This window comes from Elaeis guineensis, chromosome 1 (assembly GCF_000442705.2).
Source record: "Elaeis guineensis isolate ETL-2024a chromosome 1, EG11, whole genome shotgun sequence".
NCBI classification, from domain to species: domain Eukaryota; kingdom Viridiplantae; phylum Streptophyta; class Magnoliopsida; order Arecales; family Arecaceae; genus Elaeis; species Elaeis guineensis.
The window spans coordinates 125,393,079-125,465,167 of record NC_025993.2 but is presented as its reverse complement, the minus strand read 5'-3'; the positions used below and the strand labels follow the sequence as shown (position 1 = coordinate 125,465,167).

At 38.4% G+C, this 72,089-nt stretch overlaps 1 protein-coding gene and 1 long non-coding RNA gene across 5 annotated transcripts; both read right to left on the bottom strand.

Annotated features, from left to right (window-relative positions):
• Window positions 1-28,117: 28,117 nt before the first annotated feature.
• LOC105034658 (putative lipid-transfer protein DIR1) lies at window positions 28,118-28,435 on the bottom strand. Its single transcript, XM_010909898.3, has one exon. It carries the CDS (start codon window positions 28,433-28,435, stop codon window positions 28,118-28,120), a length of 318 nt encoding a protein of 105 aa, XP_010908200.1.
• Window positions 28,436-32,643: 4,208 nt separating this feature from the next.
• On the bottom strand, window positions 32,644-55,184 carry LOC109505096 (uncharacterized). 4 transcript variants are annotated; one of them, XR_012143291.1, is made up of 4 exons: window positions 54,695-55,184; window positions 54,354-54,485; window positions 52,462-52,605; window positions 32,644-33,033 (listed from the first exon to the last, which is right to left on the bottom strand). It is a non-coding gene; the product is annotated as an uncharacterized lncRNA (long non-coding RNA). The 4 variants fall into 4 exon arrangements; XR_012143288.1 differs by lacking the exon at window positions 32,644-33,033 and adding an exon at window positions 33,040-33,418; XR_012143290.1 differs by lacking the exon at window positions 32,644-33,033 and adding an exon at window positions 33,040-33,415.
• Between the last annotated feature and the right edge of the window lie 16,905 nt (window positions 55,185-72,089).

The window sequence follows — 72,089 nt, the reverse complement described above, 5'->3', positions numbered from 1 at the left end:
TGGTAGCAGAAACGTATCAGGTTATATCTTTATTCTGAATAGTGTAGCCATCTGCTGGAAGAGTTTCAAGTAGCATACTATGGCAGACTCTATTTGTGAGGCAGAGTACGTCGCAGCATTGGATGCCATGAAGAAAGCTGTGTGGCTGAAAAAATTCATCATCGAGCTCGAAGTAGCACCCTCCCTCGATGGTCCGATCCTGCTCTACTGCAACAACACTGGTGCCATAGCTCAAGCAAAAGAACCCAAAGCACACCAGCGGACGAAGCACATTTTGTGCTGCTTCCACTTGATCCGGGAGATCGTAGATCGAGGTGACATCGACCTTCAGAAGATCGACGGAAAGAAAAATCTGACCGACCCCTTCACTAAAGCCCTGGCAATAAAGAAGTTCGACAACCACAAGTCGAAGATGGGTATTAGATACTGTGCCGAGTGGCTTTAAGACAAGCGGGAGTGGTTGAAAAATATATCTCAAAAGCCAATCGTCAACCTGTTGATAGTTGAGCAACCTTATATTATAATTGATTTTTTAATAAATAAAATATATTTTTGATATTTTCATCATAAGTTTTCATCTTCTAATAAACTCCATTGTTATGATGAAGTCCTTAGGACTATTTAGGTTCGATAAAGAGAGAATTTATCGATTAGTCCTTAAAACTGTTCACGATCAAATGATAGGCTATGAATAAGGACGACAGCCTCTATCGAGCATAGATCGCTGTAGGCCATATGGGTTGGTTGTCCTCTTAACCAAAGAGTGTGGAGACACTGGTATGGGATACAGGTGAGATATAAGGATACATCATCATTGAACGTGACCAACTCTAAAATATTCTACTATCGAGAATGTCTTTGATGGGATATAGATATAAGTGTCCCCTAGACCTGAGATCACCTCAGTGGCTTACAAGCAACTCACGATGCTTTGGTACTGGACTACCTAAATTTCTAATTCAGTGACGGAAGGCTTCTGAACACAGTCAAGTACTTACGAAGTTAGAGTGTGATCGAGATGGGATTGACCACTCCAAGAGTTGGAGAAGAATGAGTCGCTATATTTCAATTTAGCAAAATCTTGACCAGGATAATCCATCAGATGGATTTGATATTTTGAAATATAATGTGGATAACCTGATCAAAGTTGACAGTTGAACTCTGAGGTGTCCTATGATCATTTTGATCAAGGAGATGAATTATATGAAAACTATATCCACATGGGTTCTAAGGATGTTGTTCTACACATTCAACCTATCTGGCTGTCGGGTACCATTGCTAGATGGTCACTTCGATTGGTATAAAAATTTATTTTTGTGCTACCGATTTAGGTTCAAACCTATGAGATCACACACATTAAAGTTCACGATCTGATCGGATGGTTGATCAATGATTAAGAATCGTTCTAGGGTTAAACGATCAATACGATTGACATTTAACCTAGTGAAAGTGTTGCAGGAGGATCGATTAGCAATTCGATTGCTAATTGACTTAATTTGATTAAGCCAATAAGCTGAGATTAAGTCTAATTGAATATAATTTAATTAGATTTAGTTTGAGCTTGATTGGATCAAGTCCAATTGATTTATTGGATAAGTCAAGTGCAAAAAAAAATTAGTCCTAGTTCAAATAGGACTTGAGTCAACCTAATTTTTAATTTGATTAAAAAATTAAATCTAATTTAAATCTAATTTAATCTGATTCAATTAGGTTCTTAATTGGGTTAAGACCTATTTTAATTGGGTTGATTTAGTTTTGATTTAATTTGGTTTGAGAAACCAAATTTGAACAAGTCATAGATTGAATCCTAGTAAGACTAAGATTCCATCTTGCACCACCTTAGCCCCCCACGCCCACTCTCTCTTATCCCACGCCCACTCTCTCTTATTTTGTATGACAAAACTCTCTCTCCCAAGTCTTCACGCAAGCCCAAAACTTTCCTTTCTTTCTCTCTTATATGAAATATGGTTGTGGACCAAGTCAAAGTAGGAATTAGTTTGGATTTCAAATTTTATGAGATAGAGTTTTAGGAAACCAAAACTCTTTTCTTATGGCACTAATTTTACTCAGATTTTTTTTAAGATTTTCATGGCGTTAGCCCCTCCTCTCTTGCAGCCGCCAGCCATTTTCCTCTCTCCCTCTCTTGCAGCCACCCAAGCACCAGGTCTAGGACCTGAAATCTATTGCGAAGAGATTGATACAAGTCCCTCTTAGATCTGGAGTTGATCTGAGGTCGTTTGAGGTGCGGGTGAGATCTCCATCAACAGATCTACAGGAAAGGCTGCAGCAGGACAGATCTGCGAGGTCTGTCTCCATCTATCTTTTTCTCAATCTAGAATATCCCGATGTGAGATCTACAAATTGAAGGACCTTGGTCCAGACATGATCTGGTTGGGTACCAGATCTTGGAATTTTTTAGAGGTGATTTCAGAGGCGTTCTTTATTTGGAACGAAAGGCTGACGAAGAAGACAGCAACCAGGCTGATTTCGTCAAGAGCCTTAGATCGTGTCCAGAAGTCTCCAGATCTGTTCATTGCTGGTTTTGCTGCACCCAAGGTCTGTGGGAGGAGCCAAGATCATACTCCAATAGTTGGTATCAGAGCCATGATGGTAAGGAAGCTGTTCCAAGCACGAGAAGTTGAAGATCCCAAGTACTGAAAATTTTTCAGTAAGGTACCATCAAGGTATATTCTACACTTCTTCATTTTATATTGCTTGTTTGGCTTGGATCCAGTCATGGGCAGCAATATGAAGGTTGATTTTGAGAAGTTTGATGGCAAGAGAAATTTTTTCATGTGGAAAATCTGGGTGGAGGATCTTCTGGTGCAAGCAGATCTGGATCAGGCTTTGGATGAGAAGCCTGAGGGAATGACGGATAGACAATGGGCATCGTTGGAGAAGAAAGCATGCTCGGTGATCAGAGGATGTTTGGCGGATGCGGCGTTGTATTTGGTGCTGGAAGAAAAGACCCCGAAGGGCCTTTGGTCGAAGTTGCACACCATATATATGGAAAAGAATATGTGCAGCAAGGATGGAGGAGCAGCAGGAGCAGGAGGAGGTCTAGCAGGGCGCTGCTGGACAGCTTACCTCTTTTATTTTGCCTCTTGCAGGTACTACGGGAGGACATGACATTCAGGTGGAGAACCTACCTAAGGTGTCTCCACAGGTGGAGAGGACTCGGACGGATGTTCGAGGTGGAGAGGTCCAGCAGGAGCGAGCTGGACCGAGGACTGATATCGGTGTCGCCCTACACAAGCCCAAGAGGACCATCAGGCAACCAGACTGATATGGCTTCGAGGAGATACTGTCATATGCCCTGGTGACAACGAATGGAGACCCATACACTTATCAGGAGGCTATTGAGAGCTAGGACAGAGAGCGGTGGGTCCAGACGATGTCCGAGGAGATGCAGTCTCTCCACCAGAACCAGACGTGGCGATTGGTGCAGTTGCCATAGGGGAAGAGGCCCATTGGCTACAAATGGGTCTACAGTCGCAAGGAAGGGCCTTTAGAGCAGGGAGGTATCAGATTCAAGGCGAGGTTAGTGGCCAAGGGATACTCTCAGAAGGAAGGCATCGACTTTAGCGAGGTCTTCTCTCCCGTCATCAGACATACTTCCATCAGAGTGTTGCTGAGCATTGTAGCAGCTCAAGATTTAGAGCTGGAGCAGATGGATGTCAAGACGGCGTTCCTCCATGGACATTTGGAGGAGAGGATTTACATGGAGCAGCCACCTGGTTTCAGGGATCCAGGATCAGAAGGAAAGGTTTGTTTGTTGCAGAAGTCGCTGAACGGACTGAAGCAGTCGCCGAGGCAATGGTACAAGCGGTTCGACTCCTATGTGAGCCGCATTGGACTTTCCATGTGCGAGTTTGATCCCTGTGTTTATGTTCAGTCTCTTGAGGATGGTTCTAGGGTATTCCTACTCTTGTATGTGGATGACATGCTTATAGCATGCAAGAGTAGGAAGGTCGTGCAGGATCTGAAGGCATCCTTATCTCGGGAGTTTGAGATGAAGGATTTGGGCCCTGCAAGGAAGATCCTAGGCATGAAGATTTTCAGAGACCGAGCCAGGTGCTGCATCTATCTCAGGGGGGCTACATACAGAAGGTCTTAGAGAGGTTCGGAATGAAGGGAGCAAAGCCGACGGAGCTGCCACTTGCCGGTCACTTCAGACTCTCGAAGACCATGGTGCCACAGACTGAGGTGGAGGCTCAGGAGATGGAGACAGTTCCTTATGCTTCAGGAGTTGGGAGCTTGATGTATGCGATAGTCTGTTGTAGGCCAGACATCGCTCATGCAGTGAGTCAGGTTAGCAGGTTCATGGTGCAGCCTGGTAGGGAGCACTGGAGAGCTCTGAAGTGGATATTCAGATATCTGGCAGGTTCAGTTGGAGTTGGCATCTGCTACGGACAGCGAGAAGGTGCAGTGGGATACTCTGACATGTCCAGAGAGGCTCAGGGGCTGATTGGCGATTATGTAGATGCAGACTTCGATGGAGATGTGGATACCCGGAGGTCTACGACAGGCTTCATCTTTAGCCTGTATGGAGGTCCTATTTCTTGGAGATCGATTCTGCAGCCTATCACGGCCCTATCCACTACAGAGGTGGAGTACATCAGGCTGATAGAAGTAGCTAAGGAGGCAATTTGGCTGAAGGGTTTGTTGACGGAGATGGGTCTTACTCAGGAGGCCGTTAGAGTGCACTGTGACAGCTAGAGTGCACTTCTATTAGCACAGAACTCAGTCTATCATGCAAGGACAAAGCACATCGACATTTGGTATCATCGGATCAGGGAGCTTGTGAAGGATGGCGAGGTGGAGCTGGTAAAGGTACACACCAAGAAGAACCCAACTGATACACTTACGAAGGTACTTCCACAGGACAGCTTTCAGAGATGTGTTGAGCTGATTCGGCAGATGGACAGAGTGGAGCTGGTTGAGGCCTTAGGACACCAAGGTGGAGATTGTTGTGATCCAGGTGGTGTGCCCAAGGCCCACGGGACCAAGGCTAAGGCTAAGGTCCATCATTCATCAGGGCATCATGAAGGCTCTAGGGCTAGTTGGGCCGTAGGTTGAAAGGCTGTGGGCCTTTCGGGTTCTTGAGGTCTAGGTTATGTGAGCCTCAAGGGACCAACTCTTTATGGGCCAGGTCTGAGCCTTGGATAGGTGAGATTAGGTCGAGTCATGGGTGTATATTGAGTTGGATTAACCTAATTTTCCATAGAGTTGGTCAACGGAGTTTTGGGTTTGGGTCACTTGACCCTGTGTTTATATATACATGTACTTGTATAGGTTTGATGAAGCCAGGCAATAGAAACTCTTTCTCTCAAGTCTCTCTCTCTCTTCTCCCTCTCTCTCCAGCTGCTCTCCATGCCCCAGGAGCAACAAACCCTAGGGTTTCTTGCCGCCAATCCATAAAAGGAAAGAAAAGCAAAGGAGGCGCTAGCCCCTCCTCTCTTTCAGCCGCCAGCCATTTTCCTCTCTCCCTCTCTTGCAGCCACCCAAGCACCAGGTCCAAGACCTGGAATCTCTTGCAAAGAGATTGATACAAGTCCCTCTCAGATCTGGAGTTGATCTGAGGTCGTTTGAGGTGCGGGTGAGATCTCCATCAATAGATCTACAGGAAAGGCTGCAGCAGGACAGATCTGCAAGGTCTGTCTCCATCTACCTTCTTCCCTATCTAGAATATTCCAATTTGAGATCTACAAATTAGCGGACCTCAGTCCAGGCCTGATCTGGTTGGATACCAGATCTTGGATTTTTTAGAGGTGATTTCAGAGGTGTTCTTTATCTGGAACAAAAGGCTGACGAAGAAGACAGCAACCAGGCTAATTTCGTCAAGAGCCTTAGATCGTGTCCAGAAGTCTCCAGATCCATTCGTTGCTGGTTCCGCTGCACCCAAGGTCTATGGGAGGAGCCAGGATCATGTTTCAATAGTTGGTATCAGAGCCACAGTGGTGAGAAAGCGGTTCCAAGCATGAGAAGTTGAAGATCCCAAGTGCTGAAAATTTTTCAGCAAGGTACCATCAAGGTATATTCTACACTTCTTGATTTTATATTGCTTGTTTAGCTTGGATCCAGTCATGGGCAGCAATATGAAGGTCGATTTTGAGAAGTTTGATGGCAAGAAGAATTTTTTCATGTGAAAAATTCGGGTGGAAGATCTTCTGATGCAAGCAGATCTGGATCAGACTTTGGATGAGAAGCCTGAGGGAATGATGGATAGACAATGGGCATCGTTGGAGAAGAAAGCATGCTCGGTGATCAGAGGATGTTTGGTGGATGCGGCGTTGTATTCGGTGCTGGAAGAAAAGACCCCGAAGGGCCTTTGGTCGAAGTTGCACACCATATATATGGGGAAGAATATGTGCAAGCAAGCTAATGCTGAAGAAGAGGTTGTACAGTCTTCGGATGCAGGAGGGATCTGATGTGATTGGCCACATTCAGAGGTTCGACCAGTTGTGCATGGAGTTGATGAATATCAGGGTGAAGCTGGATGAGGAGGTCAAGTTCCTGTTGCTTTTGTGTTCACTACCAGGATCATATGATTCTTTGGTGACTACACTGCTCTACGGCAAGGAGACTCTGGAATATGAGGACATGGTGTCGGTGCTGAGGTCAAATGAGCAGAGGGAAAAGTTGATCAGAGATCGGGCTCTCCAGGAGGGTTTAGCAGTAGGGGAGAGGACAGGTAGAGGTAGAGGCAGAAGCAAGTCCAGGGGGTGGTCCAAGTCCAGGAAGGGAAAGAAAGAGATGAAATGCTTCAAGTGCAATGAGTTTGGGCACTTCAAGCGAGAATGTCCACTATGGAAGAGCAAGAAGGGAGAATGGAGTTGCTCAGAATCAGTGAGTGCAATTGCTGGATAGCAGGTGGAGGATGATCTACTTGTGATATCAGATGATCATAGGCATCACACAGAGGAGTGGACACTAGACTCTGCGTGCTCACATCATTACACACCACAGGTCTTGGTTTGCGACATACACCAAGATAGATGAGGGATCAGTGACTCTAGGTGACAATCATCCTTGCAAGATGGCTGGGATAGGGACAGTCAGGGTGAGGATGTTTGATGGGATTGTGAGGATATTGACAAATGTAAAGCACGTCCCGGAGCTGGAAAAGAATCTGGTGTCACTTGGCTACTTGGAGCGCAGTGGATACAGCTTCAGTAGTAGAGCTAGAAGCGGAGTACTGAACATCTCCAATGGAGCTATGGTGGTGATGAGAGGCAGGAGGTTGGACAATAACTTCTATTGCATGGAGGGATCTGTGGTGACCGGAGAGTCTGATGCAGCAGCTGCAGCGCAGGACCAGCAGGGGGCTTACAGGATGTGGCACTACCGCCTAGGCCACATGGGTGACAAGGGGCTAAGGGAGTTGAGCAGGAGAGGACTTATCTCTGATCTGGAGGATGGTGCTACAGGAGAGATCTGTGAGCCTTGCCAGATGGAAAAGCAGAGGAGAGTTCAGTTCAACATCAGTACAGCCCCCAGTGTAGCCCCTCTGGAGTTAGTACACACGGATGTGTGGGGACCAGCCCCAGTTTCAGCTAGGAATGGGGCCAGATACTTCATGATCCTGATTGATGATTTCTCAAGGAAACTCTGGATTTACTTCATGAGAGAGAAGTCAGAGGTCTTCACCAAGTTCAAGATCTGGAGAGCTGAGGTAGAGAAGGAGCAGGGAAGGAGCGTGAAGTGTCTGAGGTCAGACAATGGCGGAGAATACACCAGCAGAGAGTTCCAGGACTACTGTGAGGAGTGTGGGATCAGGAGATACTTCTCAGTTAAGGAGACTCCACAACAGAATGGGGTGGTCGAGAGGATGAACAGAATACTTCTGGAAAAGGCACGATGCATGAGGCTGCAGACAGGGCTTCCAAAGGCATTCTAGATTGACACAGTTGACGCAATGGGTTACTTGGTCAATCGGTCACCTCACACCAGGTTGGATGGCAGGCTTCCAGAGGAGGTGTGGTCTGGGTGGACAGTTGGGCTGGGCCATCTACGGGTACTTTGGTGCGCGACCTATGTGCACATTGGAGCTGGTAAGCGGAGCAAGCTAGATGCTAGATCATGCAAGATGGTGTTTCTAGGCTATCCGCGAGGAGTCAAGGGATACAGGCTGTGGGATCTCTTGGAAAAGAAGGTCGTCATTAGTCGGGATGTGACTTTTGATGAGGAGTCAGTCCGATGGAGGCGAGCAGGCATGGAGGAGCAGCAAGAGCAGGAGGAGGTCCAGCAGGGCACTGCTGGACAACTTACCTCTTTTATTTTGCCTCTTGTAGGTACTATGGGAGGATATGATATTCAGGTGGAGAACCTACCTAAGGTGTCTCCGCAGGTGGAGAGGTCCAGTAGGAGCGAGCTGGACTGAGGACTGATATCGATGTCGCCCTACACAAGCCCAAGAGGACCATCAGGTAATCGGACCGATATGGCTTCGAGGAGATACTGTCATATGCCCTGGTGATAGCGAATGGAGACCCATACACTTATCAAGAGGCTATTGAGAGCTAGGACAGAGAGCGGTGGGTCCAGGCGATGTCCGAGGAGATGCAGTCTCTCCACCAGAATCAGATGTGGCGATTGGTGCAGTTGCCACAGGGAAAGAGGCCCATTGGCTACAAATAGGTCTACAGTCACAAGAAAGGGCCTTCAGAGCAGGGAGGTATCAGATTCAAGGCGAGGTTAGTGGCCAAGAGATACTCTCAAAAGGAAGGCATCGACTTCAGCGAGGTCTTCTCTCCCGTCATCAGACATACTTCCATCAGAGTGTTGCTGAGCATTGTAGCAGCTCAAGATTTAGAGCTGGAGCAGATGGATGTCAAGACGGCATTCCTCCATGGGCATTTGGAGGAGAGGATTTACATGGAGCAGCCACCCGATTTCAGGGATCCAGGATCAGAGGGAAAGGTTTGTTTGTTGCAGAAGTCGCTGTACGGGCTGAAGCAGTCGTCGAGGTAATGGTACAAGCGGTTCGACTCCTATGTGCGTCGCATTGGACTTTCCAGGTACGAGTTTGATCCCTGTATTTATGTTCAGTCTCTTGAGGATGGTTCTAGGGTGTTTCTACTCTTGTATGTGGATGACATGCTTATAGCATGCAAGAGTAGGAAGGTTGTGCAGGATCTGAAGGCATCCTTATCTCGAAAGTTTGAGATGAAGGATTTGGGCCCTGCAAGAAAGATCCTAGGCATGGAGATTTTCAGAGACCGAGCCAGGAGGGTGCTGCATCTATCTCAGGGGGGCTACATACAGAAGGTCTTAGAGAGGTTCGGGATGAAGGGAGCAAAGCCGACGGAGCTGCCACTTGCCGGTCACTTCAGACTCTCGAAGACCATGGCACCACAGATTGAGGTGGAGGCTCAAGAGATGGAGACAGTTTTTTATGCTTCAGGAGTTGGGAGCTTGATGTATGCAATGGTCTGTTGTAGGCCAGACATCGCTCATGCAGTGAGTCAGGTTAGCAGGTTCATGGCGCAGCCTGGCAGGGAGCACTGGAGAGCTCTGAAGTGGATATTCAGATACCTGACGGGTTCAGTTGGAGTTGGCATCTGCTACGGACAGCGAAAAGGTGCATTGGGATACTCTGATATATCCAGGGAGGCTCAGGGGCTGATTGGCGGTTATGTAGATGCAGACTTCGGTGGAGATGTGGATACCCGGAGGTCTACGACAGGCTTCATCTTTAGCCTGTATGGAGGTCCTATTTCTTGGAGATCGATTCTGCAGCCTATCACAGTCCTATCCACTACAGAGGTGGAGTACATCGGGCTGACAGAAGCAGCTAAGGAGGCAATTTGGCTGAAGGGTTTGTTGACAGAGATGGGCCTTACTTAGGAGGCCGTTAGAGTGCACTGTGACAGCCAGAGTGCACTTCTATTAGCACAGAACTCAGTCTATCATGTAAGGACAAAGCACATCGATATTCGGTATCATCGAATTAGGGAGCTTGTGGGGGATGGCGAGGTAGAGCTGGTAAAGGTACACACCAAAGAGAACCTAGCTGATGCACTTACGAAGGTACTTCCACAGGATAGCTTTCAGAGATGTGTTGAGCTGATTCGGCTGATGGACAGAGTGGAGCTGGTTGAGGCCTTGGGACACCAAGGTGGAGATTGTTGTGATCCAGGTGGTGTGCCCAAGGCCCACGGGACCAAGGCTAAGGCCAAGGTCCATCATTCATGAGGGCTTCATGAAGGCTCTAGGGCTAGTTGGGCCCTAGGTTCAAAGGCTGTGGGCCTTTCGGGTTCTTGAGGTCTAGGTTATATGGGCCTCAAGGGACCAACTCTTTATGGGCCAGGTCTGGGCCCAGGATAGGTGAGATTAGGTCGAGTCATGGGTGTACATGGGCTTGGGTTAACCTAATCTCCCATAGAGTTGGTCAAGGGAGTTTTGGGTTTGGGTCACTTGACCCTATGTTTATATATACATGTACTTGTATAGGTTTGATGAAGTCAAGCAATAGAAACTCTTTCTCTCAAGTCTTTCTCTCTCTTCTCCCTCTCTCTCCAGCTGCTCTCCATGCCCCAGGAGCAAGAAACCCTAGGGTTTCTTGCCGCCAGTCCATAAAAGGAAAGAAAAGCAAAGGAGGCGTTAGCCCCTCCTCTCTTGCAGCCGCCAGCCATTTTCCTCTCTCCCTCTCTTGCAGCTGCCCAAGCACTAGGTCCAGGACTTGAAATCTCTTGCGAAGAGGTTGATACAAGTCCCTCTCAGATCTGGAGTTGATCTGAGATCGTTTGAGGTGCGGGTGAGATCTCCATCAACAGATCTACAGGAAAGGCTGCAGCAGAACAGATCTGCGAGGTCTGTCTCTATCTACCTTCTTCCCTATCTAGAATATCCTGATTCGAAATCTATGAATTGAAAGACCTCGATCCAGGCCTGATCTGATTGGGTACTAGATCTTGGATTTTTTAGAGGTGATTTCAGAGGCGTTCTTCATCTGGAACGAAAGACTGATGAAGAAGACAGCAACCAGGCTGATTTCGTCAAGAGCCTTAGATCGTGTCCAGAAGTCTCCAGATCTATTCATTGCTTGTTCCGCTGTACCCAAGATCCGTGGGAGGAGCCGGGATCGTGCTCCAACATAGATGTAGTATAGAAACATGTTGATATGATCAATATGTAGTTCTTGCTCTTTATATTTTAATTTTTGATTTAATTCCATGCAATAATCATGTAATAGGATATTAGATCTATGGATTCTTTGATTTTATAAGATGAATTTTAATTTTTTTTAGTCTTCCACTGTCTGATCTTGAAGAAGTTTCAAGATCTAACCCTGAAATCCTAGATCTGGTTCCTTCAAAGTGATCCTACCAGAGGTTGGATACTTCAAGGATGATGCTTTCTAGGATCCCATACTCCTTCCAGATCCATTCAAGATCATCATCCTCTAGGACTGACTTAACCATGTTTGGAGTTTGATGATCCCCGAGTGCTTCTGTGGTGGAACCCTCTGAAGACTTGGCAGGTGACCCAGGATCAACAGGTCCTTGCTCCATTATTTTTTCTAGAGAAGCCATGGAGATGAATGCAAGATTGAGAAAAATATCAAGGAAAAGAAGGATGACTGAAAAGACAGATCCACTAGAAACCCTAAGCAAGAAGAAGGCAGTAACTACAGCTACCATGACACATTTCTCCAAACTCTGCAAACAAGAGGTAGGATGGGTGGCTCTCTCTTGCATCGTCTATATCGTGGCTCAATGATAATGGCAGATCAGATGAACAGTCTGATCGGCCTACGCATGTCGACACCCAATTTGATATTGAAATGACTTCTGAATCAACACTGTCGAAATTAGACATGGGTAACGGGCCAGGCCACCCATTACATGACCCAGCCTGGCACAAAACAGGCCATGCCAGGCCCGACTGGTTAGCTACAATAATGGACTGTGCTAGGCACAGCCCATTAGAAGGGGCCGGACTGGGCTGAGGGTTTGCAACCCATAGCCCAGGCATGGCACGACCCATAAGGGCCTAGGCTGGCACAACCCAGCCCATGGACCAGGCATGACACAGCACAGCATAGTCCAGGCCCTGCACAGTCTGCATGCTCGCCCAACTCTTTTCTTTGAATTTAAAAAATATAATTTTTTTATAAATTATAAAAGAGTTAAGGAGTAAAATTAAAAATAGATGTGAGATTTTTTTATAAAAATAAAAAATTATCTTGTAATGGTGGGGGGTTTGGCATAAACCCCTACTGGTTTATTAATAATAATCAAAATAGTATAAAGGAGGGAGGGGGGATAGGCCTAACCTCTGAATATATTGAGAGAAAGAAAAGAAATTGAGGTGACTCTCCTTAATAATTAAAAGATAAGTCTAAAAAGTTACAAATATAAAAAATTAATAATTAAAAATCTTACTAATCATCAGTAGTGTTTGTGTCCTCGTTGTCGTCAGATGTTGTATTATGTCCACCTTTATCTTGAAGTTTCATCTCGGCATCCAAGCAATCTTTGAAGCAAAGCAGCATCTCAATTATTTCACCAATCATCCTACTTCTCTTTTCATTTAGAACTTATTAACCTACACTAAAAGCAGATTTTGATGCTACTGTGAACATCGACATCTAAGATATCATATGCAATGGCAGATATTATAGAATATTAATTTTTAACATTTTTTCACCATGCTAATACATTAAAATTTTCTATTTGATTTTTATCATATGTGGATTGAAGATCATTTCCTAAATAAAATATAAGTTTACTACTTAAAGATGAAGATGAACTTGAAAAAGCATGTATATACCTCCTATGTACAATGAATGAGAAAACAGATGATGAACGAGAAGTACTAGAAGAAGAGATGGAGGTTTATGAATGAGAAGCACTAGATTCATAAATCTTATCATTATATAAAGCATAAATGTCATAAAGAAGTTGGTTTACTTTAGCTTTAGCGGGTTCAGGATCTTGATTCATGTTTTTACAATATGCATCAAGTAAAATCAAAACACTACTTAATTTAATACACAGATCAAATACAGCAGCTAAGTTATGCATAGGATATATTTTATCCCAATACTCATTCCATTTAGATTTTATTTTATAAATAATAGGCTCTAAAATATCATCATATCTATGTTGTATAAATTTTTGGCTAATAAGATATGCTTGTTGTAAAAATGAATAGGAGGTTAGATAATAAACACCAAAAATATATTCAGTGGCATTATAAAAACTAACTAAAAATTCTTTCTAAATTTTATCTTTCTTTCAATCAGTTTCAGTCAATGTAAAATCTAATCTACGATCATTAATATATGCACTTAATAAATTTTTATATAGATATACATCATGTATCATTGTATATATCAAGTTTCAATGAGTAACTACATTAAGTTTAAATTTTTTAAAATATTTATCATAATCTACACATATTTACTTAAATTCTTGAAGTTTTGCTCTTGAAGCTTGAATAAAAAAATTATATTTCTAATTTTCATAATAACATCTTGAACCATACCCATGCCAGATTGAATAAAGAGATTTAAAATATGACATGCATATCTAATATATAATAAATTTTTATTTAGAATGGGATGCAATGAGTCTTTCAATAATCTAATAGTAGGATTATTATTAGATGTATTATCAAAAATAATAGACATAATTTTATCATTAATATCATATGCACATGCAGTTTGATAAATAGCGTTAGAAATTTATTATCCAGAATATAAAAAATCAAAAATATGAAAAGCAAGAATATATTTATTTAATAGTCAATCATTATCAATATAATGAGTGGTAACAGTAATAAAATAATAACTACCAACAGATGCTGTCCAAATATCAAAAGTTAATGATACTTTTGAATTTAGAATAAAGAGAGTTTCAATTAAACTTTATTTCATTACTAAAAAATTAGTCATAGCTACTTTTCTAAATGTACGTCTACTAGTTCTTCTGTAAGTGGGTTGTAGAGCTAACTGAATATACTCTTCAAAATTAAAAGACTCACGTAAGCTAAAAGATAATTTATCTATAACTATCCATTTGATCAATGATTTTCTATGATTTTTATGATTATATGCAAAACTACCTACAAAATTACCCTCTTGTATATTAAAAGTGCTTTAAAGATGAGCATCACTCATAATATGGCTCTCTTGATGTCTCTTCAAATGGTCAGTTCTCCCACTACTAGCATAACTATATAATTTGACATATTTTTTATATTTCACTTTTATAACTTCATCTACTATAACTTTTTCAAAATTATTTCATACAGTACTAGTCCTCTTATGGAAAGAAGAGACAGAGCCTTGACCTTCAGTATTGATTTCAGAGAGAGTAGGAATAGTAGTTTTTTCTTTCTCTGAAATCGAGGAAATGCCAAAATGACTCTCATCAAAAGATGTCATATCTAAATATGAGTTATGCAAATAAAAAAAATTTACCAAACAAAAAAATTGAGTAATGATAGACCATAGGTGGAGACTTGTGAGCTTCCTCTTGTGCTCCTCATTCCTCTTTAGGATCTCAACAAAGACCTCCAAGGCTTCTGTTGGTGCAGAATTCCACCGACGTCGGAGAAGCTGGAGTCGAGGGGATCGCATCCGCCGTCGGGACCTACAAAAAAAGTCTAAACCGGAGTTGGGGGTACTCCGATAAAGCCCTCCGACACTCAAGTTAGTACTCTGCCTCAACAGAAATGGAGCACTCGAATGGAATTTTAGTAGAGTTTCGAGATAGAGTTTAGAGCTTAGAAAAAAATGTATATGGGGGTCCCTTTTTATAGATGGAGAGTGTAACTGATTGACAGCGACGTCTGTAACCGTCTGGTAGTGGGTTGTTCAGGACCATGCGGAGTTTGTTACGGAGAGTAGTAGTGTCAGGGGACCGTTCAGGGCCACATAGAGTTTGTTATAGAGAGTGGAGTGGTGTCCGTTGTCGCGACTTGCCAGAGAGTGGTGAAGCCACGTGAAATTCGTTACAGAGAGTGGAGTAGGATAGTGGCCATTGTCGTGACTTGCCAGAGAGTTCGGATCTGACGGCTGAAGCTCGACTGGGATGTCTGATGGAGCGGAATGACTCTCTGTCTCATCAATCCAGGAGAAGCTCAGATGTTTTCGAGGTTGTTGACGAGTCTACTGTTCTCGGATGCCTTGGACGCTGATGCTACAGGCGGGAGTCATCTGCTGTAGAAGCTCGAATGAGAACTTTCTATTGGTGAAGTTTGGTAGAAATCCGATTGTCAGAGAAGTCCGTTTGAAATTTGTCTGATGTAGAAGCTTGTCTGAGGGCTGTCCATCGGAGAGGTCTGGTTGCATAAGGGATCTGATAGAAGGTCGGCTGATAACAGAATTCAGAAGCCATTGTAGAAGTTCGTCCGATAGAGGAGACCGGATGGATCTGTGGAAGGGCGGCTGGCGCTGTTGAAGGTTGATGGCTGGAGAGGTGTGGAAGGCACCAGAGACAGTCGGTCGCTGTAGAAGTCCGACGGCTGGAGCACGTCCGTCGTAGAAGTTCGTCCGGAATCCAACCGCTGTAGAAGTTCGGACGGAGTCTGGTTTCCGTAGGAGTCCGGAAGGAGGCCGCATACCGTAGAAGCTCAGATGGAGACCGGTTGTCGTAGAAGTTTGGAGTAGATCGCTTACTGTAGAAGTCCTACTATCGGAGAAGCTCGATCCTTGATGAAGTCCGGAAGAGGTTCGGAGTAAAGATCCAGCTGCTGGAGCCCATTCGTTGTAGAAGTTCGTCTGGAATCCATTTGCTATGAAAGTTCAGATGGAGTCCGGTTCTTGTAAAAGTTTAGATGGAGACCGCTTATTGTAGAGGCTCGGCTGAAGTCCGCCTACAATAGAAGTTCGGAAGAAATTCGCTTACAGTGGAGGTCCGGAGTAGATCACTTGTAGTAGAAGTTTGGAGTAGACCGCTTGCAGTAGAAGTTCGGAGTAGACTGCTTGCGGTAGAAGCTCGAAGTAGAGATCCGACTGGTGGAGCCTATCCCGTTGTAGAAGTTCGTCTGGAATCCATCTGCTATGAAAGTTCAGACGGAGTCTGGTTCTTGTAAAAGTCCGGATGGAGATCGCTTATTATAGAAGTCCCGCTGTCGGAGAAGCTCGGCTGAAGTCTGCCTGCAATAGAAGTTCGAAAGGAATTCGCTTACAGTGGAGGTTCGGAGTTGACCGTTTGCAGTAGAAGTTCGGAGTAGACCGCTTGCAGTAGAAGTTCAGAGTAGACTGCTTACGGTAGAAGCTCGGAGTAGAGACCCGACTGGTGGAGCCTATCCCGTTGTAGAAGTTCGTCTGAAATCCATCCACTATGGAAGTTCAGATGGAGTCCAGTTCTTGTAAAAGTCCGGATGGAGACCGCTTATTGTAGAAGTCCTGCTGCCGGAGAAGCTCGGTCCTTGACGAAGTCCGGAAGAGGTTTGGAGTAGAGATCCGGCTGCTGGAGCCCGTCCGTTGTAGAAGTTCGTCTGAAATCCATCCGCTATGAAAGTTCAGATGGAGTCCGATTCTTGTAAAAGTCCGGATGGAGACTGCTTATTGTAGAGGCTCGGTTGAAGTCTGCCTGCAATAGAAGTTTTGAAGGAATTCGCTTATAGTAGAGGTCCAGAGTAGATCGCTTGCAGTAGAAGTTTAGAGTAGATCGCTTGCAGTAGAAGTTCGGAGTAGACCACTTGCGGTAGAAGCTCGGAGCAGACTGCTTGCGGTAGAAGCTCGGATGAAATTCGGAGGGCGGTCGACCGTCGTAAAAACTTGGATGGAGTCTGGTTACTGTAGAAAGTCGGCTGATAATAAAGTCCGGAGAGCATTTGAAGCAGTCCGATAGATGAATGGGGGAGCTCACTATCGGAGAGGTCCGGATGGCATTATAAGAGCTCGGACAGTCGGGGCAGTTCAGAAAGACATCGCACAAGGTCGGAAGTCGGAAGAGCCCATGGAGGGTCGGCCTTTCACGAACTTCGGCTGGGGGATATTTTATACCCAACAGCTTCAATAGATGAACTAATTCTCTTTTTGTATAGCACTTGAATACTTACTAATTGTTAATTGCTAAATATTGAACACTTGCTAAATATTGCTAAAAGAAAAGGAGTAGTAGTAGAGAAGGAGAGAAGAGTTGATTTGGTGTGCTGAAAATAAAAGAGAAGGAGATATTTATAGAAATCCAATATTTTTATTTTTTCAAAATACCTCTCAAATTAGCTGTTTTATGACTGTTGGTGTGGTTAAAATGGTAAAAAGCCCAAAAATAGCCATTATCAATCCAAAAAAAAAAGATTTAACTATTATGGACCGGGCCTGATCTGTAACAGCATTAAACGGGTCATGCCAAACATACCCATAATGGTGCTAAATGGGCCGTGCCTAGCATGGCCCGTAAAGGGCTTAAATGGGCCATGCCTGGCACGGCCCATTTGGGCTGATTTTTTAAAAAAAAAAAAGAAAAAGGGCCGCCCATCGAGCCCGCGGGCTTGATGGGCCACGGATCGTACCTGGCATAGCCGTCGGACCCCAAGCCTAGGGCCGTGCCAGGCCAAGGTTCGAGGTAAATGGGCCATGCCTTGCATGGCCTATTTGGACCCTGGCTTGATGGACCTGGGCCGGGCCGTGCTAGGAACGACCCAGTGCCCATGTATAGTCAAAATATCCAATCATCACATCTCAAAACCCACACACGATGATGCCCTCTTAGGAAAAGAGATGAGCGCATGTCCTCCATAAATGCATGTATCCAATCATCTGCCTAAGTTGTGACCTCCTGAGGAGCAACCATAGCGGTATATGACATGAAGACATACCTAGGCATGGCCACATCCCACAGACTCCTACTAGCATCAACGTTGAAGAATCAATCTAAAGTTCTAGCATCAACCTTGATTGCCAACATCATGAAAAGCACAGAAACATCTTCAACTTCCTTCACCCAAGTCAAAATCATTTCTTATTCTCGAAAGTGGGGGGCAACTGATGCACCCTAAGATGGACCATTCATCATGGTGTTGGCGATCCTATAGCAGCCTAACATGTATCTTCGATAGAAGGTGATGGAGCAACTACATTCTTAGCCTCTATCATCTGATTCTTTGTGATGTGCTAGAGGAGCTCAAGGGTTTTCCACCTGTTAGATGATAAAAAATCAGCCATCCCACTGCTCTACTTCCTCCACTTAGTGAGATCCATAATCTCAATAAATTTTGAAATGTATGAGTCATTATTCCCTAATAGTCGAAGCACATCCTTATGATCTCTACTCCTTAGTAGTAGTGTACATTCTTAAAGATGACATGTATCCATCTTTATCTATAAAATCCAACTCTCCAGGACTCTCCAAGTAAGAGAGGTGAACACTTACTTCGTATATCTTTTCCGTGAGACTAGTTTCATATGAACTGGAATCTATATTCTCCACAAAGCTCTGAGTAGTTCTGACTCCATCTCTAAACTCTATCTTCCATGTGGCATCCTTTGAGCTTCCACTCTCCATTCCCTTTCTCCAATTTACCTTATTTCATATTCAGCTCCACTACTAAATTCTTTTAGGAAAGCTTAGAACTTTTTTGTTTATTTCTATAGGAGACTGTTTTAGGCATCGGAGAGTTCTCTATCAGAGAATCCCCCAATGTAGGATTTTCTATCTTTGGTGGTTTTGTAGGATCCAAGTTGCGCGATCGATTGAGGACTAGATGTCAGAATTTGATCTGGAGGTCTAACGTAGCCATCCTGTAGTCGTTTCTCTCCTGATTTCCCTGACTCCCGCTCAGCAGTCTAAGCCAACTTGACTCTTTGATGGCAACAACCTCTTAACAAAGAGCAATTGATAGGTTTGCTCTAGCAATGGAAACCGGATTTGATATTATGAGAACAAAGTGTAGATAGTGAAATTTTATGGTGCCAACACTAAGGCCTTTACTACAAATAGATAAATAAGTTTATCACATTGCCACATAAAGATAAGAATTAAATATAATAAAGTACAACATAATATTTCAAAGTATGACTTTTTTAGATGGCGCTGTGGTTGACTCGTATCTGAATCAGTTGAACTAGAGTTATCATATTATGGCATCAAAATGGGCAATGTAGACCTAATCAGGTTGTGTTCAATTTGATAAGCTTGTTATTTGACCGAATATGATGTTTTTTCATTGTATTATTTTTCTAATTTTTGTGAATATTTAATAAAGTTATAAATTGAAGATTATCATAAACTAATATGAGAAGTAAATGATTTGTTTCAAAAAAAAGATCCAATCACTTTACTAATAAATTCAAATTTCTATTTACTTTTCATGTGATTAAAAATAATTGATCAGGTATAAGTGCTAGCTAGGATTCGAGATCTGAGATGGTAGTGAGAAAAGCTTCTATGAGAAAGCGCAAATCATATGGAGAAAAAGAATTAGTGTAAGTCATAGAGCCCATCCTTATTTTTAATTCTTATATTTATGTATTCCACATGTACTTAAGAGTGCATATATATTGGGGCTACTGAGTTTTTCAATTTGAATATAGCCATATCCAAATTTGATATGATAATTAATCTGATCCTACATATGGTCCGACTTTAATATAATCAAGTTATCATGAAATTAAATTTATAATTATTGGTTAAAAGTTAATTGCATTAGGTTATCAGATTTTCGACTACAATTTGCACTCTTTCGAGCCCCATCTCTTCCTCTCTTCTAAATAGTCCTCTCTCTCTTGTTTCCTCAACCTACCTCCCTCTGTCTTAAAAATGCTTCCCCCAACCCACCCCTCTTTCTTTCTCTCTCCCCCTTCTTCCCCTAACCCAACCCTCCCTTATGTAGTCAATTTATCTTTTTTTATTCACAATAATTTAAGGAATGAAAATATTATCTTTATTTTATTTATTAAATTTTTTGAAGATGTGAATTTTGTGTACCCTAATTTTTTGTTATCAATCTTTTATTTAGATTTTCTATTAATATCTATTTATATTTTATTGCAGAGGATCCCTCATGAGTGTGAAATACAGATCCCTCTGCCTACGATCTCAATGTTGGTGATGGTATCAACACCGCAACAGAAAGAAAGAAGAGATAAAATAAAGGGCACAATCAAATACGTGGATCAGCCCAAGACTTTTCTCCATGGGGCATGCAAGCTTCACTATGAAGAAGAAAATAAGTACAAGGGGAGATCACACCCTTTCAAATCTCATACATAAATCTCTCTCAACAAGAAGCACAATACTCACAAAAGCTCTCACAACTCCCACAAGGAGACTCTCTCACAGGCCTATCGTGTCAGGATCCTCGATGCCCTTGAACACTTCCTATGATGCTCTCAGTTACTATATTATACCTCAGCCTCTACTCCTATGCTCACGGCTACTCCCACACTCTCTCAGAGCTCTCAGCCATTTTTAGGACACTCTTGGCTGCTTTTTGCCTATTGCTCACATCAAGCTGCTGCTCCTCTGCTTCTAAGCCATCGGCCTTCTTTCATAAGCCCAAAATCGAGTCTAGATTGAAATCAGACTCTCAACAGTACTCAGCAACCCCAACAAGCTCCCGTGGCCATCCGATCGCGACCACATCAAAATTTGGTTGTTGGATCATGCAAAAAACCCTTGGGCTACGTGTGGACCATGCGATCTAGGGATCTTTTGCATGATCCAATGGCCAGATCTTGATGCAGGCGCGATCGGGTGGCCACAAGAGCTTGCAGGGGTTGCTGAGTCATGTTGAGAGTCTGATTTTGATCTAGACTCCGTTTTGGGCCTATAAAAGAAGGCCTAACGGCTTGGAAACAGAGGAGTAACGGCTTGACATGAGCAGCAAGCAGACAGCAGTCGAGAGTGTCTTAAAAAATAGCCGTTGAGGTATAATGTAGCAACCGAGAGCATTATAGAAAGCATCCAAAGACGTCGGGGACCCTGACATAGTAGGCCTATGAGAGAGACTCCTTGGGGGAGTTGTGAAAGCTTTTATGAGGATTGTGCTTCTTGTTGAAAGAAATTTATGTATGAGAGTTGAGAGGGTGTGATCTCCTTTTGTACTTATTTTTTTCTTTCATAGTGAAGCTTGCATGCCCTGCGGAGGTAAGTCTTGGACCGATCCACGTATTTGATTGTATCTTTTATTTTATCTCTTCTTTCTTTTTATTGCGGTATCGACATCGTCACCGGTATTGCGATCTTGAATGGAAGAATCTGTATTTCGCACTCATGAGAGATCCTCTCCAATATATTTAATATAGTTTAATAATTTATAATCCTATTTACATTTTATTAGTTCTTTTTAAATGTTGCATTTCATTTGGCTTTGGCGTTCAGCCTCAGGTTTCAAACTTTGGGCCGAGATCAAGGTCTCGTGAAGCTGGTCTGTAAGTCGTTGACCCTCTAAAATCAGGTCCAACCCAAATCAATCAGGCTAGGCCTAAAGCCTCACTTGAAGTTGGCCTGCTCCGAGGGGCCTCTGGCTGGCTTGGCCCCATTTCCAACTCTATTTCCTGCACCCCTCACTGCAAACGTTGCAGCAAACAACAATGGTGGCAAGATTAGATAGCCAGCCGCCACCACCACCGTAGCAACTAGCAGCTAATATCCTTACTCTAGTTCATCTCATAGGTTGCACCAGTTTTAACAATTGATCCCTAACACTAGCGACTTAAGCATCCATCTCAAGATTCTCTAAAAAGCCTTAGCTATATTAGTTGCTGAATAAATGTTTATTTTATTTCTCATTGTGATTTTTGTTCCCTACCAAATAGTCTCAACTTTTCTTTCCTCTTCGTTATATTTTTAGCATGGGACCTTTTTATTTGATATATGTTTATCTTTGGAGTACATTAGATGCCTTGATTATATGGCCACCATTATTTTTGTTTTACTGTTTTTGATGATTTCTCTTATTGTCCATGGCTTGCTGCAAAATAAATATGATAAAGCACTGCAAAAAAAATTTATATGTGCTTGTTGAGACCAAATTTGATCGTGAAGATTAAAAATATCTGTGTTGCTACTGGATTAGATTTTGAAATGCCTTCATTTGACTGTTTGAACTTGGTCCACAACAACAAAATGTTGCAGCACAAAGCACATGTACTAGAAATTATTGAATGTAGCTTGAGCTTTATGTTTTTAAGCCAATTTGCCTCATTTTTAAGGTGATTATGTCTTAATTTATTTTTTACCTAACCTAGTGCACCTCAGCACATCATTTGCTTGATTGAATGGATTGGTGTTGTATCTGTTGCGAGAGAAGGATTCACTTTCCTTTGGACAAATCTATAATTGGATCCCCCACCACACAGATCTCAAAGCACTCCAAACTCCATTATTCATCCTTTTGTGCACATCTCAAATCAACTGGATGATCCATTGGTGGATCCACCTAAAGGAAGGTGAATCCTTCTTTTGTGCGAAGATACACCCGTCGACCCTAGTTGAAGTCCTCATGAAGTTCCGTTAGCTACATGCTTTTTGATATCTTATGCAATCAATTTAATCTCCATGCAAACAGATACATTATCTATCATGCCTCGAACTCAACCCGGATTGACCATTTGACACGGCCACATGAACCCTCGAATAAGCTCTAGAGATCTTGCAAAGCCTAAATAATAAACAAATTTATAAGAATATTAAAAGAATTATAAAAGTTCAACCATATTCATCAAACTAAACTAATCGATCATTATTGAATAAGATTTATGAGATTGAAATATTTATTTAGTATCAAAAAAACAACTAACTAGCTCATGACTCCGTCGCTCAAACTCCATGCCTAACCTAACTAATACTACTCATCCTGCAACTCTGAAGAAAAAATAAGGTGCGAGCTTTACAGTCCGATAAAAATCTCCCATACTCATATCAGCATGAATATGAAACATCTTTACTATAATATTTAGTCAATAAGAAAATAATAAGATTCACAAATCAGTAATTTGAATAATGCTTAATATAACAATATGCATGCTATAAAACACGCATATATAAGACATGCCAATATACATATATAATTTAATCATATAACTACTTAGTTGGATATATATTACTATAAAGAAATCTTGAGATACATGTCACTTACATATCATCCAGCAATAATGTGATTCAATAATATTTCAATGAAATTATTTTTCATTATTTGATTAACACAGTTGGATTATGACCATATATCACTCCAACATTGGACTACACTTGCAAACGCTTTAGTCTGTGGTAGGTCAAACACATATTATGTTTCCATTCATGTTGGCAACTACATCTCAGTCTATGGCTAATATCATAAATATCATGTTTCATACATATTGATTATTCTAGATACCATTCAATTAGACATGATCATTTTGATTTAATTTCAATACTAGACTAGTCACAACCATACTTCAACCTATGATAGGCCAAATATACACCATGCTTTCACTCATGATCAGCAACCATAAATCATATCTTAGCCAGTATCTGATACACCATATTTCATATAAGGCTAATTAGTTTACATGTTCCCTTTTTTCCCACTCTTGTGGTTATGCAAATTTATGTTTATCTTTTTGGCATTAAACTAATTATAACCATAGTCCAGCCCATGGTAGGACGAACACAATGCTACACCCTAGCCTAAGACTAACCTAGCACATACATCACATTTCTTACATGGCCAATTTAATATCCAAATATCGCCTATGTCCCATCCATGTTATTAAGGTCATGATATGATTTTCAATATTAGAATAGTGACAGTCATACTCCACACTATGGTAGGCCAAACACAATGCTACATCCCAACCAAAGCTGACCCAGTATATACACTATATTGAAGGAACTTTTAGATTTCTCGCATATATTTTAGTTAATCAAATTAATTAAAATAAAACATGATATAAATTTAATTAATCTTATTAATTAATAGAGTTGGTAAAGAAAAAAAATAGATATAATCTATTTAACATGCATAGTGGAATTAAAACTACCCAATCCATCATGTGAAAGAGAAAATCTATAATTAAAACCCCAATATTCATAGAAGAAAAAAGAATAAAATAATAATAAAAAAAATAATTTTTCTATTATACCTTTGCATGGGTAGATCAATACCGCAATTGATGATCATGGATTTATTCCTTTTCTTACAACCATGCAAGTGTCCGATCTTATGGATATCCACATGGAGTTGGAGAGTGGATCTATAATGATCTAGTTCTCCAGGATGCTAGCTCCCTTACGGAATCCTTACTTGATGGAAGATCCTTCTCAACTCCTTGAGAAATATAACAGGACTAGGGCTTCTTCAAGAACTCCTTTGCTGAAATCTGATTTTAGCAACACTAAAAAGAAAGAGAGGTCCTGGGGCATGGAGAAGAGAAGAAGAGAAAGAGGGGGCGGCAATCAAGGAGCAAAGAAAATCTTTTGGGATGTGGGAACTTATAAACCCTTAGGGTTTGGCCACATATGTATAGGCACAAAACTCTAAGGAGGCACCCCAAATTTTCTTGAAAATAAATTATCCAAAAGAGTCCCTGACGGCTAGGACTCTAGGGAGAGAATCTTAGTATTGCTGCCCCACCTAAATCAGCCAACAAACTTCCATGCTTGGCTTGGGTGGCTAGGGTTTCGCAAACCCTAGATGTGGCACCACATTTGCTCCCTCTTATAGCGCCTAGGGTTTCATTCAAGAAATCTTAGGATGTGGATCATGTTGACTGGTCTAAGATCAAGTCAAAATCAATTAGGTGAGACTCATATCTCATACACCTGATGTATCCAAACTCATTTGATTGCATGCGACCTAAGTCCAGTTTGATCTAAGCCTTGATCTAAATTCAATTGAACTCAAATTTCTATTTGATTCAATTTGAATTAATTTGATCCAATCAAATTAAGACATGTAATATTTGTACATTAGTCCTTCCTCAAACTTACTAACCTTTAGCAATTAAGTCCTTACTATTTGTCATAATTACAAATTAATCCAATTATCAATCATATTGATAATTTTGGATTCCAACCATCTGATCAATTCCAAACTCTTTTTGTATGTGACCCTATAGATTTTATTCTGTTTGACAATGAGTCATGTTATGATCTCTATCATAACATCATTGAAATTCTTTTCAATAGATTGATACATTTCTAATTCTTTTCATCAAAAAATCATCCGATCATCTATTTGATTCTTTGTGAGCCCCATAATCTGCAAGTGACACCTAGCAGTATATGGTAGTAGGCCAGCAGAATGGAATGGAATAAATCTCTAGGTATAGTTATCGTATGATACAGTCCTTCTATTAGGATCCCGACAAAATAGAGGTTATAGATTACTCATCAAACCATAACATCTGTCATATGTAGAATTTATTCGACTTGAGTTCCTGATGTGAAGTATGTGGAAACTCTTTTTCATTATTCATACTATTTTAGCCAAGATCTTCTAAACTCAGTCTTATAAATTATATAGGACTATCTTTCTTCTCTATCAAGGATGATAGATTTCATCTAGGTGCATATCCTACTCCTATAATGAACTTATTATAGCCAACATACATTATGAGGATCTATATGGCTAGAGATTAAGTTTATGTACAGTCAAACTATAACAGCCTCATTGTGAACAGTCGAGACATTGTAGATCTAAGAACTAGTCATATTACTATAGCATCGAGTAAGTTATTGATGAATGGATAGCCATCTATTCAACTTCTCATATCTATCATGCTTGGTACTTTTGTTCTCTAATAAATATCTGTACTCTCACTCCAGTGTCCCTACACTATAGACTTAAAATTTATCTATCCTAAGAAAAATGACTTATTCATCGATCAGATTAATCATTGTTCTCATGATTATTCATTAATCAGGAGCATTCATGAATTAATCATTAATGATACATGTCTCAAATTCTTACTCTTAGAACATATGTCATCTTCTTATTAATTCCTAAGACTATTCATGGACACAAAAATATGAATGATAATATAATTTAAATTTTATTTTATTAATAAATCAAAATATATAAATTATATCCTTAAAAAATTTACATGTGTCAGCCTAATTGGTTTCTAGGGCATACATCTAACATATATTTCTTGCATGACCGACTAACCTAGATGCTGCCCATAATCCATCAATTATTTTAAAACATATTTTTTCTTATCAATATAATATCTATAATTAAGAACCAATTAATCATAAACCATACAACTTGAATTCATGAATGCATAATTTAGATATCAATATATATATAATATGAAACAATTGTACAGGTATATTTATATATCTAATTTTCATTGTGTTGAAAAACCCTCATCTCTAGTGAGACTAACTCAAGAATGGCAAACATTTACCCGCTCCTCAGTCTACAGACCTAGGAATTTTTTACTCAACACCATCTTCTCCAAATAATTGCTTATCTATGGAGTTAAGTTTCATCACTAGAACAATTATAAACGTCTAGGATTCTTAGTAATAAAACGTCAAAAGATCAGGGCATATGGTTGCATGATTTTAATCCAAAACCCTTGATCATAAAACACCACTTTGGGACTCCTCCTAGTGTCAGCCCGAACCTACAAGATAACTCTGGATCACCACTAGTCCACTAAACATGTAGAGAAAGAAAAAGTGAAGAAGAGAGAGATAAATAAAAGTGAGAGAGAAAAGAGAACGAATATATATATATATATATATATATATATAGACACACACGCACGTACTTTTCTCTCTCCCTTTCTACCATTTTCTTCCTCCTCCATGGGAGAAAAAAAAAGGAAAATAGGAAAGATTTTTAGGGTAGCCGACTACACCCATGGCGGCAACCATGACTAGCGGTGACACCTTAGCAGTGGTGGCAATGGCTCCCGCCTGTGGCAATCCAAGCACGGCAGCGTCCTAGCGATGGCAGCCAATTGGGAGAAAGATGAGAAAGAACAAGAGAAAAGAAAAAAAACTCTCGATTAGCCACATCTCATGGCATCTACCCCTCAATGGCGGGACTACGCTATCGGCTCGTAGCAATCCCATCATGGCCAAGTTTAGCAATAATCGTCGGTATAGGGGAAAAAGAAAAAAAAGAAAAAATAAAGGATGTCTTGTTCCAACACTAATCTGGCACTTCACTACTAAATCCTAAGCAATGACGACCCCTCTAGACCGGAAGAAAGGGAAAAAGGAGATCTAGATATTACCTTGGTTCCAGTGAGATCTCATGGTTAGTTCGTCAAAAAATCTCAAGAATTTCTCTTAGAAGATCTAGGACAAGTCGAAGAATCTTTTGCTAGCAATGAACTAGATTTGAGGTATGATGAATGTAGAAAGGAGGAGCCCTTTCTACAGATCAAAAATCCAAGATTCTAGTATGCCCTAGATTTACCTTTTTCCCAAAGAAAATCAGAGAAGAGGAGTCCCTGCCTCATGTGCGCAACATGTGAAATTTTTTCGGATGTTTTAAAATTTATCCAGGTAAAAAGAAAAAAATTAAAAAAACTCTTGGGCCTACCCGGCCCCTACATTATCCTTTTCGGCTAGCTTTTTGGTTGCCATGTCTATTTATCTACCAGTTTTGAACAAGCTCTGATATTTTTAATGTTAGAAAAAAAAAATGCACCACCTAAATGCATCCAAGGAATTTCCAATAACTAAATAGTTTTTAATTTGTCCATCTAGATTGGATCTAAACCACCCAATATCATCAACAAAATCTTTTTTCATTGTTTTAAGAATAAAAAAAATCTTGTTTAACATACTGTAAAACAAATGAAACATACCGTCTTGTTCATATTTACTCAGGCCTCGTAGGGGGCAAATTATCTCGAATTTCATGTCAATTATCAAACAATTGCAAAAACCATCAGTCCAACCAGACACGCAACACGTCTTCCATTTAGAACATTAGACAACAAAAATATATATATATATATATTATTATAACATTAAAGAAAAGACATGCCATGAACATGACAAGTACAACACAAGACCTCCTAAAGCAAACACAGGAATCAACATGAGATTCCTTCGACTCACTCTCAGAACATAGAAAAACTGACAAACTAGTAGTCGTTATTCTAATAGCAGCAGTATCATCAACTCCCATGCTTCCTTGGATCGGAGTACACGAACCCACTAAAGGCTCATTGCAGCAAGAAGCAAAGTCTTGATACATACAATCATTTACATTGTCTGGGTAATCTAAGCTTGCACTTGGCCGGGAGCTGCATGGCAAGCTGGGGCTTGATCCCAAGCTGAGACAGCATGGGAGAGTTCTTATAGTGACAGAGGCACCGCAGGTCGGCCTTGGAGAGGGCGGTGCAGCACTTGACAGATGGATTCACAGGCCGTGAGCCGGTGATGGAAGGCAGGCATGCCAACAGGCCTTCTTCGGTCATTCTGCAGTGGCTGTCCGATGCCGCAGCAAGCCTGTCGGTGGAGAGTAGCACGAGAACAGCAACAAGAGCAAGAAGTAGGATGCCCAGATTCTTCTCCATGGTTTGGACTAGGTTGTCTGAGCTTGGTGATTTGTAGCTCTGGTATGGGAGGTGTTGAAGCTTAGATTAAATAGAGAGGCAGGAGGGTTTATGGGTTCATTAAACTAGAGGATTTTGGGGCCCGTGAGTGAAGGTTGGGTGTTCACGGGCGGATTCATGGTAGGTTATTAGCGTTGCATGTGCTTTAGATTTTCTAATGATTTCAAACGCAGGTTGGTTGTGCATGTGATATGTGATGAGCATTGTATTGATGGATGCGGTGCTCTTGTTTCATGAAGAAGACAAAGTGAGCTCTGGCATTTTCCTAGCTAGGCCAGTCTTGTACACAAGGAAGGACTTCAGTCCAAGCAATGAGGCAGTGTTCGGTAGGATAAGCTTGAGCCCAAGTGGATTATTTGAAAGTCAACTCACGGCTCATTCAAAGAGATCATGAGTGGAGTTCGTGTGTGTCTATTTCTAAATTTAATTTGTTTTAGTTTAAATTTTTAGTAGGAAGATTTAGGTGAATCATCACATACATTTCATTTTAGTATTGAAATGAAGATGAGGAAATAGGGTAATCGCAGCCTACTCAAGGTGAACGGTGGCGTAGAAATCTACACAAAGCTATACCCTCAAGACATCATGTCTCAAAGATATACAGCATTACTGAGTTGGCATAAACACACAATACAACTTATTTAGGAAAAACTGTACTAAAAGCCCTAGGAGAGGTGCAAAATGCAAACACCGTGAAATAAAAACCTTTTCCAAAAAAAAAAACTCTTCATAAAATGTAAAGTGAAATTTTTCAATGTGTATTTTGGAAATATTTTACATATAGTTATACCAATTGGATACAAAATGAAATTTTAATAAAATGATACCATAATTTCATCTAATCTATAGAACATCTAAATCAGTCAGGTTTTGTATGTATATGCCTTACGGTGTGTATGTAAGAGATCACCAAAACATGTTAGTTTTTCTTAGGTGCCAGCTTAGAGTTTACATCATGGTCAATGGTTTAGGTCTCCAATTAAAATGGCCCATATATGATTTTGAGTTGTTAATGCCTTTATAACCTTTAGCGAGAGAGAGAGAGACATAAAGAGAATATCTCTATATTTACAAAAAAATTTATAAGTACAAAGCATATGATACTATTCTATCATACTTCGAACCCACCATCTAGATCAAATATGGAACCGCACACTCTCTAGGACAAATTCTAAAGAATATGCAAGACCTATAAAATTACTTACAATCTTAACATCCCATGAATGCTATTCTCATCAATTCATAATAAATAACTTTATATTAACATATATCAATCTTGTACAATTTATAAAACTTGATCCTCCAACTGATATTGATGATGCTTTATCTAATCAATCCTTTCAAACCGATATCCCAACTATAGCCAATTGCATATATCCTATAACTTAAAAAAAAAAAAGGAGAAAGAGGGATGGTGAGCTTTACAGCTCCATAAGAATCCCCATATACTCACAACAACATAATAATATAATTAAAAATAATATATCAACGGCATCAAAAATATATATAAGTCACAGTATCTAATATAACTCAATATCGATATATATCAAAACATACATCGTATATCATCGAATGTCCATCTTTTTTAAAAATGATCTACCATACATATGTATAGATGACTATTTGATGTTGCATGGGCATGCCCAATTCTTTGAATATACAACATTCGTTCATTGTGTATCAAATTGAAAATAGGCCCGCTGAAGGGGCAATGCTCACCTAGGCGATCAAAAATGCTGCGGTAACATGAAAACCATGGTTCGAAGAAACTTGAAGGCCATGCTCTGCGATTGATGTGTAAAACAAATTTAGATAAGTTACAACTTGTCAAATGCTAGATGTCTAATCCATGGGCATCTAAGGCCTTAAATTTTGTATTAGAGGATACATTTGACTTAATACAAGCTTCAAAGCAACACAGTAGAAGATTAAACTACTCTAAGCAAAAATTAAACAAAGCTAGTAATAAATTATGAAAGTAAACAAAGTTTCAAAACTAAAAGCAAAAAGATAACAAATCAACTAAAAGCTAGCTAAAGACAACTAGTAACTTACCTTACTATCAAAGGTCCTCATCAGGACGCGAATGACTGTCGAATAGAGCATATCCTAGCGGCCCGAGCATGACATTTGAAAATGATATCTGATCCATTGACTTTCGATGATACTAGGATGACGTACTCACTCGTTGGGGTCAACGATGGAGAGGGAGCCACCTATTCACCTAAACTCAGCTCCGAATCGAACATTCTTCAGTGGAAGTTGGGGCCCTATAGTCACGTTCAAAAGAGATAGATACGCCAGGTCGCCCTCCTCCAACTCGTATTTTTTTTTAGCAAAAAAAAAAAAAAAACTCTCATCATGGCCTAGAAGCCACCAAGATCTTTTAAACAAGACAATGACCTACCAAAATCCAGCAATCGCTAGAGATGTGTATAATCCATTATGTAAAGAAATTTTAAAAGCAACCATGAGTTAACATATACTTAAGAGAAACCTTCATTAATTTTTGATATGAGAAACTGGAATAGATAGGATGTTTATAGGTTCTAGGGCCCGTTATATTAATGGGAATGAGTGGTTCCCTCAGCTTGATTAAAACTCAAAAACAAAGTCCAAAATCAACTAAAAAGCGATCTCACTATAGGGATTATTCTAGAAGAAATTCTATTTGACAATAAGGAGTCTACCTATGGATGGGGTCCCATGATAGTTATGTTGTCATCGGATGGCTTTTGACAGTGATTTGGTCGATTATTGTGCTCTCAGTCGTGGTCGCACTCAAAACTTTCGGTTCTTTTAGATGATACTTATGGTACATTTGTTGCCATCTATCACGTTGAGTTGGGCTTGAACTAAGTTATCTTGACGAGCTTTTGGAATCCTCTTCGTTGCCAGATCCTTCGGACAATGGATCTCCTAATGATAGCGTTTGGATCTTGAGATGGCTTCTGGTTCATAGATTTGGCTAGACCCCATTATTGAGTAGTTCTTATAAGAACTTTATGGGATAATAAAATTTATAAAAAAATGAATTAGTTCTTATAAAAACTTTATGGGATAATAAAACTTACAAGAAGATGAAGCCATCAAAGCACCGTTCAAGATCTCTTATGTCAACCTACAAACACTTACAACTACTAGAGAACCAAGCTAGATTTGCTCCTCACTTTCGTCAAGCAATACCTTAATTTTCAATCTCAACTCTGAATATACCTAATAAGGAGGATCTCATAAGCTCTCGGATAAGTTGGAGACAAGTCTATATATATCTTTTTATAACATACTTCACCCATTAAAAATAATATCCAAATCAATTACAAAGAAAAAAAATGAATGTTATATACGATGGTTATATAAAATTCAACTTTATCAAATCATCAAATATATTTCTATCACTTTACAGAAGATTTATCTTTAGTCAGAATTCAGATCAATTTAAAACATCATTATAATAAATAAGATAATTAGTGACCAAAAAAATTATCGTAAAAATATAAAAATTGGTTGCTAAAATATTTTACCAACCAAAAAAATTGGTCGATAATTTAGTCGTGGAAGCCCAGTTGGCAATTACCTTTGACAACCGTTTTTGAGTTTGATTGGGAAATCTAGATGTAAGGCAACCAAAATAGATTAAGTTGGAAAAATCAAACTCTTAAATGACAAATTTTTTTATCACAAAATGATAAAATTTTCAATGTAAAAATTCGATAATCGTCAGAAAAAATCTAATGCCTTTTACAAATGATTAGTCATTCGCTACCAAAGTAATTGGCCGCAAAAAAGACTTAACATTGTCAACCAATTATTTTAGTCGTGAAACATTTTGTGTAGCATGCACAACCAAATACTTAGGTCGGCATTGAACTTCGGTGATTATTATCAACCATTTATTTTGGTCGAAAAAAATTGATGTGAACTTTTAATAACCAATTTTTTCATAGGAAAGGATTTATGCTATTACCAACCATTTCCTTTGATTGAAATATGTGATGAAAATTGAAAGAAAACCATTACCAACTAACTTTTTGGTTGTAAAAAAAAATAATTGTATTAACAACCAACTTTTTGGTTGGAAAAAACTTTTTTTTTTGACATACCTATTTGACATCTTTGCATGTTCTTGATGTCACCTGATATTCAAATATACTCACCACTGCTATGAACTCTTTGCAACTAAGAATCCGTAAAATCAATCAAATTTGACAAAGTTAATTAGTGAAGAACACCCAAATACTTCTAGTCCTAAATATAAATTGGTCAATATATACAATGGTCCAAAATGAACAAAACATTTGGCTATAATGTCCAAATTGTCATCATAGGCAGTTGTTGACATCACAAAATACAATCACTGATTCTTCAAAAGATCAAACATATGCAAAAATAAGTAACCAAACGTTCCAAAAGCATGAGTAGGATCTGGCAAAATTCCAACTTCAGTAGGTTTTGTTAGCCCAAAATCAGCAACGTCCATGACAAGCACATAGATATTATAAAAGCCCAAACAAAATTTCAATGAAGCAAAAAGTGACTCAATTGTTTTGCAGTCCCCCCTGGATCAAACCAGCAAGGTAAGAAACAACATCTTAATATCAGCTATCATCAAGGCTCACAGGGAAAAATCAACTATTCATGACATGATGAACTTGCATAAATCAGTTATATTAGTTTTAATCAACATAACATGTATCATATTCTTTTCATAAAGATCTTGTAGAAGACCTACAAAATTCAAGAGTTATGATGGATACCTAGACATACATGTGTGGAATTGAAGTGTCTATTGATACCAGATATACATGGAAAGTTAGGGAACAAAATCAACCTTCACAACATCTACTGACCATTCGCAATAGGCTTGAGCTTAAAGCTCAATGTTCCACTACAGAAATAAGATAAGCTGTCGCTTTTTCAGCATTGGTTTTGCATGTCACACTGCTATGAACACAAAATAATAAATCATAATTATCAAAACAGATGTAATCCAAATCACTTTGTATAATGAATGAGAATACAAGCTTCAACAACATGTATCGATTATAGTTTCAGCATTGGTTCAAATACTTTTATTTTTTGGTCGAAGAATAAGTACTTCATTGATTAATAAGTTTACTTTCAATACCAAAAACACCCTTGGACTGCTTATGTATAACAAAACAATAGCATATATAAGAGGCCCAAGGAATGTTCAATAGTGTCATTACAGAAAACAGCATCACCTGAAATACATTAAACCATAGGAGTAAAGTTGGAGAAGCAAAACAGTGAGGAAGAACCAGGCACAAGATGAGTATTAAAGAAACTGGAGGGGAATGCAGCCACGACAACAGAGAAGGTAGCCAAGATCTTATAGTTAATGACTAAAGCATCTTGGTAACTTTGAAAGGTGAAGCATGGTGTAGCAACTGAGTCTGACCTCGTGTTTGTGGAGTGTAACATGCAGGAAATACAGCTGCACGATAAGGTACCATAGATATGCACCAAAGATAATAGAGAAACTTGACGATGAGATCAGATTTAAGCTGAAGCATATTGTGCCAGTTGAAATATACGTGTGCCAAATAGAAGAGAAACTGAGCCGGACCATATGAAAGTTGACAAATGATGTGCCACTACAAAAGTAATTGCAGTTCAAATAGTTTTATTGAATTAAGCTTTGGCAACATGTATCAATTATAAACATTTTTCTTGATAGTTAAAAGGAGTCCTATCTTCCACTGAAGTTTTATTTTGAAAATATAAGTGGAGAAAAAACTTATGGACTGTCACTTCCCCACCTCTGAACATTTTTTCTTCTGAAGGCTACTCATGCCAAACCAATTTTTGTATGGAGCATGATTTTCTCCAAACAACACATCATCATTTCCACTTGTTAAAATTTCTGATGAACATATTTGACTACACATTTTTGCATTGATTTTTGTATAGATTTTGCATAAAACATAGTTTAGGCTCAGGTTAGATTATGACAAAATCAAAGGCTAACAGCTCCATGAGACAGGCAAAGTGCACTGCTCTGTTCTGTGATAAGCAACACCTAAATTCATTTTTAAATATAATAGAAATTATATTAAAATCTAGATTATATTTGTCCACATCATTCTTTGAAACCAGTTGCTAAAATTTCCTGGATAAGTTTCTAAAATTTATCCATATTGTAAAGTCAAATCTGTCTCAACATTAATTCTCTACTTTGATCAAACTTCTAGGTCCTGGTTGCAACACCAGCTCTACAGCCTATCTAATCCGGACTTCAGCATGAAAAGAGGGTAAACAATGGGAGTCCCAATTCCCAACTTTGAGGCATTCTCATATACACTAATTCCAAAATTTGGCATGATGCAGCCAAAAACTAAAATTAAAATTAGTGCAGAATGGCACTGCTTCTAAGTGCCATTACTGGTGTTGTATACACATGGATACACTCAGACTGTTGGATTTGTGTCCTAGAAGCCAATTGTTAGCTGACATATTATGTAATTCTTGGACCTATATTTGTACTTATAATTTTTTATTATCAATAGAGGGCTTTTTCTTTCCAATCATGTTTATGTGTCTATGATTTGTCCTAAAAATTAATAAAGATGATTTTTGTATATTTTTAAAAGAATTAAAAATTTGAGATATACATTAATTAATGGTTAATTTCTAAATGCTCTCGATCAATGAATCGTCACGAAGGACAGTGATCAATCCATTTGAGATCGGTGCACGGTTCACCTCCCTTATAGACAGATGAGTCTCAAATCTGCGGTATAGAGACACTGGGGTGAAAGTACAAGTGGTTGTTAGAGAACAACTTACACTGAACGTGACCAATACAAGAACCACATGAATGTCTACTCACTCATCAGTAGTCTTCTCGATACTGCAGTGGTGTGAGTGGTCTTTTGACCTGCGATGTCATTGGCTATTCGCAGCGAGACTACTGAGTTTGACTGCACATTCCCTTGGTTCCTAGCCATTCGGGTTCTTACTGTGTGTTGACTTCAGTAGATTCAGGATCGCTGTTTGGAATAAGATGCACCTAAATGAGATCTATCGACCTTGATAGAAAAGAAAAAGTCTTATGTGATTTGTGAGACTGAATTTAGAAAGTCTTTGGCCAAAACAAATGTGAATACTGAAAAAGAGTTTAAATGAACTCGAGTCAAGCCAATCTAACATATGACTGACAATGGGATCTGACGAGCTCTCCATGACCTCCGTCAAGTCGGGACTCACAATAGAAGGACTGAATCATACTATAACTGCACCTAAGGGTTCGTACTTTCATTCTACTAGGTTGTCACTACATACCACTAAGTGTCACTGGTGGATTGTGAGATTCATCGGACGTCATCTTGATGATCAATGGCCTTCGAAGGGTAGAATTGAAAATGTTCCAATCTATCGACTCTTTTCGATGATATTGTGATAGAGATCACAATATATCTCACTACCAAATAGAATGAAACCTATGGGGTCACACATTAAGAGATTTAATCTCGAATTTGTCAATTGAACTTATGAAGTTCCAATTAGGTTAGGATTTATTGAAATCCTATGTGATAGACATCACAATATATCTCACTACCAGATAGAATGAAATCTATGGGATCACACATTAAGGGATTTAATCTCGAATTTGCCAATTGGACTTATGAAGTTCCAATTAAGTTAGGATTTATTGAAATCCTATTAGGTTTATGAGAACCATGCTAGCACACGGTCAAACCTAATTCTTCTCGGGACTTTTGATCAAGTCCATAGCCTTGAACCTAACCTAAATTCATTTTGGATTTAATTGGGCTCTTAATTGTGAGCTCAAGAAGATTTGATTAAATCAATTAGTTGGCATAATTATCCTAACATTATCTCTTCTTTATCTCCTAATTATCTCTAAGTATGCATGTAAAATAGATGGAAGAATATATGACGCATTTTTTTTTTGAAAATTATTGGGCGCCATATCCTAGAGGGGCCCACCCCCTCTTATGTGTCATGACATAGAGGAGAGAGAGTGCGATCCACACCCCATCTCTTTTGGCTAGAGATCCCTTTGTGGGGCGTCAAGAGTTGGCGCCCCAACCACCTGACATATATTCCATAGATGCCTATTGTACATACTTAAAAAGGCTGATTCATTACCATTTATATCTGATTTTATTTAACATAAATCAGATTTAAAAAGTAGAGGATTCTTATGAGATAAGAATCTACCTTTTTAAGTTGATAGGATTCCTAATATGTGTTAGGGTTTGTGTCTATTTAAAGGGAGGCTTCTAGGGTTTCAAAATGATTGATTTTTGATCAAGAAAAATTCCTCTCCCCCTCTCCTCGCCTCCTCTTCTTCTTTTTCTTCCTTTCCACGCCCAAAAGTTGGGTGCATCCCTTCCACACGCTAAGAAGCAAGGGTTGCTGATTTAGAGATTAAAGATCGAGGAGAGAAAGAAAAGACTGTAGATCAAAGAAGTTGGTTTCGCAATTGAGATCAAAGGAGTTGATCAAAGTCTTCAAGACTAAGGTTCTTCCTGAGAAGAAGAATCTCATACAAGAAAAAAAATTCGAGAGTGATCCCGATGGATACCCGTAGAAGCCGGACAAATGTGCGGCTCAACCTTCTACGAATCCGAGATCATCGAAAACGGTGAATTTCTACCCGCGCAAAGGTAATGAGATCTGATCTCATAAATTTTTTTCTAAATTCTAGATTGATAATATGTGCTTTCCTTAGGCTTGAGTAGATTTAGATCTGGTATCTTGCATGTGGAGTTAAAAGGTTTAACCCGATTTGTTTTTCGCTGCCTATTTTCAAAATTTTTGAAATCTACACATACTGCCAACTTGATTTTCTAACAGTGGTATCAGAGCCACAGGTTTTGAAAACACATATGATTTGATTTTTAGATTAAATCTGAAAGTTTTAAAAATTTAAAATCAATTTTATGCTGATATAAAATTGTCCTAGTATAAAGTTTACCCTCTATACTGCAAAAGTTGTCCTAGCACGAGATTGATCGATTTTGAAAACTATTTTCAAAACAATTAAATCAAATCTTTTAGATCTAAAAATTAACATATGTGATATATTTAATTTATGTTTAGATCTGAAATTAGAATGATTAAAAGTTCACATCAATCTGATATAAGATTGTCCTGATATAGGATTTACCCCTTATATTGTAAAGGTTGTCCTAGTTTGATGTGAATCAGTTTTTGAAAAGATGTTTTCGAAATATTTTGATCATTATTTCAGATCTGATTTTATACATACTTGATATATGTAAATTTAATTTTAGATCTGAAATTAATGTATATGTGATGCATATTTGATTTAAGATCTGAAACTACACATATTCGATATATGAAACTAAGTTTAGATCTGAAACAGTTTCAAGATCATAAACCATTAATTGCATGCAATGAAACATAATCTAAAAATCATTTTTAAATCTGAAATTATGTTGTTGCATGTGGGTATAGGTTGAATAAATTAGATCTAAGTGAACAAACTACAATTAGGGTCTTATTGATTAGATCAGACTAGACAGACTAGAACCCATCTTCGATTTTGAGCAATTGATTGAATCCAATCGATGGATGATTAAGATTAGATCAAAGGAGCTCAAAGTCGACTTTAGTTGTAGTTGGTCGCATCAATTCACATTTTGATGTGAGTTGATTGACTTAAGACCAAATTTGGCTCAGTGATTCGGGTCCGTCTCAATAGGTTTATTTAATCGATTCTAATCGATCAATTTGGTGTTTAAGACAAGTATTTAAATGATGATTATTTAATTGATTCCATTGTCTGACCTGGCCAATTTTGATTGGTGTCTAAGGAAAGCAACGGGGAGACCCCTACGCATCTTAACTTACCTGACTATCTTAGGAGATTCAGTTTCGTGTTAAGTTACTTGTTGTCTCGACTTCACTCATGCCAACTAGGATGGTTAGACATTTGATGTGCTGACCTGATTTAATCAGTCGAATGTTAGATATGCTGATTTAGAAGAGACCTAAATCCAAATCTCCTCATTAAATATTAAATCTAGAGGTCTTCCACCGTTGTAGAGATATGGGTACCTTCCTGACGTTAATCGTTCTCGACTGGTTACAGTGATTCGATTGCATCAGAAAAGTACAACCACTCTATTGACATTTGATATCCCGAGGTAGAGATGGGGTTGAGCCCAATAACTGTTAGGTGAGGGTCCTAATGACGGCTCTGCGTCCGCTGGTGAACGATGGGTCTGACTTAACTAAGGAATGTGCCAATAACTGTTAGGTGAGACCACAGGATTTAGAGACCAAACCCACTGCATCTTGCTTAGTGAAGCAATAGACAAAGTATTGTCCACTCATCGATCTGTCCTCATCAATAACTGTTAAGTGAGGTGTGTATAGATTAATAGGACTGCAATACCCACTTGAAATCGATCGCGTATAGATTTTCATTTCTCCATTCGAGGAGTGTGGGAGATTCGAGGAAATATTGGGAGCTTTTGTTTGTTTTTGAAATCCCTAGAACAAACAATATTATAAGTACAAAATCTAACTAAAACTATTCTCTCTGCAAATAACCATGTCAAGTTCAAACCCCTTAGTCCGAATCCTTGATACATATAGATTGACCGGCACCAATTACAACTGGCTCCAAAATTTGAGAATTGTTCTCAATTTCGAAAAACTCACCCATGTCCTCGATCAGGAAGCGCCTGCATTACCTGCTCGTCCATCCGCTGATCAACAAACTGCACTTGAGAAGTGGATGGACGAAGATAATAAGGCAAAGTGCTATATCTTAGCATCCATTTCCAATGATCTTCAACAGCAGCATGAAGATATGAAGACTGCCAGAGAGATGCTGGTTCACCTGCAAGAGTTGTATGGTGAACAGAGTCGCACAGCTCGCTTTGAGATCTCCCGAAGACTTTTCAGAGCGAAGATGCGTGATGGGCAAGCCGTCAATGATCATTGTTTGACAATGATCAAAGACATAGAGAAGCTTCAGAAGCTCGGTATGAACATGGACAAGGAACTGCATGTGGATCTGATCCTCCGGTCTCTTCCTAACTCATATGGGCAGTTAATTATAAACTACCATATGAATAAGATTGATGCTACTTTGCCAGAATTATTGAATATGCTGGTGACTGCAGAGGGCACCTTGAAAAGTTCAAGGGGCACAGTTCTGGCTGTAGAGCGGGCTTCCTCCAAAAGGACGTCTTCTTTCAAGAAAAAGAAAAAGCTCGTAAAGAAGCAGAAGAACGAGGCCAAACCTAAAAAATAGGTTTCAAAGAAGGCCGACGATAAAGAAAAATATTTTCATTGCAATGTCGAAGGCCACTGGAGAAAGAACTGTCTGACCTACCTGACGACTGTCAAGAGCAGAAAGAAAGATGGGCCTTTTGAAAGTACGTCTGAGTTGCTCGTTATTGAAACTAATCTAACGATTTTTTCTTCTTCTAGTTGGATTCTTGATTCTGGTTCAAGTGCTCATTTGTGTACTTCAATGCAAAGTCTTGAAGAAGTTAAGGGGCTGAAGAAAGACGAGATCACTCTCCGAATCGGCAATGAAGCAAGAGTTGCTGTTGTGGCCGTCGGAACCTACCCTTTGCAACTACTGTTAAGATTTAGTTTGCTTTTGAAAGACTGTTTCTATGTACCTGTAGCCAGTAGAAATTTAATTTGTATCTCTATGCTAGCACAAAATAATTATAATTTTCATTTCAATAAAGACATATGTTCTATTTATTTTGAAAATAAACTTGTGGCACGTACTTTCTTGATTGACGATCTTTACAATTTGCATACAGATGCAAGTGTAAACATTAACGAGCAAATAGTGAATGCCATAAGGTCTAAGAGATCTAGAGATAGGATCAGCCAAAAATATCTGTGACACCTTAGGCTAGGCCATATTGGAGAAGACAAACTCATCAAACTGGAGAAAGATGGTCTTCTCAGACCATTGACTTTCGAGTCTTATCCAGTCTGTGAATCGTGTCTTCAAGAAAAAATGACCAAGCTGCCTTTTATGGGACAGAGAAAAAGCCACAGATATTAGCCCTGATACACACTGACGTGTGTGGTCCATTTAATGTATAAGCCAGGGGTGGCTATATCTATTTCATAATCTTTACTGATGATTATTCATGGTATGGGTTCGTGTATCCGATGCACCGAAAGTATGAAGTTTTTGAAAAGTTCACAGAATTCAGACATGAAGTAGAAAAACCCATAAAAATTCTTCGATCAAATCGAGGAGAATACCTTAGTAAAAAACTTCGGACCTATCTCAAAGATAATAGCATAGTCTTACAGTGGACACCTCCAGGGACGTCTCAGCTCAACGAGGTATCCGAAAGGAGGAATCGAGCCCTATTAGATATGGTCCAATTCATGATGAGCTTCACTTACCTTCCTGACTTTCTCTGGGGACATACTTTGCTTTCTGCGATTCATCTCTTGAATCGAGTTCCCTCTAAATCCGTTCCTACCACACCATATGAATTATAGCATGGTAAGAAGCCAACTCTTGGGTACCTCAAGATTTGGAGATGTCCGGCCCATGTCAAGCAACAGCACGCGGACAAGTTAGAAGCTAAGTCCTTTAGGGCTTATTTTATAGGATATCCTAAGAAAATCATGGGATTATACTTCCATCTTCCTGAGGATCACAATGTGATTTTGAGCCACCATGCCGTCTTCTTGGAAAAGAAGTTTATCCATGATGGAGGCAGTGGAAAGAAGATTGAGCTTGAAGAAAAAATCTCTGAAGAGCATCAAGTTCAAGGATCTGAACTCAATAATGAGCCAGTAGATGTGATACCTCCTCCACCTCGAAACTCAAGTAAGATCTCCCGTCCTCCTGAAAGATACTTAGGTATTTTTACAGAAGATTTAGAGGAAGCATTCTTATGGGAGATAGAAACATTAGAAATGATCCCAAAATCTATGATGAGGCAATGTTAGATGTAGACTCCAAAAAATGGATGGATGCGATGAAGTCAGAAATTGACTCTATGCATTCCAATCAAGTTTGATCCTTGGTAGATCCACTTGAAGGTATTGTACCTATTAGGTGTAAATGGATTTACAAAAGGAAGATTGGATCGGATGGTAAAATAGAAACCTATAAGACAAGGCTAGTCGCGAAAGGTTATAATCAACGCAAAGGCATTGACTATCATGAAACCTTTTCGTCCGTAGCCATGCTGAAATCCATCCGTACTCTGCTTGCGATTGCAGCATCTCATGATTATGAAATCTGGCAAATGGATGTGAAAACTACCTTCCTAAATGGATATCTTGAGGAAGATATCTATATGGAGCAGCCTCTGGGTTTCACGTCCAATGATAATAATCACAAGGTGTACAAGCTGCAAAGGTCCATATATGGACTCAAGCAAGCATCTCGGAGTTGGAATACTCGCTTCAATGATGTAATCAAAATGTTTGATTTCATTAAAAATGAGGAGCCATGTGTGTACAAAAAGATCAGTAGGAGTGCTGTCACATTCCTCGTATTGTACGTGGATGACATCCTCCTGATTGGGAATAATATTTCCATGCTAACATTGGTCAAAATATGATTGTCAAAAAAGTTCGCCATGAAAGATCTAAGAGGAGCTTCCTAAATTTTTGGTATAAAGGTCTATAGAGATAGATCCAAGAGAATAATAGGACTCTCACAGCATATGTACATAGAGGAGGTGCTGAAGAGGTTCAGCATGAAAAACTCCAAGAGGGATCTTTTGCCCCTTAGATATGACATTCATCTCTCCAAGAAAATATGCCCTAACACACCTGAGGAGATCCAGTGCATAAGCAAGATCCCTTATGCTTCGGCAATAGAGTCTCATGTATGCCATGTTATGTACACGCCCTGATATAGCACTTACCGTGAGTGTCACGAGTAGATATCAAGCGAATTCAAGTGAAGAACACTGGATTGCTGTTAAAAACATCCTTAAGTACTTGAGAAAGACTAAAGATTTGATGTTGGTCTTTGGTGGAGGATCGGAGCTGAAAGTTGAGGGATACACCGATTCAGACTTTATGACTGATGTCGATGATAGAAAGTCTATATCAGAGTGTATCTTCTTGTGTAATGGTGGTACGGTTAACTGAAAGAGTTCCAAGCAGCCGATCATTGCAGATTCGACCATGGAAGCCGAGTACATCGCCGCCTCTGAAACTACTAAAGAAGTCTTTTGGTTCAAGAAGTTCGTTGCGGAGCTGGGTGTAATGCCATCAAATGTCATTGCACTGCACTGCACTGCAACAACAACGATGCCATAGCTCTCGCTAAGGAGCCCAGATCTCACCAGAAGTCAAGCACATAGAGCGGTGGTTTCACATCATATGCAAATACCTTGAGAAAAAGTTCGTCGAGGTGCAAAGAGTCGACTCTGCGCTGAATATGGCGGACCAGCAGAAGACCGAAGCTCATCTTGAGAAGAGTCTTAGGTATATGGCCAATTAACTGTAGGTCAAGTGGGAGTTTGTTAGATTTATACCCTAGAAGCCAATTGTTGACTGATACATTATGTAATTCTTGGGCCTATATTTGTACTTGTAATTTTTTATTATCAATAAAGGGCTTTTTCTTTCCAATCATGTTTATGTGTCTATGATTTGTCCTAGAAATTGACAAAAATGATTTTTGTATATTCTTAAAGAGTTAAAAATTTGAGACATACATTAATTAGTAGTTAATTTTTAAATGCTTCCGATCAATGGATCGTCATGGAGGACAGTGATCAATCCATTTGAGATCGGTGCACGGATCACCTCCCTTGTGGGCAGATGAGTCTCAGGTCTGTGATGTAGAGACACTGAGGTGAAAGTACAGGTGGTTATTAGAGAGCAACTTGCACTGAGTGTGACCAATACGAGAACCATATGGATGTCAACTCACTCATCAGTGGTCTTCTCGATGCTGTACTGGTGTGAGTGGTCCTTTAACCTGTAGTGTCATTGGCTATTCGCAGCGAGGCTACTAGGTTTGACTGCACGTTCCCTTGGTCCCTAGCCATTTGGGTCCTTACTGTGTATGTTGGCTTCAGTAGGTTCAGGTTCGCTGTTTGGAGTAGGATGCACCTAGATGGAATCTATTGACCTTGGTAGAAAAAGAAAAGTCCTTGCGATTTGTGAGACGAAGTTCAAAAAGATTTGGTCAAAGCAAGTGTGAATACTAAAAAAGAATTTCCACGGAATTCACAAATGAACTCGAGTCGAGCCAATCTAGCATATGACTGATGATGGAGTCTAACGAGCTCTCCATGACCTCCGTCAAGTCGGGACTCACGATAAAAAGACTGAATTATATGATAACTGCACCTAGGAGTTCGTACTTTCATTCTACTGGGTTGCCACTATATACTGCTAGGTGTCACTAATAGATTGTGAGACTCATCGAACGTCATCTTGATGATCGATGACCTTCGAAGGATAGAATTGAAAATGTTCCAATCCATCGAAAAAAGTTTCGATGATATTGTGATAAAGATCATAATATCTCACTAGCAGATAGAATGGAACCTATGGGGTCACACATTAAGGGATTTAATCTCAAATTTACCAATTGGGCTTATGAAGTTCCAATTAGGTTAAGATTTATAAAAATCCTATTAGGTTTATGAGAACCATGCGAGCACACGATTAAACCTAATTCTTTTCGGGACTTTGATTTGATCAAGTCCATAACCTTGAACCTAACCTAAATTCATTTTGAGTTTAATTGGGCTCTTAATTATGAGCCCAATAGGATTTGATTAAATCAATTAGTTGGCATAATTATCCTAACATTATCTCTTCTTTATCTCCTAATTATCTCTAAGTATGCATGTGAAATAGATGAAAGAATATGTGGCGCATCTTTTTCTTTTTGAAAATTATTAGGCGCCATATCCTAGAGAGGCCCACCCCCTTTTATGTGTCATGGCATGAAGGAGAGAGAGTGGGGTCCACACCCCATCTCTTTTGGCTAGAGATCCCTTTGTGGGGCGCCAACTTTGTGGGGCGCCAACCAACTTTGTGGGGCGCCAAGAGTTGGCGCCCCAACCACCTGACATATCTTGGCGCCCCAACCACCTGACATATATTCCATGGATGCCTGATGTACATACTTAAAAGGACTGATTAATTACCATTTATATCTGATTTTATTTGGCATAAATCAAATTTAAAAGGTAGAGGATTCTTATGAGATAAGAATCTACCTTTTTAAGTTGATAGGATTCCTAATATGTGTCAGGGTTTGTGTCTATTTAAAGGGAGGCTTCTATGGTTTCAAGATGATTGATTTTTTATCAAGAAAAATTCCTCTCTCCATCTCCACGCCTCCTTTTTTTCTTTTGCTTCCTTTCCACGCCCAAAAGTTGGGTGCATCCCTTCCACACGCTAAGAAGCAAGGGTTGCTGATTTAGAGATGGAAGATCAAGGAGAGAAAGAAAAGCTGCAGATCAAAGAATTTGGTTTCACAGTTGAGATCAAAAGAATTGATCAAAGTCTTCAAGACCAAAGTTCTTCTTGAGAAAAAGAATCTCATACGAGAAGAAAAGTTCGAGATCGATCCCGGTGGATATCCGTAGAGGCCAGACAAATGTGCGGCTCAACCTTCTACGAATCCGAGATCATCGAAAGCGGTGAATTTCTACCTGTGCAGAGGTAATGAGATCTGATCTCATAAATTCTTTTCTAAATTCCAGATTGATAATATGTGCTTTCCTTGGGCTTGGGTAGGTTTAGATCTGATATCTTACATGTGGGGTCAAAAGATTTAATCCAATTTGTTTTCCACTGCCTGTTTTCAAAGTTTTTGAAATCTACACATGCTGCCTACTCGTTTTTCTAACAATGGTATCAGAGCCACAGGTTTTGAAAACACATGATCTGATTTTTAGATTGGATCTGAAGAAAAACCTTATATCAGCACAAAATTAATTTTAAATCATTAAAACTTTTAGATTTAATCTAAAAACCAAATCATAAGTGTTTTCAAAACCTGTGGCTCTGTTAAAAAAACCTTATATCAGCACAAAATTGATTTTAAATCATTAAAACTTTCAGATCCAATCTAAAAATCAGATCATGTGTTTTCAAAACCTGTGGCTCTGATACCATTATTAGAAAAACGAGTAGGCAGCATGTGTAGATTTCAAAAACTTTGAAAATAGACAGCGGAAAACAAATCAGATTAAATCCTTTAACCTCACATGCAAGATACCAAATCTAAACCTACCCAAGCCCAAGGAAAGCATATATTATCAATCTAGAATTTAAGAAAAATTTTATGAGATCAGATCTTATTACCTTTGCGCGGGTAGAAATTCACCACTTTCGATGATCTCGAATTCGTAGAAGGTTGAGCCGCACACTTATCCGGCCTCTACAGATATCCATCGGGATTGATCTCGAATTTTTCTTCTTGTATGAGATTCTTCTTCTCAAGAAGAACCTTGATCTTGAAGACTTTGATCAACTCTTTTGATCTCAACTGCGAAACCAAATTCTTTGATCTGTAGCCTTTTCTTTCTCTCCTCGATCTTCAATCTCTAAATCAGCAGCCCTTGCTTCTTGGCGTGTGGAAGGGATGCACCCAACTTTTGGGCGTGGAAAGGAAGCAAAAGAAGAAAAGGAGGCATGGAGATCGAGAGAGGAATTTTTCTTGATCAAAAATCAATCTTGAAACCATAGAAGCCTCCCTTTAAATAGACACAAACCCTGACACATATTAGGAATCCTATCAACTTAAAAAGGTAGATTCTTATCTCATAAGAATCCTCTATCTTTTAAATCTGATTTATGCCAAATAAAATCATATATAAATGGTAATTAATCATCCCTTTTAAGTATGTACAACAGGCATCCATGGAATACATGTCAGGTGATTGTTGGCGCCCCACAAAGGGATCTCTAGCCAAAAAAGATGGGGCGTGGACCACACTCTCTCTCCTCCACACCATGACACATAAGAGAGGGTCCTAGGATATGGTGCCCAATAATTTCCAAAAAGAAAAAAATACACCATATATTCTTCCATTTATTCCACATGCATACTTAGAAATAATTAGGAGATAAAAAAAAATAATATTAGGATAATTATGCCAACTAATTGATTTAATCAAATCCTGTTGAGCTCATAATTAAGAGCCCAATTAAACCCAAAATGAATTTAGGTTAGATTCAAGGCTATAGACTTGATCAAATTAAAGTCCCGAGAAGAATTAGGTTTAACCGTATGCTAGCATGGTTCTCATAAACCTAATAGAATTTCAATAAATCCTAACCTAATTGAAATTTCATAAGCCCAATTGGCAAATTCGAGATTAAATCCCTTAATGTGTGACCCCATAGGTTCCATTCTATTTGGTAGTGAGATATATTGTGATTTCTATCACAATATCATTGAAACTCTTTTCGATGGATTGGAACATTTTCAATTCTACCCTTCGACGGCCATCGATCATCAAGATGATACCCGATGAGTCTTACAATCCACCAGTGACACCTAACAGTACGTAGTGGCAACCTAGTAGAATGAAAGTACGAACCTCCAGATGCAGTTATCGTATGATTCAATCCTTCTATCGTGAGTTCTAACTTGACGGAGGTCATGGAGAGTTCGTCAGACCCCATCATCAGTCATAGGATAGATTGGCTCGACTCGAGTTCATTTGTGAATCCCGTAGAAATTCTTTTCCAGTATTCACACTTGTTTTGGCCAAAAACTTTCTGAACCCAGTCTCATAAATCGCATAGGACTTCTCTTTTTCTATCAAAATCAATAGATCCCATCTAGGTACATCCTACTCCAAACAGTAAACCTGAACCTACTGAAGCCAACATACACAGCAAGGACCCAAATGGCTATAGACCAAGGAAATGTGCAGTCAAACCCAGTGGCCTCGTTGCGAATAGCCAATGACACCACAGGTCAAAGAACCACTCACACCACTGCAGCATCGAGAAAATCACTGACGAGTGAGTAGACATCCATGTGATTCTCGTGTTGGTCACGCTCAGTGCAAGTTGTTCTCTAACAACCATCTGCACATTCACCTCAGTGTCTCTACACCGCAGACCTGAGACTCATCTACTCATAAAGAAAATGAATCGTGCATCGATCTCAAATGGATTGATCACTATCCTCCGTGACGATCCATTGATTGAAAGCATTTAAAAATTAATCACTAATTAATGTATGTCTCAAATTTTTAACTCTTTAAGAATATACAAAAATCATCTTTGTTAATTTCTAGGACAAATCATAGACACATAAACATGATTGAAAAAAAAAAGCCCTTTATTGATAATAAAAAATTGCAAGTACAAGTATAAGCCCAAGAATTACATAATGTGTCAACCAACAATTAGCTTCTAGGACAACTCCAACAAACTCCCACTTGACCTAAAGCCAATTGGCCATATATCTAAAACCCATCTTCTCTAGGTGAGCTTCAGTCTTCTGCTAGTTGAGAGGCTTGGTCAGCAGGTCCGCCACATTCAACGCGAAGACGACTCTCTGTACCTCGACGAACTTCTTCTCAAGGTATTCGCGTATGATGTGAAACCACCGCTCTATGTGCTTGAACTTCTGGGGAGACTTGAGCTCCTTAGCGAGAGCTATAGCATCATTGTTGTCGCAGTGTAGTGCAATGGCATCTGATGGCATCACACCCAGCTCCGCAACGAACTTCTTGAACCAAAAGACTTCTTTAGCAGCTTCAGAGGCGACAATGTACTCGGCTTCCATAGTCGAATCTACAATGATCGACTGTTTGAAACTCTTCCAGCTAACCGCACCACCATTACACAAGAAGATACACTGATATAGACTTTCTATCATCGACATCAGCCATAAAGTCTAAATCGGTGTATCCCTCAATTTTCAACTCTGATCCTCCACCAAAGACCAACATCAAATCTTTAGTCCTTCTCAAGTACTTAAGGATGTTTTTAACAGCAATCCAATGTTTGTCACCTGGATTCGCCTGATATCTACTCGTGACACTCATGGCAAATGCTATATCAGGACGTGTACATAACACGACATACATGAGACTCCCAGGTGTGTCAGGGCACATCTTCTTGAATAGATAAATACCATGTCCAAGGGGCAAAAGATCCCTCTTGGAGTTTTTCATGCTGAACCTCTTCAGCACCTCCTCTATGTACATATGCTGTGAGAGTCCTATCATTCTCTTAGATCTATCTCTATAGACCTTTATACCAAGAATGTAGGAAGTTTCTCCTAGATCTTTCACAACGAACTCTTTCGACAACCATACTTTAACCGACGTCTGCATGGAAATATCATTTCCAATCAAGAGGATGTCATCCACGTACAATACGAGGAATGTGACAGCGCTCTCACTGACCTTTTTGTACACGCACGGCTCTTCCTCGTTTTTGATGAAATCAAATATTTTGATCACATCATTGAAGCGAGTGTTCCAACTCCGAGATGCTTGTCTGAGTCCACATATGGATCTTTGCAACTTGCAGACTTTGTGATCACTACACTGGACGTGAAATCCAGAGGCTGCTCCATATAGATATCTTCCTCAAGATATCCATTTAGGAAGGCAGTCTTCACATCCATCTGCCAAATTTCATAATCATAAAAAGCTGATATGGCAAACAGAGTACGGATGAATTTCAGCATGACTACGGATGAAAAGATTTCATGATAGTCGATACCTTCACGTTGACTATAACCTTTCGCAACTAGCTTTGCCTTATAGATCTCTACATTACCATCCGACCCAATCTTCCTTTTGTAAATTCATTTACACCCAATAGGTACAATACGTTCAGGTGGATCTACTAAGGACCAAACCTGATTGGAATGCATGGAGTCAATTTCTGACTTCATCGCATCCATCTATTTTTCGGAGTCTACATCTAACATTGCCTCATCGTAGGTTTTGGGATCATTCCTAATGTCCCTATCTCTCACAAGGAACGCTTCCTCTAAATCCTCTGTAAGAATACTTAAGTATCTTTCAGGAGGACGAGAGACTCTACTTGATTTACGAGATGGAAGAGGTATCACATCTACTAGCTCATTATTGGGTTCAAATCTTTGGACTTGATGCTCTTCAGAGACTTTCTCTTCGAGCTCAATCTTCCTCTCACTGCCTCCATCTTGGATAAACTCTTTTTCAAGAAGATGGCATGGTGGCTCATAAACACATTGTGATCCTCAGGAAGATAGAAGTAGTATCCCATGATTTCTTTAAAATACCCTATAAAACGAGCCCTAAAAGACCTAGCCTCTAACTTGTTCGCCTGCTGTCACTTGACATGAACCGGACATCCTCAAATCTTGAGGTACCCAAGAGTTGGCTTCTTACCATGCCATAATTCATATGGTGTGGTAGAAACGGATTTAGAGAGAACCCGATTCAAGAGATGAATCGCAGAAAGCAAAGCATGTCCCCAAAGAAAGTCAGGAAGGTCTGTGAAGCTCATCATGAACCAGACCATATTTAATAGGATCCGATTCCTCCTTTCGGATACCCCGTTGAGCTAAGGCATCCCTGGAAGTGTCCACTGTGAGACTATGCCATTATCTTTGAGATAGGTCCAAAATTTTTCACTAAGGTATTCCCTTCCTCGATCTGATTAAAATATCTATTGATACCAGATATATATGGAAAGTTAGGGAACAAAATCAACCTTCACAACATCTACTGACCATTCGCAATAGGCTTTACCTTAAAGCTCAATGTTCCACTATAGAAATAAGATAAGCTGTCGCTTTTTCAGCATTGGTTTTGCATGTCACACTACTATGAACACAAAATAATAAATCATAGTTATCAAAACAGATGTAATCCAAATCACTTTGTATAATGAATGAGAATACAAGCTTCAACAACATGTATCGATTATAGTTTCAGCATTGGTTCAAATACTTTTATTTTTTGGTCAAAGAATAAGTACTTCATTGATTAATAAATTTACTTTCAATACCAAAAACACCCTTGGACTGCTTATGTATAACAAAACAATAGCATATATAAGAGGCCCAAGGAATGTTCAGTAGTGTCACTACAGAAAACAGCATCACCTGAAATACATTAAACCATAGGAGTAAAGTTGGAGAAGCAAAACAGTGAGGAGGAACCAGGCACAAGATGAGTATTAAAGAAACTGGAGGGGAATGCAGCCACGACAACAGAGAAGGTAGCCAAGATCTTATAGTTAATGACTAAAGCATCTTGGTAACTTTGAAAGGTGAAGCATGGTGTAGCAACTGAGTCCGACCTCGTGTTTGTGGAGTGTAACATGCAGGAAATACAGCTGCACGATAAGGTACCATAGATATGCACCAAAGATAATAGAGAAACTTGACAATGAGATCAGATTTAAGCTGAAGCATGTTGTGCCAGTTGAAATATATGTGTGCCAAATAGAAGAGAAGCTGAGCCAGATCATATGAAAGTTGACAAATGATGTGCCACTAAAAAAGTAATTGCAGTTCAAATAGTTCCATTGAATTAAGCTTCGGCGACATGTATCAATTATAAACATTTTTCTTGATAGTTAAAAGGAGTCCTATCTTCCACTGAAGTTTTATTTTGAAAATATAAGTGGAGAAAAAACTTATGGACTGTCACTTCCCCACCTCTGAACATTTTTTCTTCTGAAGGCTATTCATGCCAAACCAATTTTTGTATGGAGCATGATTTTCTCCAAACAACACATCATCATTTCCACTTGTTAAAATTTCTGATGCACATATTTGACTACACATTTTTGCATTGATTTTCGTATAGATTTCGCATAAAACATAGTTTAGGCTCAGGTTAGATTATGACAAAATCAAAGGCTAACAGCTCCATGAGACAGGCAAAGTGCACTGCTCTGTTCTGTGATAAGCAACACCTAAATTCATTTTTAAATATAATAGAAATTATATTAAAATCTAGATTATATTTGTCCACATCATTCTTTGAAACCAGTTGCTAAAATTTCCTGGATAAGTTGCTAAAATTTTCCATATTGTAAAGTCAAATCTGTCTCAACATTAATTCTCTACTTTGATCAAACTTCTAGGTCCTGGTTGCAACACCAGCTCTACAGACTATCTAATCCAGACTTCAGCATGAAAAGAGGGTAAAAAATGGGAGTCCCAATTCCCAACTTTGGGGCATCCTCATATACACTAATTCCAAAATTTGGCATGATGCAGTCAAAAACTAAAATTAAAATTAGTGCAGAATGGCACTGCTTCTAAGTGCCATCACTGGTGTTGTATGCACATGGATACACTCAGACATGTGCCCAAGTTTTTGACTTGGTAAAAGGGAAAAAATACAGGGATTAATGCAGTAAAAATAATAAATTATATATTTGTTTATTAGATTTGTATAGAAGAAAATATTAGAAGATATTACTTGGTAAGGTCTTTCACTGTTTCTCAAACTTCCTAATTTGATCACAGATATAAGAAAAAGGATACCTTGCACAGTTACTTCAGTGACTATATCCTTGATCATCCTTTAAAAATGAAAAAGATGGTCACTTTCAACATTACTATGGTGGGTTGAACTCATTGTTGGAAGGGTCAAATATTATCCACCTATCCATAAAAGCTGAAAAAGAAAAAGGTCATTAAGCAAAATATCCTATGTTTATCTGATATGGGTATATATCTAACACACCTTCTTGGAGCATCACATGAATGTCCATGTAATACAGGCACCACACTAGCATGGACCAGAACCTATTCAAAGTGTTTTACAAAAATTTCTTGATATTAATGTTAGCCTTTTTTTTTCCGTAAATTAATTTTCAACTATGAAAGTCTCAATTAGCATTCCAATTTGCAAAGTTTGTATTTGTCATGGTTAATCAATAAACACAGTGTCTAGTGCTTTACTATTCCAAAAAGACAAACTATAACATTTTTTTCTGATGAAATTGATAAAGCCCGAGGAACCTAGGTACCAAAATAGAGTTGTGCATGCATTTCTTACCAAACAAGAAGTATGGGTACAGAACTTAAATATCCTTCTTGTTCACAGGCTTGTAAGGACAAGCAGGAGGAACCCTTTCAGGTTTCCTGTACTCCCAGCCAAAAAGTTTGTAGACCCTACCCTGCAATAGTATATAAAGGTTGACTGCCAACAAATAGACTTAGCAAGTTAGAACAATGTAACAAGAGAAAATAATCATGCACAAACATTATTTTCATTAGAAGATACTAGGTAATTTCATGTTAAAAAGAACTGTTTCTAGCTATTTTCTATTAGGTAACATTTTGTAATTTAATTGGTCATTTGTGCATATTCATATTTATTAGAGACAATCCGACTTATAGCTGCGTTATAGGTCCACATATACATGCTATACATCATCTTATGCCTAAGTAGAGGCCCAATTTTCTAATCCATGTTGATTAGCATGATAAAACTTCAGCATCAAAAAGCATGAGGCAAGAAGACAAAACTTCTTAGCTAGAAAGTTTCCTACTTCAAGCATAGTTCCTAATGGGAAAACATAGTTCAGATTTGAACATAATCCCATTCCTAGTTTCCTACTTCAAGTCTAAGCATAGTACAAATTACAAACTAAGATGAGTATAACTCAAATCTGAAAAATAGTCCCATTTCTTGTTTCCTACCTACGGATAGATGGGAACCTAATTTAGATTTGATACATGGTTTCTACAGAACAGGTCTGAACACGGTTCAGCTCCCAGGAACATGTTCAAACAGATCAGAGGTGAAACTATGGCTGGGGTTGGTTCAAGAAGAAAACAGAAGGAAAAGTCTCTGCCTTTATCTCTTATTTTCCCTATAATCCTGGTTGTTGAAAACCTGTAACCTGAAAATCTGTAACCTGAATCTGAAAACCTGTAAATTGGTAAACAACACATGCCGGTAAACCTATAAACACCACAATCTGTAAACCTGCAAAACTTTAAAACTATCCCCCCAGATGGTTGACCGTGGTCAACCAAAGTCCCTTCGTACTCCCAGGTAATCTTCTTCTTGATTAATAAATCAGGGTGGTAACACCTCCCACTTCCATCAGAAAAAAAAGAGAAGAAAATAGGAGGAGAATTGAGATTCATGGATACAAAAAAGGGCTTCAATCACCTAACACATGAAAGTGTTTCAGATGTGCTATAGGTGAATTTCCATGACCAAACATATGAAGAAGCTCATAATTCTATATCTTGAGGAATGAATCATTCTAGAATCATCAATCATATAATCCCTTCTCAATGATGGTCACCAAACATTTATCAGAGAATCTATTTACTACTAAAACATGGCATGAATCAGTTTCAATGACTTCATGAAACCTGAGCAGACCAAGTTTGAACTCACAGACCATAATTGCTCATTTATTTATAGATAGTAAAAGGAAGTGATAGTCAAACTGGCAAAAGGGTAGTTCATGCAACGCAAAAGATGGAATTGGCTGACCTACTATTAGACAACCAAGAATGCTCGGCACTGGGATTGCCAATGACCCTTGGTCCGACGAATACATTCCACTCTTTCAGACCGAAATCGCATCTCCCAGTAATCTTGACAGCTATTTGAGGACATGCAATTAGAAGAGATTCTTTACCACTGAAGCAAATGTGACATAGAGCACTTTAACAAAACTATACCTTCGGCCTAACAAGATGTTTAGCTCATCTAAGTGTACAGCACTAGCAAATACTCCTGCCTGAAGTTACAAATCAAGAACAAACATCATACCAGGTAGATATTTCTATATGTTTTTTCTTTTTTTTTTTTTTGAAGAATGACTTAAGGAACATTATTCCACTCTAATGTGACATTATAGGCAGATATATTCAGACATTGCATATATTCAATCATAGAGAGAAGAAAATAAGAAAGAAATGCACCTGTTGACATAAAGGGACATTTTGCTTTAGGATCCACAGTCTTTAGCCCATTGAAAATCGACATGGATCCAGCAGAACAGCAACACATAAAATAGAATATATGGCCACAGGTGAGTGAAACAGGATCGAGCACTGTCCCGTAAAATGCCAATATAAACATCAATAAGAGGAAATTGGACTGCAAACATGCAAGCATTAAGAATAATAAAGTAACCAATACTCGAACTAACTCAAAAAGCAAACAAATTTCCTAATGGAGAAAATAAAAAAAAAAAAGAAATGAAAATGAAAAAGCCAAATTAGAAAAGGAGAAAACCCGTGCTTGGGGATAAAAGGGTGACCTGGAGCACTTAGCGTTCACCCAGCAAAGGCGTATATATGCTCACTGTTTGAAGAGCGTTGGAGATAAAAGAGAGCTGAGCACTCAAATCTTTCTCAAGTACTTCTCTAATGGAGGCCTCGGGTTCGATTCTATTTTGATTGTAGAGCGTTTTGTGGGCTTTTATTACTCAACCGTTATCCCGGGCCTGCCTGATTGCTTTGAGATGGCAACACGACAGAGCTGGGTCTCTTCTCTTCCCAACCAAGTGTGCCTCCTTTTTCTCATATACTTCTTTGAATATCTTAGCCGACGAAACCGAAGACAAACCCTTCCTTTCCCTCAACTCGCATTTGATTTCTAGGGTTTTTAATGGGAAGGGAAAAAATGTGAGAGCAGTGCGCGTAAGTTGGAGGGGGCACAGAAGAGAGTAGAGAGGGTGTGAGATGGAGAAAGAGAGGCTGTGGCAGGGAGGGAGGGAGTGAAAGTGGGAGTCGCGGGAATCGTGAATATTCTGGGCGGTGCGTAATGGGCGCGCGTTTTTTTTTTCCTATGCGGCGACCAACACAGTAGCCGGAAAATCAAAATTTTTTGACGGCGCAAGTATATTTGGTCATTAATAATTTTAGATATTAAAATTAAAATTTTGATTGAAAAATAAATATTTTTACGAATGGATTACAATTGATTATGAATAATTTTAATGCATCAGTGCATCAAATTTTTTCCGACCAAAACAAAAAAAATGATTGCCAATTCTTCATGAGGTATCTCAAACAACACCACTATATTTTTTATCGCAAATAGTTATAATTTGATTGGTAATGAATATAATTTTTTCCAACCAAATTATATTTTGATGGGTAATTTACTTTTTCTTATAGTGCATGTAAAATAAATCCCGATGTGTCTTAGCATGTGCCACATCCAGATAGGATTAATCGAATAAAACTCTAACATTATCCTATTTGGCCTAACCTAATAAAAATGTCCTCATTTTAATTATTTAAAATATTTTAAAAATTTTAATAAAATTTTATTTAGATCTGATAATTAAAAATTTATATTTAAAAACTTAATTTTTCCATAAGATATACATTGTATATTTGATTATAAAATAATCACTAGTGTAAATCATGACGATAAATATATTATCTATTAACACACGATCTTCGATGTATCACAACATTAATGACACCTCCTAATCAAGTTTTTTATATGGAGTTTTACTTTATGAATAGATGAAAATTTATGTCTATTCCTTAGTCATTTTTATATGATCAAAGAAAAAATAGCTAATCAACATAAAATAAAATAAACTAAACTTTATTATAAAACCCAATGTAATGATTTTATAAATATATAGTGTCTAATATACATCAATTATAATATGAGCTAATAAGTACTATATGATCCACATGATCTCTGAAAATTTTAGGAGTGATTTCTTTCGTCCATGGATCTACAATCGTCAACTCCGTACTAATATATTCCAAAGATACTATGTTCTTCTTTATTCTTTCATAGAGAGTAAAATATTTAATTCTGATATACTTGCAAGTATTTATACTCTTTATATTGTTGAAGAATCATACTGGATAATTATTATCACAGTATATCTTGATCGGTTTGATAGTAGAGTCAACAAATCTCTAAGTCCTGTGATAAAATTCTATAACTATATAACTTGTAATGAAGTCTCATAATAGGTTACGTATTCTGCTTTCATAGTAGATGTAATAATAAGACCTTGATTTGCACTTATCTAAGATATAGCACTTGCAAATAAAAAGATGCATCTAATGGTAGACTTCCTACTGCTGGTGCATCCAACAAAGTTCGAATTTGAATAGTCAGTAACTTCAAGATGATCAGGCCGCTTGTATGTGAGCATATATTTTTTTGTACCCTACAGATAACACATGACTTTTCTTATAGCTTTTCAATACTCTATTTCTGGATCATGTTGACAATGTCCCAGCATTGACATAGCAAAAGCAATGTCTGGACGTATACAAATCTGGGTATAATTTAAACTCCTAACAATAGATGCATAGGGTATTGACCTCAATTCCTCTCTTTTGATCTCATTTCTTGAACATTGAAGTTTATTAAGTTTATCACCTTTTACAATAGGAGCATATTTAAGGGAATATTTTTTCATCTCAAATCTTTTTAATACTCTAGAGATGTAAATCCTTTGAGATAGTCTAAGTAATCCTGATGATCTATCTCTGTGAATCACAATACCAATAATCTAAGTGGCTTCTCCATATCTTTCATCTCAAAATCTTGGGATAGAAATTGTTTGATTTTCTTAAGCAGTCTAAGATCACTACTAATAAACAGAATACCATCCACATATGATGCCAAAATTATGAATTTACTCCCACTGACCTTTAGGTAAATGTATTGATCAATAATATTTTCTTCAAATACAAAGAAAATGATTATCCCATTAAATTTGAAATACCATTGTCTTGAAGCCTATTTAAGTCCATAATGGACTTGTTTAATCTACAAACCATGTTCTCTTGTCTACTAACAATAAAATCCTTGGATTATTCTATATAGACATCTTCCTCTAGACCATCATTGAGGAAGACCATTTTCATATTTATTTGATGCAGCTCTAATCAAAATGAGCTACTAAAATCATGACAATTCTAAAAGAATCCTGCGAAGAAATCGGAGAATATATCTCTTTAATGTCAATGTCCTCTTTTTGTGCAAATCTCTTTGCCACAAGTCTGACCTTTTATTAATTTAATCTTACCATTGGGATTTCTTTTAGTTTTATAGATCTATTTGCAACCTATAGGTCGCACCTCTTCAGATAGGTCAACTAATTTTCAGATATAGTTTTTATCTATAGAGCTTAGCTCTTCTTTCATGGCATCCAACCATTGTAAGGAGTTTCACTATTCATAGTTTGAGAGAACATCTCAGGGTCATCATCCTTTTCACCCATATTAATCAAATATACCATATAATCTAGAGGTATAGCAGATCTTTTTATCTAGTAGATCTTCAGAGAGCTGTCTCTTGATTCGCTTATGGCAAAAGTTGGATAGTTGTTTTTTTGGTAATAAGAACCTCATAGGATGGAGCTAGGGGTGCAAATGGATCTAGTCAGACCGAATCATGAGTGATCCTGATCCGACTCGGTTCCATGATCGGATCCTAATATTGGACCTAGACCAAACCCAATAGAAGATTGGATCGGATCAGGTCCGATCCATGGTCAAAAATTTTATCCTATTGGATCATTTGGATCGGATCAGTTCTATATATAATCTGGTCCCAACCTAAAAAATTTAGATTCGAATCAGGCCCAGATTCAGATCGAGCCCAATTTGTATGATAGGCCAACATATGAAAAGTTGTGACAAAAAAAAACAAACATTACTTTATTTTGTCTATTAATTTATAAGCAATCCATAATTTATAACTACTAGAGCTTAATCATTATTTAAGAAAAGTTTCGCATAAAATTTCGTAAATGAATGAATGCCATCAAACTTATAATGACTTTGATACATTGCTATTAAGAACTAATTAAAATATAGCTATAATCTAGAGGAAAAAAATGAATACAAAAACCAACTTGAAGATCATACTCAGTTCTTCATAACATCTCTATCTTTTCTTGACAATAGAAATGTTCTTTCTACTTATCATATAATGTTTGTTTCAGAATCCAAGTAAACAAATCATAATAAATAAATAGACTGATGCCCTTCATCTTGATAGCGTGTACAAGATAAACATAATATATAATACCAGTTGGTAAAGACCAACAATCTAAGCATAAATATAATTTCTTAGAATCTCACAATCAAATTAAGTAAAACTATATAACAAATAATAATACTACAAGAGCATTTGAAATTCTAATCCTACTCTATTTGTTCTATAGTTTACATATTAGATCTAATACTGAATTCGAATCTGGTTGGATCAGGTTGGGTCCAAATTCAGTAAACCCAGATCCAACCAAAAAAATTGAATGGATCCAATTTTAGAACCCAATATGACCCATGGGTCCTTTAAAATGGGTCACATGGGGTTTAAGTGGGTCGGACCGACTCGGATCACAGGTCAATCTGACCCATTTGCAGCCTTAGATGGAACTTGATGAAGCATTGGTTCCTCCTGAATATTATCCTAAGGAATAACTATAGGAATCATTATTTCAATCTACTTTTTAGGCGTACAATTTATTTGCTATATTTCTTCAAAGATAATGTCTTCAGATTCTCCACTCTTACTAAACATGCCATGCTGTAGAAATTTTACTTTATTAGTTTCTACTATTTATAATATATGAGGTAGATAATAGAATCTATACCCTTTTAACCTCTTTGATAACCAGTAAAAAATCACTGATCATTCTAAGATCAAATGTCTTTTCTTATATATTATAAACTTTAGCTTCAGCTAGATAACCCCATATACGCATCTATCCCAAACTAGGTTTTCTATTAATTCACAACTCATGAGAAGTCTTTTTAACTGCCTTACTAAGAATTTTATTTTAGATATGCAAAGCTATCTTTATAGCCTCATCCTACAAGAAATAAGTAGCGTAGAATAACTTATTATAACCCGAACCATTTTTTTAAGCATTCCTTTTCTTCTTTTAGCTACACCATTTTGATCTGATATGCCAAGCATTATATATTGAGGTACAATCCCCTATTTATTTAGAAATTTCACTAATAATCTTGGCTTTTGTCCCATCTCAATATATCTACCATAGTATTCATTATCTTTATCAGATCTGACTACTTTAATCACTTTTCTTGATTATCTCTCTATCTTTATTTTAAATTCCTTAAATACCTCAAATACATCAGCTTTATTAAACAAAAGGCATAGATACATACATCAGGAATAGTCATCAATGAATGTGATAAAATACTTTTCACTTACTAGACATGAAAAAAAAGAACCACAGATATCAGTGCAAATAATTTTCAAAGTTTCTTTACTCCTTTTAGCATCATTTTTTAATGTATATGTCTACTTTGCCTTTATGCGGTCAGCACAAGTCTCAAAATCAATGAAGTTTAAATGACTCTAAGATCCTATCCCCTGCTAACCTTTGACCTTCTCTTCAGAGATATGCTCAAATCTTTGGTGCCATAATATAGAGGAGTACTTATTAATTCAAGCTCTTTTATTACAAGAAGAATTTATAAGCAAGATTGCCCAAATGAATGATGTAAAAACAACTTATAAAGGCCATCACACAATAAACTAGAACCAACAACTATATAGTCTTTATCTAATGCTGGAACAAAAACTTAATTTTTGAAAAAAGAAGGAATATAAAAAGTTTTATCTAAATCTAAGATGCATCCAGAACTTAAGACTATCTTATAGCATCAAATTGTCTTGACAAGTGAACATGCTTTACTTCCAATGACAATGGATCGTTCACCTTCAGTTAGAGATCATTTTGATAGAAAACCCTACAAATTATTGTAATGTGCACAAATGCAACAAAGTCAATCCACTAGGTAGAGATATGAACATTTACTAAATTTAAAACACACAAGAGAGTAAAGGGTACCTTTTTTGCATCCCTTTTTGGTATTTTATATAGTCCTTCTTTAGATGTCCCTTTTATAGAAGAAGCATTTAACAACTTTATTAATAGCTTTACTCGATGCCACAGCTAATGTCTTCTTCTCTTTTGCTATGGGTGCACTTTTTTCTTTACCTATTTTACCACTGACCTAATATGAAGCTAAGTTCACGCTCTTTATCTTCTCCTTCTCAATCTCTCCTTCTCTCATGCATATTTGGTCAGTAATTTCTTAACTGTCCTATCCTCATTGTGTGTATTATAGAAGACCTTAAAGAGATAATATTTTGATGGAATAGAAGTGAGAATAAAGTGGATCAGAAATATATCTGATATAGAAACCTAAATTTTATTCAACTGCATTATAATATCCCTCATCTCCATGATTTTTTCATGTATACCAAATTTGTCTGTATATTTTGTCGAGACTAATCTCGTCATTAGGATGCTGGCCTTTACTTTATTAGAATTTATAAATTGCTCCTCCACAGCACTCAAAAATTATGTGCCTTTTTACATGAAGGGATAGATCTCCTAATGTGCCTAGCCACATTGGATTTCATTAGGAGCGAACTTACGTGATTGAAATACTCTCATTTTTTATAAAAGCTCTTATGTTCTGATGTACCTTCATCCATAAGTAGTAAAGGTTCATCCACTCAAAACATCATATCAAAGTTAGCACATCCTAATGTGAGCATTATTCACTCTTTTCATTCCAATATACTTGATTTGTTAAGCAAAGAAATTTTTTCTATACTGCTATCAATCATTGTGGGAATTAGTGCTGTAAAAAAAATATACTCATATTATCATCAATTAATGAGATTAAATAAATTTTATTTAAAGTAAATAAATTTCTTAATATTTAACTTTGACAAACAACTAAGTACATCATTATGTCTCTCCTTTGAGTGAGTGCCATAATATGCTAGTGGCTATACTCATTTAGAGATATATCATATTACCAGTGAATCTAACAGGACATGCACATAGGTATAAGCAAACACTATACTTTTAAAGATAAAAATGTTACTTGATCCAACATACAATCCTGCCATTTCATTTGTCTAAATCTTGAATATGAAGATGCTCCTTTGAGGACGAATCAATACTTCAGTGGCTTAGATGCAATTAAGATACTATTAAAAATTTTATTAGATTAGATTTATCTAGAATTATACTTTACAATGATTTCTAATTTTAAGAATTCGTGATCACTTTGGAGATTGCATCGAAAATCAAACCAAAAACCTTCAATCCCTTATAATTAGTATCAATAAACTTTACATGCAAAGCATGGCAAGACATAATTATGACACCGTTAAAACTTTATTGGATGAATTATATTGATCTAGAATTAAATTTTATAAAAAAATTTTAGTTTTATGTGTTCGTGGTCACTTTGGTGATCGTATCGAATCAATCAAATTAAAAATTGTCAATTCTTTATAAATAGTATCAATAAACTTTAAATACTAAACATGACATGAATACATCATCAAGAATATGATAATAGGCCTATAATACTTTATTTGCACCTAAATAAATTAAATAGCACACAAAATATGTAATGTGCAAATTTATGGACCTTTATACAATACAACTAGGTGATAGGGACCATATCATAATTATTAGAGGACCTTCATGTGATAAAATTTATAATAGGGATCAAATAATAATTTAGGGATCTTTATGTAATAAACTCTATTGCAAGGATTAAGATATAATTATAGGAGGACCTTTACATAATAAATACCTTATCAAGGGCTAAATTGCAAAATACCCCAAACCAAATCAAATTGGTTAAATGTGGCCAGGTTCAATCAGTTATTAGTGGACTAATGGATTTAGGTTTCTAAAATTTGAAAATCTGAACGCACCCCCTTTCTTCTTCTTCCTCCATCCTTTCCCGATTACCACCCAAACTCCTATGGCCATTGATCAATCCCTTGATTAACCTCCACCAATGGGTCACCGGCCCTTCCCAACCACTAGTGGCCTTCTCTTAGCTATTGGCATGCCGGTGATAGGTCGGTCTCATGAGAGACTTGTGGAGAAAGAGAGGAAAAATCATGACTCTTTCTCCCTATTCCTGATCGCAGGCAGTGGGGGTGGCGAAAGCCGGATGCCCCCTCCCCAATCATGTATCGGCTGACAGTCTCAGAAAGTCTTAATTGGTGGGCCGCCACCATCTCTCAGGACTTTCACAATCAGACGAAGGTGGAGGGGCCACAGCTAGTGCTGCTCTCCCTCAAATCTGGGCTGGCAGTCATCGAAAGAATAAAATCGATGGACTATCACCCCTTCCCCAGCACCCACTATTAGTTTTTTCGATAATTAGGAGGGGGAACCATCAATTAACTGAGATCCGATGGTTCCTTCCTCACTCACCTCCTTTTTTATTTTTATTTATTTATTGGAATGTAGGGCTGGTTGTCGAAGATCAAGGACCGACATGGCGGCTCAGTGCGATGGCTGCCAGAGGTCGACCGAAGTCTGGTCATCAAGAATGAAGGAGGGAGAGCATGATAATAGTGTTGTGCAAGGTTCCAGCAAATATTTGGTGAGATTTAGGGAGATGTTGGTAGTCAAAAAGGACTCGATGAGACTCTGAAAGAGGATGGTAGTCGAGGATGTTCGGTGAGATAATCGAAGAGGATTCGGTGAGACTGTAGAAGAGGATGGTAGTCGAGAAAATTCGATGAGACTCAGGCTGGGGTTGGTAGCCGAAGGTGGCTGATGTATTCACAATAATTATGGGAGTCGACAAAAAGGATCGACTGGTGCCTGGTTGGTAAGATTAAATAGGTTTAACCGTCCAGCCTGCTGATTGAAGGTGATCTAGCTTGATGCAGATCAACTTAGGTGTGAAGCCTTGTGCCTAGTGGATAAAGGCTAATAAACTCTGCCTCATAATGGCATTTGCCTTTTGAAAAATTGGTTAGGGGCTACGGTCCTAACATGTGGTATCAGAGCGAGGTTGCAAGTTTGAAACCCGGTAGATCCCCAGAGTATTAAAAAAAAATTATTGGGGAGAGGAATTGTTGTGCAAAGTTTCAGCCCACATTTGGTGAGATCCAGGGAGAGGTTAATAGCCGAAGAGGACTCGATGAGACTCTGAAAAAGGATGGCAGCCGAAGAGATTCAGTGAGGTAATTGAAGAGAACTTGATGAGACTCTAGAAGAGGATGGTAGCCGAGAAAATTCGATGAGACTCAAGCTGGGGTTGGTAGCTGAAGGTGGCTGATGTTTTGACAATAATTATGAAAGTCGACAAGGAGGGTCGACTGATATCTGGTTGGTAAGATTAAATGGATCTAACTGCCCAACCTGCTGATTGAGGGTGATCTAGCTTGATGCGGGTTAACTTAGGTGTGAAGCCCCTGTGCCTAGTGGATAAAGGCTAATAAATCCTACCTCTCAATGGGCATTTATCTTTTGAAAAGTTGGTTAGGGGCTACGGTCCTAACATATCATCCATTTAATCTTACCAACCAGGCACCAGTCGATCCTTTTTGTCGACTCCCATAATAGTTGTTAGTACATTAGCCACCTTCGGCTACCAACCCCAGCGAGTCTCACTGAACCCACTCGGCTACCATCTTCTTTTAGAGTCTCACTGAAGGAACCAGATCTAGGGTTTCAAGATTAGATCTTGAAACTTTTTCAAGATCAGGCAGCAGAAGACTCAAATAAATCAAAATTTATTTTCTAAAATCAAAAAATCTCTAGATCTAAGATTTTATTACATAATTATTACATAGCATTAAATCAAAAATTAAAATATATAGAGCATGAACTACATGTTGATCATATCAACATGTTTCTATACTACATCTAATATATGTATTAAACAATAGATCAGATCTATTATCTTGTAAGTTAGATGTTCTAACCTTACTGATCCGAATTTGAGAATGATGTTGCAAGCCGCACATATGTCTGGCCTTTAGGAGTCATCCACATGAGCCCACGAATCTCGATCAGAAGCTCTGCTCCAGGAAATCAGCACAGTATGCTAGTACTACGCTGATCCTTCTTCGATAGTTGATCAGGTATCTCCTTCTTCTTGATTTAGACTCTTCTAAAGATGAAAAGTAGGAGGAGGAGTTTCAAATCTGAGACACTCTCAGAAAACTCAAGATGGAGGAAGGGAAGAGATGAAACTAACATCCCTAGAAGAAGACCCTCTTCTTCTTCTCTTTACTCTCTCCTAGACACCCTGTCTTGTGTCTATTATATCTCCACGATCCAAAGGTCTTTCTCTCTGATTTTTGGATGCTCCAAAGACCTCTCAAATCTTTATGTTCACCAAAAATTTTATAAAGAAACTCATTTTATAGAGAGAGATATGATAGAGTCCTTGTCTAGGTCAAATACCTAGTCAAGGCTTATCCAAACATGGCAAGATAAAGGGTGCCCAACTCTTGGGCGCCTCCTCCTTATTTTCATGCATGGACCATCAGAAAAGGATGCACAATATGTGCCCTAAAATTCATGAAAATACTAAAAAAAATTTGAATAAATTCGGTGCAAAAAGGAAAGAGTTTTGAATTTCTAAAACTCTATCTCATAGAATTTGAAATTCAAACTTATTCCTACTTTGATTTGATCCACAACCACTTTCCATGTATGAAAGAAGAGAGAAAATCTTTTGAATATAGGAAAGACCTGGGAGAGGGCTTTTGTCGCACAAAATAAGAGGGGATTGGCGTGGAATAAGAGAGAGGGCATGGGAGGGCTTATGTGGCGCAAGGTGGAATCCTAGTCTTATTAAGATTCTATCTTATGACTTGTTTTAATTTGGTTTCTCAAATCAAATCAAACTAAAATTAGATCAACCCAATTAAAATAGGTCTTAACCCAATTAAGAACCTAATTTAATCAGATTAAATTAGATTTAAATCTGATTTAATTTTCTAATCAAATTAAAAATTAGGTTGATCCAAGTCCTAATTGAACTAGGACTAGTTTTTTTCTTGCACTTGACTTATCCAATAAACCAATTGGACTTGATCCAATCAAGCCCAAACTAAATTTAATTAAATCATATTCAATTAGACTTAATTTCAACCCATTGGCTTAATCAAATTAATCTAATTAGCAATCAAATTGCTAATCGATCCTCCTGCAACACTTACACTAGGTTAAATATCAATCGTATTGATCATTTAACCCTAGAACGATTCTTAATCGTTGATCAACCATCCGATCGGATCATGAACTCTAATATGTGTGATCTCATAGGTCCGAACCTAAGCCAGTAGCATAGAAATAAATTTTTGTACCAATCGAAGTGACCATCTAGCAATGGTACCCGACGACCAAATAGGTCGAATGTGTAGAACAACATCCTTAGAACCCATGCAGATATAGTTTCCATATAATTCATCTCCTAGACCAAAATGATCATAGGATACCTCAGAGTTCAACTATCAACTCTGATTAGGTTGTCCACATTGTATTTCAAAATATCAAATCTATTTGATGGATTACCCTAGCCAAGGTTTGCTAAATTAAAATACAGTGACTCATTCTTCTCCAACTCTTGGAGTGGTCAATCCCATCTCGGACACACTCTGACTTCGTAAGTACTTGACTATGCCCAAAAGCCTTCCGTTACTGAATTAGAAATTCAGTTAGTCCAGTACCAAAGCACAGTGAGTTGCTTGTAAGTCACTGAGGTGATCTCAGGTCTAAGGGACACTTATACCTATATCCCATCAAAGACATTCTCGACAGTAGAATGCTCTGGAGTTGGTCATGTTCAATGATGATGTATCCTTACATCTCACCTGTATGCCATACCAGTGTCTCCATACTCTTTGGTTAAGAGGACAACCAACCCATATGGCCTACAGCGATCTATACTCGATAGAAGCTGTCGTTCTTATTAACAGCCTATCATTTGGTCGTGAACAGTTTTAAGGACTCATCGATAAATCCTCTCTTTATCGAACTTAAATAGTCCTAAGAACTTCATCATAATAACAAAGTTCATTAGAAGATGAAAGCTTATGATGAAAATATCAAAATATATTTTATTTATTAACAAATCAATTATCATACTTGGTTGCTCAACCGTCAATATCTTGACGATTAACTTTTGGGACATATTTTTCAACAACTTTCACTTGTCCTAAAGCCACTCGGCACAGTATCTAATATCCATCTTCGATTTGTGGCTGTCGAACTCCTTTATCGTCAGGGCTTTAGTAAAGGGGTCGGCCAGGTTCTCCTTTCTGTCAATCTTCTGAAAGTCGACGTCATCTCGATCCACGATCTTTTGGATCAGGTGGAAGCAACGCAAAATGATCTTCGTCCGCTGGTGTGCTTTGGGTTCCTTTGCCTAAGCTATGGCACCAGTGTTGTCGTAGTAGGGCAGAACCAGATCATCGAGGGAGGGTGCTACTCCAAGCTCGATGATGAATTTTCTCAACCACACAGCTTCCTTCACGGCATTTGATGCTACAATGTACTCTGCTTCACAAACAGAGTCTGCCACAGTATGCTGCTTGGAACTCTTCCAGCAGATAGCTTCACCATTCAGAGTAAAGATATAACCCGACACACTTCTGCTGTCATCATAGTCAGATTGAAAGTTGAAGTCTGTGAACCCCATAAGTTTCAGATCTGACTCGCCATAAACCAACCATTGGTCCTTAGTATTTCTCAAATACTTAAGGATGGCTTTAACCACTTTTTAGTAATTTTCTCCAGGATCAGATTGGTATCTACTCACTACTCCTAGTGAGTATGTCACATCTGGTCTTGTACATATCATGGCGTACATGATAAATCCCATGATTGAAGCATATAGGACTCTACTCATACTCTCTCTCTCTTCAGGAGTTGTCAGACAATCCTTCTTAGAGAGAGAAATTCCATGGCCTATCGATAGATAGCCCTTCTTGAAATTCTCCATGCTGAATCTCTTTAGCACAGTGTCTATGTATGTGGACTGGGATAACCCAAGCATCTTTTTAGATCTATCCCTATAGATCTTCATCCCTAGGATGTAGGATACTTCATCCAAGTCCTTCATGAAGAACTGTGATGACCACCAAACTTTTATTCTCTGCAGTGCAGAGATGTCATTCCCGATTAAGAGAATGTCATCCACGTACAAAATAAAGAATACCACAACTAGATTATTTGCCCATTTATAGATGCAGGGCTCTTCTCCATTCTTGATGAAATCATACATTTTGATCATCTTATCAAAATGCATGTTCCAACTCCGAGAAGTTTGCTTCAATCCATAAATGGATCTCTGAAGCTTGCACACCTTGGACTCATCTGTGGATGTAAATCCCTCAGGTTGTATCATATACACCTCTTCGGTCAGCTTTTCATTCAGAAAAGCTGTCTTTACATCCATTTGCCAGGTCTCATAATCCAGATGGGCAGCTATTGCAAGCATTATCCGAATGGATTTGAGCATTGCTACAGGAGAAAAGATCTCATCATAATCAATACCATAATGTTGACGATATCCCTTGGCAACCAGACGGACTTTATAGGTCTCCACCTTTCCGTCTGTGCCCCTTTTCTTTTTGAACACCCATTTACACCCAATGGGTTTAACCCCTTTAGGTAGGTCAACTAATGTCCATACATCATTGACCTTTATGGACTCCATTTCAGATTTTATGGCTTCAAGCCATGTCTCAGAATCAGATCTTTGCATTGCATCCATATAGATGATCGGATCCTCATCATTCTCATCGAGTTCGATGGGATCTCTGTCCCGGATCAAGAAACTATAGTATGTGTCCGGCTGACGTGGTACTCTACCAGATTATCTTAATGGTGCAGGTACATTGGGCTCCGGATCTGATCTAATCAAATCCGACTCAGGTTCAGCTATTGGTGTCGATCCTTCTACCTGTTAAACTTCATCAAGTTCAACCTTAGAGGCAACGGTTCCTTCACCAAGGAACTCTTTTTCTAAAAAGATTGTCTTAAGGCTGATGAACACCTTTTGTTCATCAGCATGGTAGAAAAAATATCCTTTGGTCTCTTTGGGGTACCCTATGAATGTGTATTTGTCAGACCTAGGTCCAAGTTTGTCTATGACTAATCATTTGACATAGGTAGGACCCTCCCAGACCCTAAGGTGTGAAAGTGCGGGCTTACGTCCTGTCCATATCTCATATGGAGTCTTAATTACAGACTTACTTGAAATCCTATTTAACAGATAACAGGCCGATTCGAGTGCATATCCCCAGAAGGATATCGACAAGCTGGCAAAATCCATCATGGATCGGACCATGTCTAATAGAGTCCGATTTTCCCTTTCAGACACACCATTATGCTGTGGTGTTCCTGGAGGAGTCCATTGGGAGAGAATCTCATTCTCTCCTAGATATGTAAGAAACTTCATGAGAAAGATATTTTCCTCCTCGATCAGATCGAAGAGTTTTAATGCTCTTCCCTGTTTGTTTTTCTACTTCACTTCGGAATCATTTGAACATTTCAAATGAATCCGACTTATGTTTCATTAGATAGACATATCCATATCTGGATAGATCACCTGTGAAAGTTATGAAGTAAAAATATCCACCTATAGCACTTGTGCTCATGGGCCCGTATACATCAGAGCTCAATATCTCTCTCATTTTTTTTAGTAAAAGGTGACTTGATCATTTTACCAAGAAGACAAGACTCACAGGTTGGAAGTGATTCACAATCATAGACTTTGAGGATTTTCTCTTGAGTCAACCTATTTATTCTGTTCTTGTTTATATGACTTAGCCTACAGTGCCATAAGTAGATATCTGACACACTATCTAATCTAAGGTGCTTGCCAGTAGAATAGACTCTTATTGGGCTTAATCTTTCTGGTCTGGCCCTACACTGATGTCCCAGCCTGAACTTGCACCTTCATCACTTTCTTCTCCTTGTTCTTCTTTCCTTTCTTAAAGGGTCGAGAATCAGAAGACGAACCTCCCACTAAGTTCACCAACTCCTTGTGGAGTTGGTGACCCTTCTCAAAGTTCTGAAGCAACCCCAGTAACCCATGGTAGTTTACTTCAGGCTTTGTCATTCTATAATGAGTGAGGAATGGAAGATAAGACTTGGGCAGCGAGTTCAGTATTGCATCTTTTCCAAGTTGCTCATACAAGAAAAAGTCAAGCTTGCTCAATCATTCCATCAGCTCGATCATGTACAATACATGATCAGTGACAGAGGCACCATCCCATATTTTGGTGTTGAAGATGGCACAACTAGTCTTATGCCTCTCCATGTCATCGGATGTGCCAAAGGCATCCTCCAACACTTGAAGCATATCTTTTGGCTGAGCCATCTCAAATCTATGACTGAACTCGTCGCTCATGGCAGCCAGTATGATACAGCGCACTGTGGTCCGATCACTGAGCCACTTTTGGTAAGTGTCTCTGACTGTTCCACGTGCATTGGTAGCTGGCTCCTCAAGTGCAAGATCCATTATCACATATAGGATCCATTCATGCTCCAGGACTATCTTCAACTTTCGGTACCAGCTACCGAAGTTGGATCCCACCAACTTATCATAGTGCAATAATGATCGGAGCCGTAGAGAAGTGGCCATATCTGCTCAAAGAAAAATCATAACCTAATTAGTAATTGATTCATTAAACCTAAAAATTTGGACTTTAATCAAAAGGTTTCTCCCACTATTTTATTCGAATTGGTAGCCTCTACCTCCAATTCGAGGAATTACCCTAATTCTTTAGTGGGTACTAGAATCCACTTAGACTGCACACAAGCCAAACTTTGGTTGGCCAACCCATGTACATCTAAGGATAGGTTCATAACCAACTATTTCTCTAAATAATTTTTAGTAATTTTAATTTAACCTTAGAAACCTAATAGTAGGCTTTGGCCTCCATTGTAAGGATCCAGTTAGGTCCAACCATTAACATGACCATACTTGGTGCATCTAACCAATGAATGATTAAGTCCAACTTTGGTTGGCTCACCTAACTACCATTAGAGAGACACTTCCAAGTCATCATATGATGAGTGATAATTTCATTAGTCAACAAGCACCAGGCCTTTGGGTCTGCAATGATTATTGAGTTAATGGACTCATTATCAAACACCTTAATGGAAGGCTATGACTCAGTTATCTCCATAACTTTATCATTTTAAGAACCTAATAATTTTAGAAGATTTAAATGATTTAGAGGATGAGATCAGATGAACCAGCTTATCATGATCCTCCCACTGGCTTCATCAAGTCAGCTTAAGGGAGACCATTAAAAGGACTGGTCTAGGAGCACCTAAATCAGTCATACTGATTTACCTAGCTGACATGAATCAGCTCGAATAGTCAAGTGATCCGATCAAAACATAATTTCACCAAGAGACCAGATAAGTTCGATCAGTGGGAGGGTCGGCTAAAGCTTGCCTTAGACACCATAAAAAATGGTCAGGTAAGCGGGCTCCCAATTAAAAACCATCGATCTAGTTTACCTTAGATACCAACTAATTTAATTAGTTTAGATTAGATCAACCTAACAGTTCATGCTAGACCGCTTAGTCAAGAATCAAGTCCATTTGGTTCTTGTTAAAGACATAGAACTGACCAACTACAACTATTGTAATTGATTTAGAGAAATCCTTGACCTAATCTAAGACAACAATTGATTAGATTTAGTCAATTTTTTAATTAAATTCACCTTTAATCTAACCATAGGTCTAACCCAATTAATGGACCTAATTCCCATGAACCCATTAACCCAATGTGTTATGGTTTGTGTCTTAGGTTATTCAATTCATAATTCTAGAACCTAATCAAACAACTTCTTAATTCTTAATTAAGTTTTGGACTGAGGGTTGGGTTCGACTTTTCGAAAATAATTTTTATATTTATAAAATAATTTTACAATATGGTTCTACCAACCATATTGTATATTTGATTCATAATCAAGATGCAAATAAAATAAACATGAAACTACTTTAGATCTAAGCTAAACAGGTTCATGTAATTGAAATAATTTCAACTTTAAACAATTTTTTTGTTCAAAAATTATTAACAAAGAGATTTTATTTTAGATTTAAATACTTTTTAAATCTAATAAATTATAAATTTAATCTAGATCATATCTAACAAATTTATGATTAAAGATAGATCTACACGAACTAGGATAACCTTTGCACTATAAGAGGTAAACTTTACAGCAGGACAACCTTGCAGTTCGTGATTGATCTAAAATTTTAATTTCAGATTTAATAATCAGATTATAAATTTGATCTAATCTAAGAAATAATTTAAGCATGTATAAATAATCATATAACAAATAATCTTAGGCTCTGATACCAATTGAAGGAACCAGATCTAGGATTTCAGGGTTAGATCTTGAAACTTTTTCAAGATCAGGCAGCGAAAGACTAAAATAAATAAAAATTTATTTTTTAAAATCAGAGAATTTCTAGATCTAAGATTCTATTATATGATTATTATATAGTGTTGGGTATAAAATACCCCCAACCAAAGTTTGTAAAAGACCGACCCTTTCAGGACTTTTCCGGCTTCCGACCTTGTGTGGTGTCTCTCTGAACCCCCTCGACCATCCGAGCTTCCATAATACCATCCGAACTTCTCCGACAATGAGCTTCTCCATTCATCTACCGGGCCGCTCCAAAGGCTCTCTGGGCCTCACTATCAGCCGACCTTCTATAGTGATCAACTATTCTCTGAATCCCTTTTGGACTTCTTTCGACCGCGGACGACCCTACTCCGAACTTCTTCCAGACTTTGTCAATATTCGAGCTTCTCCGATAATGAGATTTCTACAGTAACCAGACTCCATCCAAGTTTCTACGACGGTCG

Bases quoted from the DNA above. Each gene is read 5' to 3' on its own strand.
- LOC105034658 (XM_010909898.3), bottom strand. From the start codon at position 28,435: ATGGAGAAGAATCTGGGCATCCTACTTCTTGCTCTTGTTGCTGTTCTC.